This window comes from Perognathus longimembris, chromosome 1 (assembly GCF_023159225.1).
Source record: "Perognathus longimembris pacificus isolate PPM17 chromosome 1, ASM2315922v1, whole genome shotgun sequence".
NCBI classification, from domain to species: domain Eukaryota; kingdom Metazoa; phylum Chordata; class Mammalia; order Rodentia; family Heteromyidae; genus Perognathus; species Perognathus longimembris.
The window spans coordinates 43,909,237-43,981,325 of NC_063161.1; the positions used below are offsets into that span (position 1 = coordinate 43,909,237).

At 41.0% G+C, this 72,089-nt stretch overlaps 1 protein-coding gene across 5 annotated transcripts; it reads right to left on the reverse strand.

The window, feature by feature from the left end:
- Positions 1-38,247: 38,247 nt before the first annotated feature.
- Positions 38,248-54,370, reverse strand: Atp23 (ATP23 metallopeptidase and ATP synthase assembly factor homolog). 5 transcript variants are annotated; one of them, XM_048349872.1, is made up of 6 exons: positions 54,197-54,370; positions 53,235-53,280; positions 51,481-51,562; positions 45,930-46,067; positions 42,362-42,445; positions 38,248-38,701 (listed from the first exon to the last, which is right to left on the reverse strand). In XM_048349872.1, exons 1-6 carry the CDS (start codon positions 54,216-54,218, stop codon positions 38,498-38,500), a joined length of 576 nt encoding a protein of 191 aa, XP_048205829.1. In that variant the 5' UTR covers positions 54,219-54,370; the 3' UTR covers positions 38,248-38,497. The 5 variants fall into 5 exon arrangements, with proteins under 5 accessions (XP_048205829.1, XP_048205815.1, XP_048205837.1 ...); XM_048349858.1 differs by having other exon boundaries at positions 54,032-54,370; XM_048349880.1 differs by lacking the exon at positions 54,197-54,370 and adding an exon at positions 53,921-54,027.
- Between the last annotated feature and the right edge of the window lie 17,719 nt (positions 54,371-72,089).

Consider the following 72,089-nt stretch of genomic DNA (forward strand, 5'->3'; position numbering starts at 1 on the left):
CCAAGGGTCTACCAATGGTTCCTACTATGAGTTTCTATAACTTTGCAGAGTGAGATTTCCTTCAAAAACGAGGCAAAGCTATTCCTATTGTCAAGAAATCCTCAGCCAGGTAGAGGAGTTTAAATACAATATCAAGAACTACAGTATAAGTGAAACATATTTGATATGATTTTGAAAGGGGCCAAGTGGGCCCTTCAATTGTTGCAAAGCCCCCTAAGCCTGCTTTCTCTTTAGAGTGGAGGTTTAATCCAACTCCAAATTAAGGATAATTGTTGTAAATGGTGTCCTGTACTGGGCATGACATTTTTATACCATGTATTTATTAGTCAGAAAAGGTGGCTTATGCAGCAGTAGCAAAATAAGCCAAAAGTTTGCTGCAGCTTTTAAGAAGAAAATTTATTTCTTGCCTATTATTAACTGAGAAGGAGAAATCTGCCCATCATTGCTCTTAAGAGCTCCAGCTGATGTAACCTCCATCTCAGCACATAGTGCTGTGGTTGTAAACGGAAAAGATAAAAATGAAAAAAAGCATGGCAGTCTTGATTCTAAATGTTCCTGCCTAGGAAAAAAAAAAAAAAACATACTCTTCATTGCTACTCACGTTTCTCTTCCTAAGGCAAGTGGCACCGCCACCTCCAGATCAATGTGGTTGGTAGCAATGTCTTCCCACAGGGAGGGGGCACTGAGTGCTTATGAGCACTACACACTGACCACACTAACACAGATATGAAAAAAGAAAAAATTACATATATGCATATATACATATGTATCTTCATTTATTTTCTGCAATTGATTTCATCTCCTTCTGGAGCTCTATTCCCAGCAATGGTAAAAGAGATTCCTAATCTGGATTCCCTTCAAATCTTATACCTATTTCTATCATCAACTCCCTGGGAAGATTCGCAACCATGATAAGAGAAGGTGGGCCAAGACCTTGAAGCCAGGTCCGGTCCCTTTCTTTTCCTCTTTCTTTCCCTCTCTCTGCTCCTTCCCCTCCTATGAATCATGGTCCTTCTTCATAGCCAGACCCTGTGGTTCTAAAGTTAGCCATTTACAGCTGAGTTTGGTGGTTAGAATACAAACAATCACAGATGCTGGTATGGATACGGGCAAAAGGGAGCCCTAATACACTATTGGTGGGAATGTGAACTTGTTCAGCCACTCTGGAAAGCAATATAAAGGTTCCTCAAAAATGAACTAAACATAGAACTTCTCTGTGATCCAACAATTCCACTCCTGGGCATTTATCCAAAGGATTACAAACTAAGATGCAATAAAGCCACCAGCACAACTATGTTCACTACAACACTATTTACTATAGAATCAGCCCAGATATCCCTCCATGGACAAATGGATCAAGAAAATATAAAATTTTACTAATCTATTAGTATTATTGAATCATTTGCAACTAAATGGAAGCACCTGGAAAAATTTTATGTTAAGTAAGTCAAGCCCTGAGAAGCAAAGGTTACATGTTTTCTCTTATGGGGAAGCTATAATTTGTTTATAAATATATAAGTAAATAATTTGGGTAGTATGCAAGTGTATACAAATGCATTAACAGAAAATATGGTAGATTCAAAGGTGAACTCAAACCATGTAATTTTTTTAGAAACAGTCAAAATTCAATATGAACACCCAGGAAATAGGTATTTGAAAGATGTAGGATGGGGTCAAGGGGATAGATGAATGAAAAGAAGAAGTGGGAGAGAATGCCATCAAAATTCAATGTACATGGAGGGATGGGTGAGAATGTTGAAAGTGGACAACTGATTCTTGTATAACTAATTAAAGATAATAAAAATGTTTCTAAAAATTCAATGCATATCCTACAAAATTGAGAAAATTGAGAGGAGGTGTGGAATTGGGATGAAAGTGATGACATTGAGTAAGATGCATTGTATGCACTGCTTTGTTGAATGGCAACTCTACTGTACAACTACTTATAATAAAAATACATTATAAAATTAAAAAAGAAAACATTGAGGACTAAAAAAATGTTATTTTCAACAAAGCCTGTCTTTCAATGACATGACTGCCTCAGTGTAGATTTAATAAATCTAGTGTAAAGGTTATGAATAGGACATGAGAGATTGGCTATGTGAAAACATGAAACTTCCTTTATTGTTCTAACTGCACACACTTTTCTTGACAAGCTCCCATTCCCACTTAATAGAAGGAAAAGTAAATCCAGGCCAATGCTTACAAACTTGACCCAGCCTAAGACAGGTTCTTAAACCTAGTTTAGGAATTTCTATTTCAATCAATACCATCTGGGTCTCTTTCCCAGCTTCCTTCTCCTGCTTTTCTCTGACTCTACATCCTGGGAGTAAACACAGGATTGCAAACTAGACACTGTCTTCACTGACAGCTTCAAGTGGGTTCTGCACCCTTAGAACAAACAGCCCAGGAATCCCAGCCACATCTTGTGGTAGGAGCCAGTTTATCTCTCTCAGTTGCATCTTCTCCCCTGCAGCAGCTGGGCTCTTTCACTGTCAGCTAATGTCACAGATCTGTATCCCCAGTCTTTGAGGGATCTCCTAGAAAGAAGCAGACACCAGCTCCTTGCTCTATCATATCCTCTGAAGGGACACTGTCCCAGGACCTTTTGGCTGTGGAGGTTTCAGAGAGGATAGGTCAGGAACCTTCCTTATCCGCTGCAGAAGGGAGAAAGGGAAAGAGAAAGGACCTAATGCATTCTCCTTGGACTCTCTGCTTGCTCTAAGAAAGCCCCTCTCCTCCTCCAACTGCCTGTGCCTTTCCTTGGCAGGCAGGGAGATGGATGCATTGTAGCTCACACTTGACCTCAGCTGTCACTGAAGCCTCATCTGGCCATGTGTGAGTGGGTGATTCATCCGGAAAGGAAAGCTGAACTTCTGATCTGATGTTTCACATTATTTCCTTGGGTAAATACATTATACAGGATGCCTCTTCCCTTGGATTTTTGAAGGTCAAGCTGACTGACTTCACTCTTAATTCCAAAAATGCCTAGTATATTAAAAGCCTCATGTACTTTTGGAAGACTTAATATATGATCTATAAACCAATATTTGGTAAAGTTTCTGTTGTCATGCCCCCAGGTTTCTGACTTTTTAGTCTCAATGATAACAAACAGGATCTCATGGCACAGAAACTATAGAAATGGAACCAGAGCAAATGTAATAATGAAGATAGGCAAGGTTTCTTTACTAAGACTTCAGATCAATAGAAAAAGGGAGTTGGTTCTGACCAAAGATGTCTCTAGGCTGCTCAATGAACAAAGAGAGAAGTGATTTTACTTAGCTTTCTTGGTGTGGACTGAAACAGTTTCAAAACTCTTTTCTTTATTATGCACAAACATCCTCACCTTGAAACTTACAAGCTAATAATGGGTAGTCAACTTACTAGGAACTGCTGGTTGGAGGCATGGTTCAAGTGGTAGAACGCCAGCCAGTAAGTAAAAGCATCAAGAATGGAGCTCAAGGGGCTGGGGATATAGCCTAGTGGCAAGAGTGCCTGCCTCGGATACACGAGGCCCTAGGTTCGATTCCCCAGCACCACATATACAGAAAACGGCCAGAAGCGGCGCTGTGGCTCAAGTGGCAGAGTGCTAGCCTTGAGCGGGAAGAAGCCAGGGACAGTGCTCAGGCCCTGAGTCCAAGGCCCAGGACTGGCCAAAATAAAAGAATGGAGCTCAAGTCCCAGTCTCAGACCAAACAATTAAAAAAAAAACTACTCAGTTCTTCCTGCTCCTGGCACATGTTCCTGAATATACTTTCTGGCCTTATGGTCTGTTCAGGGTGAAGAGCAAAAGGAACCTTAAGTTCTTGCGCTGCTGAAAAGCACAAGGGAGGGCATGGAAGAAACACATACCAGCTCCAACAAGCATTGGGACAAGACATTTTTTGGATTTTAAGCTTATTTTTGCTTTTGTTTTGTGTTGGGTTTTTTTTTTGTACCAGTCCTAGGGCTTGAACTCAGAGCCTCGATGCTGTCTCTGAGCTTCTTTTGCTCAAGGCTAGTTCTCTACCACTTGAACCAGAGCCCCATTTTGGGCTTTTATTTTTCAATAGTTTGTTGGATATAAATCTCACAGACTTTTCTGAGCAGGCTAGCTTCAAACCATGATCCTCAGTTCTCAGCCTCCTAAGTAGATAGGATTACAGGTATGAGCCTGTAATCCTGGCTGATAAGATATTTTTTAATTGTTCAACATGTCCATATGAAGATCTGAGTAGAATCTGACCCAAAGGTTATGGGGCCAAAGGAGGCAAATGAGATACAAGACAGAAATGCTTGTCCTTTTCATGCTAGTTTAGTAATGCAGCAGATAATTGGCAGGCCCAAGAGGAAGAGTCAGTATTTTTAGCAAAAGCAGCCTTCAGGTTTCTGCAAAGTGACCTAGGCAATTGTTATAACCCACACATCAGAGGTGTCATTTCCAGCAAACCTAGTGGAAGGCTAATAATGTTATTTCCCAGCTGTGTGATCTTGAAAATTAGTGATTTTCAAATTACCCAAAGAGTATTTTTTCTGGCAGAATGTCTGACATCTAAGTTGATTGTCTTGGTTTATCAAAGGCATTTTAGGGAAATGAAGATTTTCCTTAGTAAACACACACACACACACACACACACACACACACACACACACACACACACACGATGCCCTATCTGGTATTGAAGCATAGGCTTGGTATAGCAGCTCACACCGGTAACATCAGACACTTGGGAAACAGAGAAAGGAGGCCAGCCCCAAGCAAAGCAATACCTTAACTGAAAAAATAATAATAACTAAAACAAAATGGGGGTGTGGGTCAAGTAGTAGAGCACATGTTTAGCAAGCATAAGGCCATGGGTTCAAACCAAAGTATCACCAAAAGCAATCAAAGAAAAAAAAATGGGGGCAAATATATACATATATATATTTGTATCTTTAAGTGGGTAATAGGTTAAAGCATTTACTTGCTTTTGTTCCCTTGCCCCTACCTTTGTTCCTTTGTCTATTGCAGAGTCTACATAGGCCATCTGCCCATAGGTCAGGAGTTACGTAACACAGGATTGACCCCAGGCTCACAGCTGCTGGATTCAGACCAACTATGGCATAACCTTGAGTCTTCAGGCTTTCGAGTCCTTTTTTTTTTTTTGCCAGTCTTGGACCTTGGACTCAGGGCCTGAGCACTGTCCCTGGCTTCCTTTTGCTCAAGGCTAGCACTCTGCCACTTGGGCCACAGCGCCACTTCTGGCCGTTTTCTATATATGTGGTGCTAGGGAATCAAACCCAGGGCTTCATATATATGAGGCAAGTGCTCTTGCCAGTAGGCCATATTCCCAGCCCCACCTTGAGTCTTCAGGAACACCCTATCAATCAAGACCTGAAAATAAGCCAAGAGTCGGGTAGTGTTTAAAGAGTTAGTTAGGATTGGCTATATTTCTTGCTTTCTGAGGAAGCATTGTCTATCTATCTATCATCTTTGGATCAACCTAAAGGAGGATCTTTTTAACTTTAATGCTTTTTTCATGTTCTTTTCACATTAAATAAAAAGAAATCTTTTCTCTCTCTCTCATACACACACACACACACACACACACACACACACACGTGTCTTGTCCATAACTCGTGTATTCTTCATGTCTTTAAAGACTCATTGAAATACCATGTAAGAAAAAAATTTCATAAACTGTAATAAGCTGTTAACCTATATCATTAATGTGCAAGGATGATTTTTCTTACATCTCTTGACACATTGATGTCACAGGTATATCATATCCTCCCCCACCTTAATTTGCAACCATTCAGCACAGTAAACAGGACTATGGCCATTAGTGGCACAAAGCCATGTGTTAGAAGCTGCTTCTATCACTCCCTAACCAGTCCCTAAGCAGGGTTCTTAGCCTCCCTGGGTGCATGGAGATTATAGTACTGCCCTCGGAGGGATGTTTTCATGATTCACGTAAATGTACAGCACTTGGTGAATATGTAATTTTTTTTTTTTTTTTGGCCAGTCCTGGGGCTTCGACTCAGGGCCTGGGCACTGTCCCTGGCTTCTTTTTGCTCAAGGCTAGCACTCTACCACTTTGAGCCATAGTGCCACTTCTGGCCATTTTCTGTATGCTGGTGCTGGGGAATTGAACCCAGGGCCTCATGTATACAAGGCAAGCACTCTTGCCACTAGGCCATATCCCCAGCCCGAATATGTAATATTTTGGGTCTTAAGAACTAGGTCAATAGAGAGCCCATTGTTACTTCTCACTACTTTATTCTTCTGTTAAATGATGCTACTCTACATTGCTCTTGGACTTTTACTTGGCAGTCCAGGAAAACATACATCCCTGAGCAAGCAGAACTGTCTGGGACCAGTCTTCACATCAGTACGGTAGAAAAATATCTAATTGGCAAGTGATGACAAAGAGACTGTTTTCTGGAAACATGGGACACCACTGCTTATCTCAGAGAATTGGGAAATTTGATCCACCCAGCCCCCAAGAGATCTGGTACCATAGCCCACTTTTGCTTACTGGACCATCACCATCTTTATTATGTCCCTGTGCCATCTTGGGATGAAAGCTATTCACTTGCATCACTGAGACCTAAGGGCCTTGGCTCAGGTGAGACGTGCTATAGGTGGCAGGCAATCTTCCCTACTCAACTCACCCTCATCTTGGAGGCTCACAGGAAATGCCAGTGAGATCCATGTCCTTGGATGACCTCACTTTGAGTTTGTGCTAATATCTAATAAGACATTCATTTTCAAATTTTGGCATCTGTTACTAATTACAAATCAATTGTGACACACCTTCCAAAGGACAAGTCCTGATTGAGAACAGCTGCTCCTAAGTGGGGGCTAGCACTACTGATACCAAAGGTTAGGTATTCTAAGTTGTGATGGCCTAACCTATTATATAGTTATGTGTTACAGTCAGTAAATCACTGAAAAAGACTCCCTATTTAATTATCTGTGTTTTTAATGACCCAAACTATTCAAAATGACAGCATGCTTTAGATATGGTTTATTACATTTTCTCATACCATTCTTCCAGTAAGCTGTTCAGTCATTTTGAATATCACAAACTACCACCAAGCTTGTATTAAACAATTTTCAATAATGCATCATTTATAGACTATCTTCTGTCAAAATATGTTTTTATTCTGTCCTTCATGCAGTGTCACTAAGATTGGACTATTTTATATGCTTGCCCAAACACACTCCTGAGCAGTTCATATTCCTGACTTTTCCTAGAATAATTACATAGGAAGCAAATGAAATTAGAGATACTTAATAGAAATGGCTACCCTCGAAATACACCGTCCATATTAAAGTGTCTCTGGAGCTGGTGCTCATCTCCATGGGCTCCCAACAGATGGAGTCTCTGTTTGTCACATTACTTTGGATCTTCAAAATGTGCCTGTTGGGAATTCCATTACCTGCACCAGCTGCACAGGTGACCTCCCTGCCTTCCATTTGTTAGGTTCAGAATATATGAGGCAGACTGGAACATGATTTTTAAGTACAGAATATGCTAATATGGCCATACTTGATATATTTACTCCTGTGCAAAAGGAGAAACAATGTCCTTTCTGCTTTAACCCCCAGATTATAGGGAGTGTGTGATTTTCTATCTTTTGAGTCTTTTTGTAAAAACTATTACTAGTCCTTCTACTTCAGCTGAGTTGTAAAGGCTTGGTTTTAGTTTGACACCTACAAAAAGGGAAACAATTTTCTATTATGGATTAAAAGACTTCATGGAGACATCTTGTTTTCATATCAAACATAGAATTCAATGGCTGAAATATTTTAAGAGAAACTTGGACAGTGTCCTCAACCCAGAAATACATTTATTTCTAATATGTGAAGTTTCTCCACTAAGGACAAATGATGAGGAGTTCAATGATTTCTATCCAGGCACCATTTTTGTAGAATGAAAATGCATTGAAATCTAGCTTCATCTGCCTACAGAGCTCTTATTCTTCTTCCCCACGGCTCACTATTGCCCTTGGAGGACACGTCCTAATAATAATGTGAAGGAGCTCCTCTCCTAAGTGATAGAAAAGAAACCAGCACATGAAAACATTCAAGCAGAAAGATTACACAGGTAAGGAAGTTGGGAAAGGACAAAAGAATAATGGCCTAGAGTTGGCCATGACTGGTCTGAGTTCTAAGAATTTTATTTCTACGATGTGGCACCTAGGGAACTCCATCTTAAAGACCTGCTGTCACCACAGAGATTTCATCTTGATGGTCCCTGTTCATGGGCCATGAACAATTTGCGACAGTATCTCAAATTGAACTGAATTAGAAATAGAACTTCCAGCTGTCTTATTTGCTGCCTTACTAGACAGATTGCAAAATAACATTCCAAATGTAGTAATCACCCCCTAGAAGCCAGTTGTGGTATCTACTTCCCACTTAAAAAAAAAAGAGAGGATTCCTTGAATAGATGACATAATACAGGTCCGGGGGTCAGAAACACATATCAAGATGAATCTAGGACTACCTTTTGAATACATCTTTCAAAACTCATGAATTTATCTCAAAAGAAAATGAATCAGAATCAACTCCAAGGGGCTCCCACAAGCCCGAAGAAAATTTAAAAATAAAAAAGAATAGTTGTGATAGACTGGAACACATCAGTGTTATGAAGCATTCAAACATACAAAGATGCTCTGGAGGAAAAACAAGAGAAACTTACTGATTAAAATAAACTTACGACCTGAAGTGGAATGCAATGTTTGCTTTTTGTTTAGATTCTGTTTAACATGAACCAATACAATAGGACTTGGTGACAGTTTGATTATGGGCTGGGCAGATGATGATTAGGAGTTATTGCAACCCTAGCCACCTGGGAGGTCGTCTCAAACTCACAGTCCTCCTGCCTCAGCCACTCAGGTAGCTGAGATTGCAGGCCCGTGCTACCATGCCCCACGCTACCATGCCCCACTTGAATTTTTCTTTGAATAAAACATTTGCCTGTCCTTTTTTTGTATTAATGAAGCTGGTTCCTTTCTATCAGGGAAATGGGAGACACAAAGAATGTAGTCATCAGGCATGAAAATACATTCACTGGGTAAGGAATCGTGGCTTTAAGCCTGTAATCCTATCTATTTGGGAGGTGTAGATTAGAAGGTTGCAATTCAAGACCAGCCCCAGATGTAAAAGTAGTGCACACTGGTCATCCCTACCTAAAAGGGAAGCATAATGGCTCGGCAAAGTGGTCCATGCCTGTCATCTCAAAACCAAAGCACAAATAGTATTGAAGTCCCACAGTTTCTGTGACTCATTTTCTGGTCATTGGTCCTAAGGCCTCTCTGTTATGTCCTCATTCAGCAATTGTGAATAATATCGCAATGAACGTGAGAGTGCAGTTTCTTTACAACATGGTAATTTCAGCCCCTCTAAGATATACCCAGGAGAGCAATTACTGGTCCATACACTTTTCCTGTTTGCTTCTAAAACAGTGTCTTACCATGTAGTGCCAGGATGATCTCAAAGTTGAGGTTCTCTTGTCTCAGCCTTTGGCATTCTGGGATTAAAAGCATGCTCTATCATGCTATTTGCATTTTTATTTGGAACCTCAATACTGTTTTCCATAATGCCTACATACATCCAATCTACATTCTCACCATCAGTGTAGCAGGCTTCCCTTTTCCCCATACACTCACCAATATGTACCATCTCCTCTCTTCCTGGTGATAGCCATGAGAACAGACATGAAGTGATATCTCAAAGTGGTTTCAATTTGCACTTCTCTAGTTATTAGCAATGTCAAGCATCTTTGCCTACATCTCTTAGCCATTTTTACGTCTTCTTTGGAGAATGCCTAATTCCTTTGAAGAAAATACATGACAGAAAGCATCACAAGGAAATTCTCTGGAGAGATTTGCAAGAGCCATGACACTTCCCCAGAGGGGAACTCACCAGAAGTTGTCCTTCCCTCCTCCCCGCCCACACACACAGGTTTAAGTGACCCTGTCTTTAAGGTATAGTCATGAAACTTATTTCCCTCTACTTAATAGTACTCTTCCCTCCCCATGGTCAGCTCTATGCTGTCAGGCCTGCCAGGCAAATGCTCAACCACTTACCTATACCCCAGCCCACATTTGTTCTTTTTAGAGAGCCCCTTGATACACTCAAACACAGTTTAAGTTAGGCAGGATTTCAGAGTCTGAAATCTGCTACTGCTGCTTCTTGTTTTGTTGTTGTATTTGTGAGTGAATTTTTTTCTAGATTATGGGTCTTTTTTCTGCCTAGTGAGAAAGATTCAGAAACAATATATATTTGTCTAGCCCAAGAAAGAGAGGGAGATAACTCAAATATATTTAATTTCATTTTTCTACAAAAGCATTTTAACTGAGTGCTCAAGACACAGAGAGATGCCTCCAATCATTGGAAAGGGAGGGAAGTTCAGTATATGTAATGTTAGACTCTGGAGCACAATTCTAAAGGTTGGTGTCCAAGTCTCAGACCTAAGAACACTTATTTCTCTCATTGCTGGTATGATGAAACCAGTAGCCCAGAGGAGAGAGATGGATAATTGGACAGCCACACAACTCATTTCTCAGTTGGCGACCTTTTAATCCCTTTTAAATCCAAACAGCAACAGGCCTTTCTGATCCTCTTTCCCTCCATCTAGCTGATGCCTGCTACAGATTTGACCGCTTGTGTTCTGATGAGTCTAAACACTTTGTCAACTGCCTATGCCAAGAAAAGCAAACGGCACAAACATCTGAACATAAAAAGTCAGCCTTTTAACAACACAGGATGTTTCCTGGTATCTATATTTCTGCCTGATGGGACCTCCTGTTTTCAGACTGGACTTCAACAGCAAAGTTCTTATGAAAGACTAAAATAAAAGAGTTCTTCCCTTGGGGGGGAAGGTATATAAAGAGAATGAAACTTGTAAGCCCCAAAGAGATCTGAGCTGGGGATAGGCATGATGCATGGTACTTGCACACACCTGAGCAGAAATTCCCAAGTTTATAAGGATTTGAAGCAGGCTTTTGGCAGTCTTTTCTTTTTGAGGGAGCAAATCACTTTAGCAAAACTAAACTGAAAAACTGGAGATTTGATACATTGATTCACAGCTCTGGTTGCATGTAGGAATGACCTGGGGGGAAAATTTTTAATACAAATACCTGGGACCCACCCTCAGAGATTTGGTGTTGTTTAAAAAAACAGACTCCATAGAGAGTCTGATGCACAGCCAAGGTTAAGAGAAGCTGACAGGCTGAGCGCTGTGGCTCATGCCTGTAATCCTTGATACTCAGGAAATTGAGATCTGAGGACTGCAGTTTGAAGCCAACCCAGGCAGGAAACTCCAGGAGACTCTAAATTAATCAAAGAAAAAGCCAGAAGTGGTGCTGTGGCTCAAGGGGTAGAGCACTAGCAAAAAGGAGCCCAGGGACAGCACCCAGGCCCAGAGTTCAATCCCCAGGACAGGCAAAAGAAAAAAAAAAAAAAAGCTGACTTGGAACATGCAAAAAGTTGATACTGAAAGTATAGGCCAGGATCCTTTTTGCAAAAAGAAACTTTGCACCGCAAATCCACCTAAAAGATGAAAGTCATCAGGCCCTGTGTGGTGCAGGTAACAGCCATCACCACCACCTTGGCCTCTTCTTACTGAAAAACTTGACTTTTGTGTCAAGACAATACCTTGTTTTGCCATGTGCGTGTATGAGGGCGTGTGTTGATGCTGGAGCTTGAACTCATGGCCTAGAAACTGTCCCTTTGCTTTTTAACTATAGACTGGCACTCTACCACTTGAGCCACTGCTCCTCTTCAGGCTTTTTAGTGGCTTTACTAGAAATACAAATCCTTCCATGGACTTTCCTTCCTGGGCTGGCTTCAAACCACTATCCTCAGATCTCAATCTCCTGAGTAGCAAGGTTTACAGACACAAGCCACAGTCACCCAGCTAGCTATGTATTTTTATGTAAGCTCATTGTTTAGTAGAATGTCCAGGCTGGGCCAAAATTGAGATACACAGTTTAACTCTCACTGTTCAATGTTCTTGGTCCTTAGACCAAGAGCAACCACCTCACCTGGGAGTTGGTTAGAAACGTGGAGACTCCATTCCATCCCAGTGCTTTTGAATCAGTCTGCATTTTTGTAAATGAAAGGTTTATTTTGAATCATGCTTCCAGAAGTTTCAGCATTAGTAAACCGTCCATTGAGGAGAAAAGGAATGAGAGCCGTCAGTATAAGTGAAACAAGATTGGCAGTTCATCATGGTTCTCAAAGTGTAGTTGCTTCAACAATACCATCAGCTACACATGGAAACTTGTTGGAAATGCACATTTCAGTCATGCCCCAAGACCTAGTGAGTCAGAAAGATCAATACTTACTTATATGTGTAATCTAAAGAAGTCTAACCCATCCAAGCAGAAAGAATGGTGGTCATTAGGCACTGGAAGTTGAGGGAAATGGGAAGGGTTGGCCAACAGGCACAGAGGTTCAGTTATGCAGAATAAGCAAATCCAGCACACAGCCTGGTGACTGTAGTTAATAACACTGTATTGTGTATGTGGTTTGTTAAGGAGATAAATCTTAAATGTTCTGGTCATGAAGGTGGAGGGAAATGTAACTATGTGAGGTGATGGAGATGTTAATGATCGGGATTGGGGTGATTACTTCTCAAAGTCTTTGGATAACAAAATAATACATTGTACACTGTAAATGCTGATCATTTTCATTTGTCAATCATACCCCTCAATAAAGTTAAGAAAACATCAAAAGGAAGGGAGGGAAGGAGGGAGGGAGGGAGGAAGGAAGGGAGGGAGAGAGGAAGGGAGGGGAAAAGCAAGTTAAAGATATTGAAGTGGTGACAGGTCAAGATGCATTGTACACATACACTGCTTTGTTAAATGGCAAAAATGCAATATATAACATGAAATTAAGGGAAAAGGTTGGTTAAGAGGAGTGGGTATGTTCTATTGAAGGGGTGACATGGGTCAAGACACACTGTTTTCATATACTGCTTCAGTGAGTGCAACTCTTTTGTACAACTACTTAAAGATGATAAAAATATTCCAAATTTTTTAAATAATTTTTAAATGAAGCTATATCTTCATTTCCCCATGTTAAAAAAAGAAAGGAAAAGAAAAGAAACAAACCCTTGAAGTGGATCCTTAACATGTTTCTACAAATCCTACAGGTGATTCAAGTACACACTGACATTTATATTCTCTCTAGATAGAATTGATCCTACATACATACATACATACATACATACATACATACATGAATGATAGACAGGGCACATAGATAGTAGATACATAGTTACATAGATAGATACATAGATACATCAAGGAAAAGAAGGCAAATTAGACATATTAGACCACACAGGATGCATTTGACTCTCCCACTGTTTTTCAAAGTGAGATGGGAAAACAATGCCACAGAGGAGTAGTAACACCTCCCACCCAAGAATTCATCCTTCCTTGAATCATCTTTCTATCAAGTAGCAAGATATCCTTTCCCCCAAGTTCTCAAAGCATATCTTCCTAGACTGCTGAAGATTTATGCCATGTCAAGGCATTATCTCCTCCCAGACCATGTTTTCTCAGCTATATCAGTCAATGTCCAACCAGGAGACAAAAACCACACAGAAATTTTAACAAGGAAAGTTTAACTGTAATAGAAGATTAGAAGAACAAGAACTAAGCTAGTAAGAATCCAAGAATACATTGTACTCACAAACTGGCAATGTTGAATTGAAACCCCTTGGTGTACCTACTTAAAGATAATTAAAGAATGAACACTATACCATATATACAGGTATTGAAACATCATATGATAATCAATATATACTTACTTTTTGGTTTATTGTATCCATTGAAAAAGAAATTAGAATACAGTTTCCTTTGAGCCTACCGGTCTTTACTGCTTAATTAAGGCTTTCATTTTATATCTAGATATATAAATAAATGTGCTCTGTTTTCCTTGAAATAAATAAATAAAATGGGGGTTGCAGACACCATTCCCTGGGCTGAAATAAAGCTCTCCTTTTCCTACGGTTAATTGGAGAAAACAGTCCTAGTTCAGTGTCTAGAGAAAAGCTGATGAAGGGCCATATGGACAGAACATCCCGGAAATCTAGAGAACTCTATCAGTAGGAATTCGCCTACGCGGTCAAGCTTCCCAATCGGCTGCCTGGGAAGCTGCTGGATGCTGGATGTTGATGACTGCCTTCTACAACAGCAGCTGACATTGGAGGAGCCACTCACCCAAGCAACCCGATCAATGCTAGTGAAGCCATGCCTTTCAGGAACTGAGAGCTGAGGAAAGCTGTGCCCTGCACTTACATCCTGGCAAGGAAGAATCTACACATGAAGCAAGAGCCTGCCAAGAGAGAACACTGGAACCAGGAAGAAAAGCCAATTCTCCTCCAGTATTCCTCCAGTACCCTCTATTGACAACACTTAACATCATGGCTACCAGCAGAGGAGAAATAGTTCAAGGGCCCAACTCCATTCTCATAGAACAGGCCAGAGTTGATGGATTTGAAGCTGAGAGGCAATAAATTAATAAGTGGTACACCATCTGTTCTTATCTGGATGCAATATATTCACAGTAAAAAGTGTTGATGAGCTACACCATTAGACTGCCTAAGTGTTCCAGCTTTCCAATGCACGGTACAAATATAGTTTCATCTCCAGACATTCAAAACTGCGCACAAGTGTGATACTCCACGTTGTAAGAGGGGGCTGAGAGATAGTCTATGCATTGTGAGAATTCTACACTTAAAACATAACTAAATGTTTGTACTGAAGAATGCCTGGTGGCTGAGCTTCAATGGCTCACACCTGTAATCCTAGCGACTCAGGAGGCTGAGATCTGAGGATCAAGGTTCAAAGCCAACCTCTGCATACAAATCCATGCAACTCTTATCTCCAATTAACCACCAAAAACAAATTTTAAAAAGGCAGAAGTGGAACTATCATTCAAGTGGTAGAGTCATAACCTTGAGAAAAAAAAAAAAACAACTAAGAAACAGCTTCCATCTTTGAGTTCTGGGGTTTGCTTTTGTTTTTCTAATGCCTTGTTGACTTGTATGTATTTTCAGTTCTTGCTTTGATCTGTGCTCTTTTTTTTAATTCAGAGATAAGCTCGCACTTGTTGTCCTCCTTTACATAGATATAGCATGGATTAATGCTAACTAAGAGCATAATTGAGGGGCGGGGAATTGGCTTTATGTCAGATAGACTTGGACTTGATTTTGAACTCTGCATTACTTGGCAGGTGTGAGGCCTTAGGCTCACCACTTTGTTTCCATTCCTTGTCTCTATTTGGAACAATGACCCCACCTTGAAGGATTCCATCACACTATCCACAGTACTATCTAGAGTACTTGGTCCCAAGAGGAAGTAATTATTTTTTCCTGTGGCCTGAAAAATAAAATAAAGTGATACAGAATACTATGACAAAATACATCAACAAAGAAAATCAAAAGATGACCTGGATCTGAGAATTCCATTTTCTCTGATATTGGTAGGGATTTTTATTCAGCAGCCCATGGTAAAAATTGTAAGCATGCCAAGTCAATTTAAACTTTCATTCCAAAGACAATCATAGAAGTGTAAGATAACATGGGTAAAAAATGTTCTGCTAATTACCATAGTATCTCTAAATAATATTTAGTGTTGCTAAATAATGATAATAATAATAGTAATAATAGTAATAGGCATGATGTTGAAATTCTCTGAAACATTAGCTCTGTCCTCGCTGCCTACTACTCACTCCTATTATTCAAAGTAAGAGGTGGGGGCTTAATATGGCCTAGTGGTAAAGTGCTCACCTCAAATACATGAAGTCCTGGGTTCGATTCCTCAGCACCACATATATAGAAAAAGCTGGAAGTGATGCTGTGGCTCAAGTGGCAGAGTGCTAGCCTTGAGCAAAAAGAAGCCAAGGACAGTGCTCAGACCCTGAGTTCAAGCCCCAGGACTGGCAAAAAAAACAAGCAAAACAAACTAAATGAGAGGTGGTTTTTGAAAGTGAAGTGTCCTTTCCTCCTAGACATCTCTTGCCATAATAATTCTATTCTCATCTTTAAAAGTTCAAGTAAACCTAGTTATGAGCAAGTATCTATCTTCTTTACAAAGTATGCAGAAACTGACAATGGCTTACCAAATGCTGAAGAACAATGAGAATGAAGTCCAAACTTTAAATCTTTATACTTAAAAACACCAGTAGGAACTCAATTTCAAGTTTCTCATCACATTGCTAGAACTTTCATGTAGCTCAATCTAATCTCAATTTCCAAAAAGTCTCACTGGACTTTCTAGACCATATGTTCCTTTGGTTCATTTTACATTGCCAATGTTTTTCCTATTTAGACCAGATATGATGCCAATTTTTTTTCTTTTTAGCAGTAGATGTCAGCCAGACAGGAATGTAACTCTTCCTTGGCAAAAAGATTCTGAAGTTCTTTCCAAGCCAATTGAATTCCCAACACACAATCAGAAGAAGGGGGAAAAAAAGAGTATAATGGAAACCAGGTGTTAAACTAATTTTTAATTTAACCATAAATTAAGAAAAGAAAAATATTAATCCTTGAAGTGAGTTGTTGTATTCTTATAGAACCCATCATAATGAAGAAATAACCTCACATTGCTAAGAGGTTAACTGTACAAATGGTATTGTGTTGATCGAATGTTAATGAGGTGTTAGTGTGGCAGAAGGAAGCTACAGTGATCGGTAAGTAATTACAATGGAAGTCATGTCTTAGGTAGTGAGCAGGATTCATATCACACCACCTCAGTCACAACACAATTTCTCCAGTTTTGTTAATAGTAATCTAGGATTATTTGACAGCAAGGTGGCATTCTGACTTTGGAACATTTTTTTTTTCTCATAGCAGCACAATTACCCACTGATAGCATGATTTGCAATTAGACACAACCGTGTTGCATAATTAAGACTTTTTAAAAAAATACAAATTATGAATATGTGTACTTTTTGTTAGCATAAAAGATTCTTCAGTCCTTACATGTAGCTCTTTAGGTAGAAATGCCTTGGCTGGATGCATATTGATTTATTCTGAAATTATTTAATTGCCTATTATTTAAATAAGATGTTTCAAATTTGTAAATATAGAGGAACAGTGGGAGCTAAAATTAATATCTGTAATAGATCAGATCTTTCCTGTATGCAGACACTATGTTTCAAGAAATATTATTTGGTTCATATTTTATCTAAACCCATTTAAACAAAAAAAATCATCTTGCAAAAGAATTTTATTATAGTATAAAATGTAACATGCTGGAAATATGTATGAATTTTTATGAGTATAGTTGCTTTATTTAAACTGAATTATCAGTTATCCACCACATTGACTATGTGAGAGGGAAAAAAAAAAAAACATTTTTATCTCTCCTAGGATTTGCAAAATTCAGGAAGGGAATTTTTTCCAGGGTATGGTGTGTATGTGAGCATGCACACATATAAATTCATATTTACTTACATATTGCCATATCTTAACTTCAGGTGAAGGGCAAAGTTCATCCTACACTGACATCACCTGCCATAGCTCAGAACCACTCACTCCCTCTCCTCAAAGTATACTCAAGCTCAATTGGTATGCTTTCATATGATACAACATCATTTTATGGAGAAAACTAAATTATTTGATACACATCAGAAATGAGCTTAAAATCATGGGAAGAAAAAGATAAACATTGTTTCTATGGTTCAAGTGATATGTAAATTATACTAAAAAGCATTAGAAACTGTAGGATGAATCAGGAACAAAATAAACATACTAACTTTCTGGTGGGATGTAATCTGATTGCCAGAGATTAGCAGAAACCCTAAACCTCAATACTCATTTACAAAATGGGATACTCTAACTCTTGTGCAGTTTACTATGAAGATTTAATGAGTTTATAAGCTAAATCTAGTTTTCACATATAAGGGAAATATGCATCATTTGTCTCTCTGGACCTGACTTATTTTATGTAACTTTTTTTTTTTTTTACAAATGGTACACTATCATTCTTTATCATGGCTGAGTAAAATTCCATTGTGGATAATATGCAAGTGAATACAAATGTATTAACTAAGATATGGTAGATTCAAGGGAGAACTCAAATAGTGTTAATTCCTTAGAAAGGCAATGTCCAAGTTCAACAAAATAAACACCAGGAAGTGGATACTTCAAAGAGATTGGGGGCAGGCAACTCTGGGGCTCCTAAATAGGCTTTGTCATTCCCCTTCACCTCCCCAGGACTTTCTTGTACTCTGCAGAGAGAATGAAAGGGCACCGTCTGTGTGCTTCATTTCTGGTCTTGTTTCTGAGAAATAATCATTCCCTCTCTGTCGTATTCGGATTTCCATTCACAAGGATAAAATACCTGAGATAGTTAGGAGGTGGAAAGGTTTATTTGGGTTCACAGTTTCAAAAGCTTAAATCTATGATCATTTGGTCCTAGTGCTTTGGAGCCCATGGCATGGTAGTACAACACAGCAGAAGTGAGCAGCAGAGGAAGTACGTTCACCTTGTGGCAGCTGGAAAGCAAAGAGAGAGAGGAAGGGGTTAGGGCTCCAATGTTCACTACCAGAGCACCTTTTCCCCCCTCCCCCCCCCAACAAAAGAGCATCTTCCCAGTGACCTTACTCACATTAAGTCCCACCCCAATGACCTAACTTCCTCCCACTAGGCCCCACCTCCTAAACATTTTACTACCTACAACATTATAAGCAGGAAACCAAGACTGTAGGCCCATAGGCCTTTGGGGAAAATTAAGATCTGAACCAACCTCCTTGGGTGTTGTGTATTTTTTAAATAATCCAATGACTTGCTTTGAAATAAAAGGAAAGCAGACATATCAGTATCTACTGGAGTTCTCACTTTCAGAGTATTCATTCAAGCCCAAGGTACAAGAGAAGCAAATTCACCTGCAAATAAATGGCCACTGGTAAACTAGTCACATATAAAATAAGTCCCCAGAGCTGGAAATGTGGCTTAGTGGTAGAGTGCTCACCTAGCATACAGAAAGTCCTGGGTTCTATTCCTCAGTACCATTTAAACAGAAAAAGCTGGAAGTGGCTCTGTAGCTCAAGTGGTACAGTGCTAGCCTTGAGTAAAAAAAGCTCAGGGAGAGTGCCCAGGCCCTGAGTTCAAGCCCCATGACTGGCAAAAAAAAAAAAAAAAAGAAGTCCTATCTTAAACATCCCTCACCACCAGGGTCATTCAATGACCTCAGGTCAGCATATTAATCTTTCTCTTGAGTGTTCAATTTTTCTTGCCTGATTGGACCCAACATCTAAACCACTATTTCAGGGAGCTGAAACCCAACCCATTGTCGACTTTACACTTTTAAGTCTATAAGAATACTTAAGTATATTGTTTATAAATACTAAACCTCAATTTGATATGTCCCTTCTGCCAGCCCCATGGAAAGGAAAAGTTCTGATGAAAACAAAAAAAAAAAAAAAATGCCCAACTGAGATTATAGCTCCTTTTTGCATGAGAGCCACTGCTCAGATTTTGATCTAAAATACAGTCTTTTCAAATGCATGTGTTGGGGCTGGGAATATGGCCTAGTGGCAAGAGTGCTTGCCTCATATACATGAAGCCCTGGGTTTGATTCCTCAGTACCACATATACAAAAAACGGCCAGAAGTGGCACTTTGGCTCAAGTGGCAGAGTGCTACCCTTGAGCAAAAAGAAGCCAGGGACAGTGCTCAGTCCCTAGACCCAGGACTGGCAAAAAAAAAAAAAAAAATGCATGTGTTGAAAAGGGAAGAAAGAAACAATTGGACTTGCAGTTATTTCAGCAGCAAATGGTCCGGGCCTGGGTGACACTCCCTCTTGAGTACACTCATTTGTCAGCCTCTAGGTAACAATGCAAGAATAAATGTGTTATCATCACTTACTGTGGTCTCTTAAGAAGCCACAAGCCATTATTCCAGGTAGGTTTCCTACAGGGCAGGACTTGAGATTCTTACCATCCTTTTCTAATAGTAGAAGTGGAAAGGCATGTGTCTAGGGAAAAGAAATGGAATTCTGCTTAGAAGGAATTGTGCCCTGTGAAGGCCATACAACTAGAATTCTTGACTCAATAATACAAAGAAAATATCCAGTATTGGAGAAACAGATAATTTTCACTCTGTTTTGAACATTACACAATAAATCCCTGCTTTGAAGCACCATAGACTAACAAACAGATGTGTATAATTTTACCTCATGTTAAAAAGACAAAAACTCCTCTTCAATATAGTACTGGAATTCCTAGCAAGAGCAATAAGGCAAGAGAAAATCATAAAGGGGATCAAAATAGGGAAAGAAGAAGTAAAACTCTCCCTCTTTGCAGATAACATAATCCTGTATTTAAAGAACCCTATAGTCTCCTCTCTAAGTTACTTGAGCTGATCCAAAACTCTGGCAAAGTACCAGGGTATAAAATTAACTCACAAAAATCAGTAGCTTTTCTGTATTCCAACAATGAGATGAGTGAGACTGAAATCAGGAAAGCAACTCCATTTGTAATAGCCTCAATGTAATAATAATAATAATAAATGTCTAGGAATTAACTTAACCAAGGATATGAAAGACCTCTATGATGAAAACTTTAAATATCTGAAAAATAAATAAATAAAAGCAGATTTAAGGAAATGGAAAAACTTTCCATGATCCTGCTTAGAAGGATTAACATCATGAACACAAGCCTTACCAGGAAGAACAGTGCTGCAGGAATATCAATACCAAACTGTAGTAATAAAATATTTAAATAAATGAATAAATAACAAAAAAACAGCTTGGTACTGGCACAAAAATAGGTCTGAGGACCAATAGAATAGAAGACCCAGAAATGAGTCCTCAGGGGCTGGGGATATGGCCTAGTGGCAAGAGTGCTTGCCTCATATACATGAGGCCCTGGGTTCAATTCCCCAGCACCACATACACAGAAAATGGCCAGAAGTGGCACTGTGGCGGAGTCCTAGCCTTGAGCAAAAAGAAGCCAGGGACAGTGCTCAGGCCCTGAGTCCAAGCCCCAGGACTGGCCAAAAAAAAAAAAGAATTTTCCAATTTTGGGCTGGGGATATGGCCTAGTGGCAAAGAGTGCTTGCCTCCTATACATGAAGCCCTGGGTTCAATTCCCCAGCACCACATATACAGAAAATGGCCAGAAGTGGCACTGTGGCTCAAGTGGCAGAGTGCTAGCCTTGAACAAAAAGAAGCCAGGGACAGTGCTCAGGCCCTGAGCCCAAGCACCAGGACTGGCAAGAAAAAAAAAAAAAAAGAAAAAGAAATGAGTCCTCAGACCTATAGCAAACTAATGTTTGATAAGGGAGCCGAAAGCACAGGATTTAAGAAAGACCGCCTCTTCAACAAATGGTACTGGCAGAATTGGCTATACACATGCAGAAAACTGCAGCTAGATCCTTATATATCACTCTGTAACAGAATCAATTCCAAAAGCGTCAAAGACCATAATGTAGGGCTGGGGATATGGCCTAGTGGCAAGAGTGCTTGCCTCCTATACATGAGGCCCTGGGTTCAATTCCCCAGCACCACATATACAGAAAATGGCCAGAGGGGGCGCTGTGGCTCAAGTGGCAGAGTGCTAGCCTTGAGCAAAAAGAAGCCAGGGACAGTGCTCAGGCCCTGAGTCCAAGCCCCAGGACTGGCCAAAAAAAAAAAAAAAAAAAAAAAAAACCATGGGAAAGAAAGACAAAAGAAAATGGCATAATTTCACATGGCACATTGAACAGAACAACAGCAATGATGAACCACTTGTTTCCATAATTCGGAGTTCATTTCAATTAGCATCATCTTCTGTGTTCGAATGTACATAGCTATTGAGCTATTGTGATTTTCTGCTAGGACTATCCTACACATATATTAATTATTACCAATGAGAGAAACCAGAGTCTATGTTTCTTTGGGTCTGGCTTACTTCACTTAATATGCTTTTTCCAAGCCTTTCCATTTCCTCATGCATGGGGCCATGTCATTCTTTCTGATAGAAGCATCTATTGTGTATATGTACCACATTTTCTTGATCCATTCATCTACTGAGGGGTGATTGTGCTGCAATGAACATAGTTGTGCTGGTAGCTTTAGTGTGGTCTTGCTTGTGATCCTTTGGGTAGATGCCCAAAAGTGGGACTGCTGGGTCATAGGGGAGCTCTATGTTTAGCTTTTGAAGTACCTCCATACCGCTTTCCAGAGTGGTTGAACAAGTTTGCATTCCCACCAGCAATGAAGTAGGGTTCCCTTTTGGCCACATCCCCACCAGCATCAGTTGTTATTAGTTTTCTTGATAACGGACATTCTTACTGGGGTGACATTCTTACTGAAATCTCAATGTCATTTTGATTTGCATTTCTTTTATGGCCAGTGATGTTGAGCACTTCTTCATGTGTCTCTTGACCATCCTCATTTCCTCTTCAGAGAAGTCTCTCTAAAGAGAGAGGTCTTTTGGTTACTATTTTTACTCTCTTGAAAAATCTTACATGGATATGCTAACTTTTAAAGATCCAAAAAAACAGTACACACAAAGGGAAAAAGAAAAGTTGATGAATTTTGTTTGGGAGGTATGATGGTTGTGGGATCCACTAGACAAGCCCCCAGCTGAGGCCAGGGAGGGAAAGGAAGGCCCTTCTACTACCCATTAGCTGGGCTCCAGGTTATCTCACTTGACACTCACAAGAGCCCTACAAAGTAAGTGGTGGTCTCCCATTTTATTAGCCAAGATTGATTTCCAAAAACTAAAACAACTTGCCTCAAATTGAACAGTTCTAGCTGCTGGAGCCCAGATATAAGCCTTTCTCTAACTCAGCTCCCATGCTTCCTGCTCCTAATCTTAGAAAGAGGAGCAAAAAGAGAATGAGGAAAAAGGGAAAAGAGCAAAACAAGATAGATGCCTGTTAAAAACTGCATGCTTGACTCTCAGCAGGAGAAATCTCCATGCTCACAAACCAAGCTGTTAAATTAAATAAGCAGGAAGACACTGGCCTGAGGCTCTTAAACTCAGTGTATAAACAACCTGTCAGTCAATTCTAGGTGTCTAACAAATAGCCAAGTCCCAACCAATCATGGGCAGCTGAGCTTGAGCCAATCAGAGGCTGCCAACTGATCCAACTTCAACCAAATAAGGCAAACAGGGTGCAGGAGCCAATCAAGTTATCCTATGCACTCTGCCACCCTTAACTTTGTGGTCACCGTCCCTTAGCAGCTCCCTGAGCCCCTTCCAGATTTATTCGTGAAGAGTTATTTCCTTGAGGAAATACTATTAAATTTAGACCACGGGAGACTTTTCTATTAACGAACCCAAAGCCAGCCAACCACAGAATGGACTCTCAGAAGTTCCACTTCTGGATTTTTTTATTTTTTTTATTTTTTTTGCCAACGTGTCATGGAAGAACCCAAGATAAAAATTTAGAGTACCTGATATACACAATGGAATTTTATGCCTCTATCAGAAAGAATGACATTGCCCCATTTGTAAGGAAATGGAAGGACTTGGAAAAAATTATACTAAGTGAAGTGAGCCAGACCCAAAGAAACATGGACTCTATGGTCTCCCTTATTGGGAATAATTAGTACAGGTTTAGGCAATTCATAACAGAGCATCACAAGGCCCAATAGCTATACCCTTATGAACACATAAGATGATGCTAAGAGAAATGAACTCCATGTTGTGGAAACAATTGTTATATCACAGTTGTAACTACTTTCAACGTCCTATGTTTATCTGTAGCTTCTATTATTGATGATGTTCTTGTATCACCTTCCTGTGGTTGTACCTACACTATCGCTGTAATCTTATCTGAGTATATTGGAAACAGTGTTTATGGATATTGGAAGTAGGAAATTCAAAGGGAATACCAAATTTGAGAGACACAGGGTAAAAAAAGAGAAACAACTACAAAAGCAATACTTGCAAAACTGTTTGGTGTAAGTGAACTGAACACCTGGGGGGGGGGGGAGGAAAAGGGGGGGAGGGAGGGGGGTATGAGGGACAAGGTAACAAACAGTACAAGAAATGTATCCAATGCCTAACGTATGAAACTGTAACCTCTATGTACATCAGTTTTATAATAAAAACTTTTAAAAAAATTTAGAGTACCTGACCTCTAGGGACCCTTTAAATCTAGAGATAATAGTATACCCTAGAATAACTCTGGGTTTCTGTGGTAATGTATGCACTTCTGGAAGTTAAGGATAGTCGCAAATGAACTACGACTAGTAGTGGTTTTGTCGCATTGCCAACCTTGTCAGTTCCCTGAAGATGAATAACTGAGTCTTGTAGCATTAGTTCTCCTAGCCAGGGTCCTCACTTTTCTCGAGGTGGCCCAGAAAGCTTTTAAAAAACAAACTAGCGGTCACGTCTCTGTTCTCATTCTACTTTAACTCTTGGCAGCACTGAACAATTGCTCCCTAAAATATTTTTTTTCTCTAGGGTTCCATAACATCCCCACTTCTCCAGCTTCCTCTCCACCTGCCTCCTGGACTGGCTGCTCCTTCTCCATGTCTTCTCCTGGCTCCTCTTCCTCTCTCCAACCTCTCAATTGCTGTAACTTGAACCTGACAGGGACCAACTTCCCTTAGTTCTACTCTATCCCTAGATCAGCTGGTCATTATGTGGGGAAAAAAAATACCCAAATTTTTATCTTCAGCTCTGCCTTACCTAATATGTTTTGTGTTATGAGAGGCATCTGAAACTAACCACCTTCAGAATGAACTCTTAAAGCCCATCCCCTAAGACTCTTCTTCCCCATCTCCAGTAGATTGTTCAGGACAATATTCCCTAAATCCCCACTGCTCATCCAGCAAGATATCCTATTGTTTCACTCTGTAAGATATATTTTGGAATCACCCACTTCTGTCCCCTTTTCTGCATCCACTCTAGTCCAAAGCCCCTAACTGACCTGGGTTACCTGCAACAGCCCAGCAGCTTTTCCTGTTTCCACTCTGGCCCCTGTTAGTCATTCTCCTCACACAGCTATTGCTAACTGTATTAACTCTAATACCACTTCTTTTTTCTTGTCATTTGTGGGGCTTGAACTTGGGGCATAACAGCTATCTCTGAGCTCCTTTGCTCAAGGCTAGCATTCTACCACTTTAAGCCACAGTGACACTTCCAGCTTTCTGGCTGTTAATTGGAGATAAGAGTCTCACAGACTTTCCTGCTGACTTTGAACTGCAATCCTCAGATCTCAGCCTCCTGAGTAGCTATGTTTACAGGCATGAGCCACCAGTGCCCAGCTTTACCCCCACACTCCTCTTCCCCCAAGTTGTAAAGTGCATTTCCAATATAGTGTCTAGTGAGTATCACTGTTGAATTGGTTCACCCTTTGTGGCACTGTTTCTGTGACTCCCCTTCCCTTCCCCAAATCAACTGTAACTTATATACAAGACAAAAGGTACAGAAATAAAAAACAGTGACAACAGGGAATAAACCAAAAGAAAGGAAAAGGAAATAAATGCAAACAATACAATTGAAAAAACTCTTGTCTCCATTTCCCTCATTTGTAATAACTAGATATGTCTATAAAACTACAAGTTAATCCAATGACAAATAAGCATGGCACAGTGAGAACAAAGGAGGATATTCTTAGTAAAATATCACAATGGCTTGATAGCAATGTGTATGTGATCATATAAAATGATGCTTACCGAAATAAACTCCAAGAAATGGAAACCACAACTTTTTCTGACACTTTCAGGCACAGGTTTGTTCCTGCCTGAAGACCTTCACACTGGTTTCCAGTTTGGGGGATGTTCTTCCCCTCACCTTTTCATTCATGACTCTATTTCCTTCCGTAGTAGGTTTATTTGAAATGGAACTACTAGGGAAGTACTAATGGCTATTGACAGTAGCCAAGCTGTGGAGTCAGCCTGAATGCCCAACAATTGATGAGGAGACAAAGAAAATGTGGTACACATATCCACTGTGGAGTATTACTTAACAAGGAAGGATGATGTTATGTCATTTGCAGGAAAACAGATAGAACTTGGAGATCTTTCTGTTGATCAAGATAGGCCAACTATCATCAGGCACCAGTGGCTCATGCCTATATTCCTAACTACACAGAGGCTGAGATGGGGAGGATCATGGTTCAAAGCAATGTGGGGAAGAAAAGTCCTTGAAGCTCTGTTTCTAAAATAACTAGCAAGTCTTTTCATTTCCTTAGGAATGGGGCAATATCATTCTTCTTGATAGAATTCCATTGTATATTCTTGGATAAAATCATATTAAATGAAGTGAGCCAGACCCAAAGAAAAATAGACTGTATGGTTTCCCTCATTGGTATTAATTAGTATGTGTCTAGGATAATCCTAGCAGAAAATCACAATAGCTCAATGACTATGTACATATGATCATATAAGATGATGCTAATTGAAATGAACTCCAAATTATGGAAAAAAATGGTTCATCATTGTTGTTGTTCTGTTCAATGTACCATGTGAAATTATGCTATTTTCTTTTGTCTTAAGTCTTCCCCATGGTTTTACCCCTGATGTCACTGTACTTGATTTTGGACATTTTTTTTAAAGTAGGGAAGGGGAACATCAAAATGGAGAGACAAAGGGTAAAAGTCAAACCAGTGCAACAGCAATACTTACAAGACAATATGTTGGAAATTAACTGTACAATTGGGAGTACTGTGGAGGAGGGAAGGTGGGAGAAAAGAAAAAGTACTGAGTGGAGAGCAGGGGAAGAGAAGAGAACTGAAGTATATTACAAGATGAATCCACCAAATACTATTTGAAAAGGGAGGAGGAGGAGGAGGAAGAGGAGGAGGAGGAGGAGGAGAGAGGATTAAGCGAATACCATAGAAGGGGTAGATTTGTTCAAATCGTGTTGTATACAATTACAGAATTGTCACAATGAAACTGTCTGGTACTTTTTTTTGTGCCAGTCTTGGGGCTTGAACTCAGAGCCTGGGCACTGTCCTTGGGTTTTGTGTGCTCAAAGCTAGCACTCTACCACTTGTGCTACAGTTCCATTTTAGGCATTTTTTTTTTTGTAGTTAATGGGCAATAAGATTCTCATGGACTTTCCTGCCTGGACTGACTTTGAACTGCAATCCTCAGATCTTCTGAGTAGCAAGGATTACAGGCATGAGCCACCAGCACCCAGTTCTCTGGTATTATTCTCCTCCTCAACCCCCAGTACTATTATCATATGCTAACAACAAACAAATAAAAACAGAAAAGCACTCATGTTGCCAGTTCGAACCAGGATGCTAATTACCTCATTTACACGCTCAGATATACATCACATTCTCCTAGAGAAGTATCCAGATGTAATAGCAGGACCCACTTCCAGTTCCCATGTGAACATTTGCACATGGACGTTCTCCACTATTGTCTAGTGAGTTTATAGTTCCATCGCAAACACATTTTTCAGAAATGTCCACTATTTTTAGACATTAAAGCAACTCTCATAAAGAAGATTAAGGATCAAGTGTTATTAATATAAAGAAAAATCATTCTTAATCATGACTGAATTGCGTGGGGGAAAAATGACTTCCTTTCATTGGATTTTGGTTTAAATTTGTTCTACTGAAATTGGCTCCTGAAAAGTTGTCTCCAGTAACTTATTTATAGTCATGATGTGGAAAAACACAATTTGCCATCCGTTTTCTATTATTCCTTTACTGTTCCGTTGTTTGTGACCTGAATAAACAAAGCTAGTGGGTTTCACAGGAGGAGAATGTCACTAAGATATGTAGAAGCAGAGCTACAACCTGTCATCTATTCCCTCCACCAAGATGAGCTTTGTGACATGGAGACATATGTCATGAGACTTCAAAGGCAGGATCAAACCCAGAGCCTTACTTCAAACGAGTACCCAAGGTAAAAGCACAGGAATGGTTTACATAAGTTCAATCAAAGGAGAAAATCTTGTATTGTTACACTGGGTGAATACCTCAAGAACACGTATTTCAAGATTGAATCATCTATATTTTTCTTCTTCACCCTTCCCTTTCTTCATTTAATCACAGCAATACTTATTTATAACTCTTCTATTGATCGTGCAACTGGGCATCTATTTCATTCATTTGGTAATATACTACATTCCTTGATTAAAGTGGCTCATACCTGTAATCCTCGCTACTGAGGAGGCCGAGATCTGAAGATCACAGTTCAAAGCCAGCCTAGCTAGGAGAGTCCATGAGAGTCTTATCTCCGATTAACCACCAAAAAGCTGGAAGTGGAGCTGTGGCTCAAGTGGGAGAGTGCTGGGCTTGAGCACAAAAAGCTCACGGATTCAAGCCCTACTACCAGCACCAAAAAAAAAAGTCTTAAGAACAGGACACCGGCGGATGTAAAATACCATCACATGTCTAGAGAAGCAAGGCTGCAGATCCGTGGCTTCATGGTCACTTGCCAACTACCAACATTACTTGGAAAACACCTGATATTGTTAACAGTTGATTTTTTATGACATACTCGAAATCCTTTGACCGATACCAGATATAAATATCTACATTCTTCTTTTGCTTCCCTCCCCCCACCCCCACCCCCACCCACCCCACCACCACCACACCCCTGTTGTGGGGTTTGAATTGAACTCAGGGCCTGGGTGCTGTCCCTGAGCTCTTTGTGCTCAAGGCTAACATTCTACCCCTTTAAGCCACAGTTCCACTTCCAGTTTTTGAATTGGAGATAAGAGTCTCACTGGGACTTTTCTGCCTGGGCTAACTTCGAACCTCCATCCTCAGATCTCAGCTTCTTGAGTAGCTAGGATTACAGGCATGAACCACTCGTGCCCAGCTTTCTTCTTTTGCTTTTGATCACTTAGCAAATGACATAAGGATGTGAGGCACTAGTGAGAGGAATTAGAGTTTGAGTATACATGTGTGCGCACATGTGTACGCATATGTGTGTTTTGTGTGTACATGTGTAGTGTGTGTGCATGTGTATAGAAAGAAGGAAATCCATCTCCCCAGGGTGTGTCAAAGATACATGATAATTAGTGACATCTTTTTATTCACATTCAGTGTTTAAATTTCTTAGCCACACTGAACTAATGGGAGAGAATGCTAATTGTTCACTAGGGGAATGAAACAGAATGCATATTAAGGAATCACTGGAAACTGTTATCCATTATCACTGTCCTATTCTGACGATTGGAGAAATAAGATCCCTGGGATTTGTGTTATATTCCCTTTCAAAACAAATACATCATTCCTCCTCCTCTATAAACTGCAAACTCCTCTCTCAGTGACAGAATCTATGCCATCCAGTAGGTCCTAACCCAAAGCCTTACAAATTGAAGGTGATAAACACATTTCTGTTCATGATGATAATAACGAAGTAATTCCTCTTCATTTTTACCAAGAAAATTATTGCATATATGTAGTCCTTAGAGCTTATTTCTCAAAATATGTTCCACAAAAGTACATGTTAGTAGTTTTCCTAAATGGGAAGGAAAAAAAAAGTTTTCTAGTGAAATAACACTAGAAAACCTAAATTGTATTAAGTCAGTTTCATTGCAATAGAAAACTTCTTTTCTTTCTTTTTCCCCCTCTGTGTGTGTGTCTGTGTGTGTATGTGTGTGCTATGTGTGTGTATGCATCTGAGCAAAGGGGCTTTCTGCTGTCCCTTAGCTTTCTTACTCGAGGCCAGTGTCCTAACACTTGAGCCACATCTCCACTTCCAGATTTTTGCTTGTTAATTGGAGATAAGAATCTCTCAGAGGGCTGGGAATATGGCCTAGTGGCAAGAGTGCTTGCCTCCTACACATGAAGCTCTCAGTTCGATTCCCCAGCACCACATACATGGAAAAACGGCCAGAAGGGGCACTGTGGCTCAGGTGGCAGAGTGCTGGCCTTGACGGGAAGAAGCCAGGGACAGTGCTCAGGCCCTGAGTCCAAGGCCCAGGACTGGCCAAAAAAAAAAAAAAAAAAAAAGAATCTCTCAGATTTGTTGGACCAGGCTGGCTTTGAACTTTGATCCTCAGGTCTCAGCCTCCTGAGTAACTTGCAGGCATGAACCACTAGCTCCCAGCAACAACAGAATTTCTTAAGAAAACTTTTGTGTACTGCTAAACTCTAAGAAAGGGTTAAAGTTTGCAACATATCCCAAAATTGATCAAGAAAATATACCTTGAATGACACCAGCATCTTTTAGAACAAAGCTTAGTAAATGCCACATTAGACAAATACCAAGTGTTCTCAGTACACAAAAGGAATCTCCTTTCTCTCAACTTCAGTTATTGTTTTCCTTCTATAAACAAATGATAATAGAACCTACCTCAAAGGACTGTCAAGAGATTGAAATAAAATCAAATATATTTACGCACCACATAATACTCACACATTGCATAGTATTTTGGCCAATAACAAATTGCATATAGAAGAACAGTCGCATAAGATTATAATGGAAGTCTGATGTTGGTGACTCAAACCTGTAATCTTAACTACTCAGGAGGTTGAGATCTGAGGATTGCAGTTCAAAACCAGCCTCGGCAGGAAAAATCTGTGAGACTCTTATATCTCAACCACCAAAAAGCTGGAAGTGGAGCTGTGGCTCAAATGGTAGAGCACTGGCCTTGTGCACAAAAGTTCAGGGACAATGCCCAGGCCCTGAGTTCAAACCCCACGATTGGCACCAAAAAAAATAAATAAATGTAATGGAGCTAAAAAAATTCCCTACCACCTAATATTCTTACTGCACCTTCTCTGTGTTTAGATACAGTTACAGTCACAAATACATTCCATTGTGCTTCAGCTACCAACAGCATGAAAATCTGTAACAGACTATCCAAGTTAGTAGCCTAGAGGCTTTTAGTTTCATATCATATAGCCAGGCTATTGGTAGATCATCTAAGTCTGTGTAAGTCAGTTTTATGTGCCTTCACAAACATAAAACCATCTCCTAATGCATTTTTCAGAACACAGCATTGCTATTAAGCAACACATGACTGCATATGAAATGACTAAGAAAACACAAAGAAAGCCTAAATGAATAGTTCCTTCTCTGTCCACGAAGGCAGTAAGAAAATAAATGTGAAATTTTTTGGACTTGTATACATCTTCCTATGGGTATATACATATAGAAGTCTGGAATCTCAGAGCGTGTTCCCAGGTAGATTTTAACATGCAGCCAAGGAGGGAAATTGGGACATGTTATACCTCATGCTCTGGTTCAGGAGCCAGGTCAAGCCAGCAATGCCAAGTTCAGCTTGATAAACTCCCTCTCATCCCTGCCTTTTTGAACTCAGGGTCTGGAAGTTCTCACTTGGATTTCTCCTCCACATTGGCACTCTGTCATTTGAGTCACAGCTCTACTTTCAGCTATTTGGCAGTTAATTGGAGATAAGAGTCTCATGGACCTCCCTGTTCAGGGCTAGCTTCAACCCTCGATCCTCAGATCTCAGCCTCTTGTGTAGCTAGGATTACAAGTATGAGCCAGCAGCCTCCAGCCCCTGCCTTTCTTAATTAGACCTGTAATCACTCACACAGTCATAAGCTCTTGCAAAGATCTCAGCTTTCAAGAATAAACGTACAGCACAGTGCTTCCAAAATGAGTTAAAGGACTTTGGAAGCCCAAGAGCCCCAGCAAAAGAAAATATATTATTTAGGGAAATGCAAATGCTAAAAAAGTATACTAGAATTGCATTTAGTTTCTAATCTGTTTTTGCACCACTGCATGGCCAAGTTGATTCAAATAAATATTTAAATAAAATCTAAGTTGCACAAAGCATTACAAAATGTTTGGGCCATTTGTGACTTGAAACTCATCAGTGATACACTACTGCCCTCTGCTGCTGTTCAGTAGCTTTCCAACACTTCAGAGTTTTCAGTATGTAAGGCTTTTCTTTTCCTTATTCTCTTATTCTTTTCCTCTTAAGAATATTGTGGTGTCTTGTTGGGGTTCATCTCTTTTGCACATAAGTTAATTTTCAAAATATTAGTATAATGACAATTACCGTGTATAGGATTGTTTTGTTCCAACCTCATCTCAAATAGATTTCCTGCTCAAAATCACTCAGACAATTCCAATTGGGCTGTAACCATGAAGTGTTTTATTGCTGCTTGAATCATAAAATGTCCCAACAAATGTGATGTATCCAAGTGCTGGTGTTTCACCCCTGTAATCCTAGCTACTCAGGCAGCTGAGATTTGAGATTATGGTTCAAGAGCAGCCCCTGGCAGGAAAGTCTGTGAGACTCTTATCTCCAATTAACCAGCCAAAAGCTAGAAATGGAGGTGTGGCTCAAGTGACAAAAGTGCTAACTTTGAACACCAAAGTCACACAAGAGTGTGAGGCCCTGGATTCAAGCACCACTATTGGCACTCACACACAAAAAGAAAAAGCTATTTGCATAGATATATAGGTTTGAGTTTTTACTAACTGCATTTTTTAATTCTTCATTTCTCATAGCCTATTTCTTGAGGTTCCCAGATTTCAAAATTATAAATGTGTATCCCATCTATTTACATGGAGCCTGCTTACAAATACACACATAAACACACACACAGATGTGTGTGCTTCTATATATGTGTGTATGCCTGTGCATATGTGTAATATACATATACACATATAAGCCCATTTCTTTTTTTAATTTTTATTGTCAAACTGATGTACAGAGAGGTTACAGTTTCATACGTTAGGCCTTGGGTACATTTCTTGTACTGTTTGTTACCTCCTCCCTCATTCCCCCTCCCCCTCCCCTTTTCCCTCTCCCCCCATGAGTTGTTCAGTTGGTTTACACCAAACAGTTTTGCAAGTATTGCTTTTGTAGTCTTTTTATCCCGTGTCTCTCAATTTTGGTATTCCCTTTCACTTCCCTAGTTCTAATACCAGTATACATGGTTTCCAACATACGTGGATAAGATACAGTGAAAGTGCAGGTACAACCACAGGAAGGGGATACAAGAGGATCATCAACAATAGAAGCTACAGTTTCACATGGCTTGTTGAAAGTAATTACAACAGTGATATAACAGTCGTTTCCATAACATGGAGTTCATTTCACTTAGCATCATCTTATGTGTTCATAAGGGTATAGCTATTGGGCTCTTGTGATCCTCTGCTGTGACTAGCCTAAACCTGTGCTAATTATTCCCTATGAGGAACACCGTAGAGTCCATGTTTCTTTGGGTCTGGCTCACTTCACTTAGTATAATTTTTTCCAAGTCCTTCCATTTCCTTACAATTTGGTCCATGTCATTCTTTCTGATAGAGGCATAAAATTCCATTGTGTATATGTACCACATTTTCCTGATACATTCATCTACTGAGGGGCATCTGGGTTGGTTCCATATTTTAGCTATGACAAATTGTACTTCAATGAACATTGTTGTGCTGGTGATAAGCCCATTTCTAATGCCTGTAATCCCACCTACTTGGGAAGCTGAGACAGAAGAATCACAAGGTCAAGGCTAGCCTGGACCACATATAGTTCAAAGTCAGCCTACAACACAGCAAAACCCTATCTCAAAAAAAGTAAGGAAATAAATAAATAAAATAATTAAGTAAAAAGTAGTTTACTTGAAATTCACATTAACTGGGATTCCTTTTTTGTGCAACCTTACCTATGTGTATCCTGAATTTCATAACTGAAATTGGAATTTTTCCTTGTGATATTCAGTGTTTTTCTAATTTTAAAAAAATCCAAACATTTATTTTGTTGTTTTCTGTTACTTCCCTCCCATTTTTAGGGAATAGGTTTTTGTTTTGTTTTTTGCCAGTTCTGGAGCTTGAACTCAGGGCCTGAGCACTGTCCCTGGCTTCTTTTTGCTCAAAGCTAGCACTCTACCACTTAAGCCACAGCAGCACTTTTGGCTTTTTCTATATATGTGGTGCTGAGGAATCAAACCCAGAGCTTCATGTATACGAGCCAAGCACCTTACCACTAGGCCAAATTCCCAGCCCCAGGAATAGGTTTTTAACATATCAAAACATAAAGCAAAACACTAAATAATAGGATCAGCTGCACATGATATAAAAATGTGTTGAGAAAAATTATTTAATTAATGGATTATGGAATGAGAAAAATCCTGAATTCCTCCAGGACCTTACTGAAATAACAGGTCATATGTAAAAAGCACACTAAAAGGTTGGTTTTTTTGTTTGTTTTATGGAAGTGGAGCTGTGGCTCAAAGTGACAGAATGCTAAGCCTTGAGCAAAAGAGCTCTGGGACAGTGCTCAGGCCCTGAGTTCAAGCTCCACAACTGACTTTTTTTTTCTTTTTATCAAATGGTACTTTTGAAAAGAGGGAGTCTCACACCACCCAGAGCCTGCACACCTGAATCACCTGTGACTTAAAATTCAAGGACCCCCAGGCCCCAGAGTGTGGTTCAATCAGAACCCTGAGGCTGGAATCCCAAGGAACCTGTGCTCAGAAGGGAGTTCAGATGGACCTCAACATGCAGCCAGCACAGGAAACCCCTCTCAAGGCTGTCGAGCTCCTTTAAGAAGTGCTGCTTAATTCTGATATGCTTGCGAATTCGAACAGCCTTTGTTAGTAGAATCTGGGCATTTCTAAGTAGCTGCAGCTCGATAAAGGCCACACTAGCAAGATTTTAGAAAAGATTCAATATAGAATCATATAATGACTATGAACAGAAACTCTCAAAGTGTCATAACTGCTATAGAAATAAAGGATAGGGATATAAAAAAAACTCACATTAATAGCTCTTCAGGGAGTTGACTGCATTATTTTCTGTTACTCTATTGTTTTTTGTCACAGTATCCTTCTCTAACTACTAAGTCATACAAATATACATCCTATTAGATTTCAGTTCAGCCAGTCACCAGTGGGTCACTTCTGCAATCCTAGCTTTGCAGGAAGCTGAGATCTGAGGATCAAGATTCAAAGCCACCACCGGTGAAGCCGGAAGTAGACCTGAGACTCAAGTGGTAGAGTACCAGCCTTGAACAAAAAAGCTAAGGGACAGCATCCTGACTCTGAGTTCACACCAACATTAAAAAAGGAACTTAGTTCATAGATCATTTCCATCAGACTTTAACCATTTTGATCTGTTGGAGCTTCAACTACCAACATGCAAGTTGTGCAGCCATGTGACTGATCAATTCAACCCTCAAATGTGTAACTGATAAATCCTCACATAATTTTTTAAAACTTAATCTAGACAGTTTTGGTGAAGCTTTGCTGAGAGTGTCTATCAGCACAAAGGACTCTGTTCCCAGTGCCTTGTCATAAAAGGAAATGGCACCTGCAAATCCCAAGATGACCCATTTACCTCGCTTGGTTGGAGAATAATGACTTCTTCAGCACTGAAAACAATTCTGCTGGTTTAAAATCAATTTGGTTAATACAATTAAATGAACTATTTGATCTTTCAGGTTCAAAAGACATCACTGTGACTCACATGAACACCAGCGGATAGAAATAACCACCACTGTTCTCCCAATGTTTCCAGACCATGTTTTAGAGGAAAATATCTCAGAAAGCAGCATATAGAGTACTGTCGTTTAAAGCTTTCTGGAATTACTCATGAGAAGTGCTAGAGAGACATTTTTGCCTTAAATACTCATGTTCTACCTCCAAGCCAATGCCTTATAGGGTTCCTAGCATATATATTCATTCACCAGAGATAGCAAAGGATTACAAACTGGGCATCAAGTTCCACTGAGAAGCCATTACCTCCCAAGTTGCACAACCTTAGAGCACACAGGTATGGTCAATGTCAGAGACCTATTGTCAGCTCTCATTTATGTGTATGTGTATGCACCAATACTGGGCCATACTGGTGAAATTAATCTCTTACAATTTATTAATCTATTGCGAAAAAGATCAGAACTATTACCTGGAGAATGGGGAAAAAGAAAAGTTGAGGGAGAGGGGTTTCTGGGATGATTGGAGTGTCCTGTGTCTTCATTTTGATGGGATTTATACAACGATGGTTGCCCATGTCTTTGCACCTTTATGATCAGAAACAGCAGTTGGTCATCAGAGCTCAGTATCTCTGATACTGGGAAAACAAGGTCACTTTTGCCACCCCCCCCCCAAACTTCCCACAAGCTGAACAAGGAATATATGCACAACTAACTTCTATATGACTAGGGAGCAGGGAATCCATGGATATTAGCCATTCAAATGAAGAGTTAAAAATAACTGGGAAAAAAGCCGGTACCAGTAGCTCACACCTGTAATCCTAGCTACTCTCAAGAGGCTGAAATCTGAGGATTACAGTTTAAAGCCAGCACAGGCAGGAAAGTCCAAGAGACTCCTATCTCAAAAAAGCTGGAAGCAGAATTGTGGCTTAAGTGGTAGTCATTAGTCTTGAGTAAAAGAGCTCCGGGCCAATGCCTGGCCCTGAGATCAAGCCCCAGGACTGGCACCAAGAAAAAAAAAAATACGACTGGAAAGGAGCTATGATACACCATTCAAGCTTTCCCTTGGAAGTTGCAATTCTTCAAAAGTTTCAAAAACAAGTATAGCAGATTTCTACTGATGAAATTTTTATGCAAAGCGGAGCAGATTTCTGGTGCTTCCTACTCTGACCTTCCCATAATCTCTTGGGGGTTGGGGATAGCTTGGGGGAGGGAGTGTTTTGTCAGTCAGTCATGAGGCTTGAACTCAAGGCCTGGGCACTGTCCCTGAGCTTTTTGCACTCAAAGTTAGCACTCTACCACTTTGAGCCACAGTGCCCTTTTGGATTTTCTGGTTGTTAACTGGAGATAAGAATCTCATGAACTTTCCTGCCCAGGATGGCTCTGAACCTCAATCCTCAGATCTCAGCCTCCTGAGTAGCTAGGATTACAGGCATAAGCCACCAGCTCACACCTTGTTTTTAATGTCTAATAAATTATTAGGTATACGAAATCACTTTATAACTTTTTGGCAAGTATTAGTGATTTTATTTTTTTTAATATATAAGAAAAAGATTAACTTTGCTCATGTCTCTGGTCCAAGACTGAGATACAGCCACATGGCCTGGTTGAGGGCCCAGTCCTGAGGTGATATAGGGTATAACATTACAAATGACAGGAAGGACATTTTTATCAGCTTTAAGTAGTTGCACAAAGAACTTTCCATTCACTGAAGCAGTTTATGAATACAGTGCATCTTGATCAATGTTGTATCTTACACTTTATAATGTATATTAAATCAAATTTTAAATTACTTGAAAGAAAAACTCCTGATAATAACTTCATTTCTTCCAGCTGCTAATTGGCTAGATCCATACATAGACTGATACCACCATCTTTCAGACTGGATATAATCCTAGTGTTGTTTGCCCAGGGCAGATGTTAGGTACAGGCAACACCTCTGTAAGGGTATAGATAAAAATGGTAAGGCTTATTGAGTGCAAAAGTTAGGCAGAAAGCCTGACAAGAAATTTGAAAATGATGACAGAAGTCTTACAAATACATAAAAATTAAAACTAGATTACATTATATATTTAATGTAATCTTTACTTTAAAAGGAAAAAAAATTTTTAATTAGCCAGGCACTGGTAGCTCATGCCTATAATTCTAGCTATTCAGAAGGCTGAGATCTGAGGATCACAGTTCAAAGCCAGCACAGGCAGAAAAGTCCTCATGAGACTCTTCAATTAACCACTCAAAAACCAGAAGTAGTACTGTGGCTCAAGTGGTAGAGTGCTAGCCTTGAGTACAAAGAGGCTCAGGGACAGTGCCCAGGCCCTGAGTTCAACCCCACAACCAACAAAAAAAAACTAATCAGGAATGAGTGTGTGTGAGTGTGTGTGAGACATATACATATGTATGTATGTACATACACACACACATATATATCACACATATAAAGGATGAGGGAGAAAATTTTACTGACTGGAATTATTTCTATTTTCACTATTCTCATTTTCATTTCCATTAATTATTCCCATTTGTTTTGATCATGACATCTCATCAATATCCTACAATGAAATCAGTTCATGTTTCTTTACCTTTAATGTAAACACAAACTTGGATCACCTATCAACATCACACAAGGGCAAGGGCTTGCTCCATAGGCTTCCTAAGCAAGTTTTTATGATAATCTCATGTACTGATAATAAAAAAAAGGACAATAATATATATTGGGGAGAGGGAACAGTAGGAGGGGGAGGCTGGTCCTGCGGCTTAAACTCAGGGCATGGCACTGTCTCTGAGCTTTTTTGCTCAAGGCTAGCACTCTACCACTTGAGCCACAACCCTACTTCCCACTCTGGGATGATTAACTGGCAGTAAGTCTCAGCCTATCCTTCCCAGGCTGGCTTTGAACCTCCATCTTCAGATCTCAGCCTCCTGAATAGCTAGGACATGTGCAAGACACTGGTGCATGGCTTAAAGCACAATAATGGAAAAAAAGTCTAAAAACAATTACACTGCAGAAAATACAAAAATGTAGTTTATTTGTCTCATTTACCAATTGATTAGCTACAAAGACATAAGCCATTCCTTGGAGTTCAAAGCCGTTTCATTTTTTGCCAGTTACTTCCTCTGATTGTATATTAAAAGCAGCATCCTGTGGTTTATCTAGACTCAGTTGATCATTTACATTTTATACATCTGTTTTCTTGAGAGCCATCTTTTCTTCATGATCACTAAAGCGCTAAAACATACATTGTCCTTGCCTTCATATATTTGAGTAATACCGATGGCGATTCTCAAAGTCTCTGTGAGCATATTTTGCGTATATCTTGCTATGTGGGATTCTTCCAAAAGGTGCGTGGTCATTGAAACAAGACTCAAAGACTTCATCAACAGCCTTCTCAGCTATTTCTCTGCTGATATTCCTGACAGCCAGGATAGAAAGAATGGCTCTGTCTCGCACACAAGTCTAATAAGCAAAAGAAAAATAAGTGGCTTTAGTTCTACATGAATATATAAACATGAAATAATCATTTTATATAATATCAGAACCAGAATTTAAATGAAGTTCCTCTCATATCTTTTTTACTAATTCCTATCATTCCAATGAAGAGAAAAAATTAAGAAATGTAATCTTTATATGATGGAATATGTTTAGGCCAACTTAAAATTATTTAGGCATAAGACCTCCATTTTCTCATTTCTTCAATAATCAAAGTACATGTCATTCTCTGACAGGTTTTGCCAAACTCCAAATCTGCAAAATCATAAAAAGTCTGCATAAGCCAAGTCCTGATTGTCCTTGCTTAATAAAAGTCAAGTGAATTTAAAATGTACTTTACGAGGCAAGCACTTTACCACTAGGCCATATTCCCAGGCCCTAAAATGTACTTTACTCTGGAACTCTCCTCCTAATTCTCAGTTGGTCTCGGCTAGGTAACTTCCTCAAAATTACAGGAATGCACACCCAAACTTGAGAAGTGCCTGAATTCTAAGATAAAGAAAAATGGCAAACACATTCCTTCAGTGTTCTTCCCATGGGTATTATAGCGATATTTCTAATGTCTATTCCAAACTGGCCTAATGTTATGTACTAATAGACTAGAATTTCTCAATATTTCTTAGCATACATATTTTGAGCACTAATATTGGAGAACTTTTAGTTAATTTCTTCCTCCCCAGGTCCAAACTAAAATTCAAAGGAATGGCATTTGACCTTACCCTAAAAACTAAACCCAAGTGTGAAAGCCAGGCATGTTGAAACACTCCTGTAACCCAAGCCTGAGGCTTGAGACTTGGAGTTCAAGACCAGCCTGGGCAAGACGCCCATCTCAAGATAAGGGCCTCATCTAAAATATACATGGAATTCAAAAACTTAAATTCCCCCAAAACAAATCCTCAAAAAACCAATTGCTTTGAATATGAGATATCAGATTTCTAATACTGCTTTAGCAACTTTGGAGCTATGTCTACAGCATTACTCTTCAGAGAGTCTGTTCTCAATAAATAATAAATGTGAACTGATGGGTGAGTGAATGAATGAATGGAGTTTGGGGTTGTTGTTTTTTTGTTTGTTTTGTTTTTGCCAGTCCTGGGGCTTGGACTCAGGGCCTGAGCAATGTCCCTGGCTTCTTTTTGCTCAAGGCTAGCACTCTACCACCTGAGCCACAGCGCCACTTCTGGCTGTTTGCTGTATGTTTGGTGCTGGTGAATTGAACCCAGGGCTTCATGTATACGAGGCAAGCTCTCTTGACACTAGGCCATATCCCCAGCCCCATGAATGGAGTTTTTTAGAGGAAAAAAAGTAGCTTTAAATTGCAGTTGGTTCTGGGCAACTTTCTGTATCAGTGTAAAAGTAGACCTTAAGACAGGTATCAGGCCTTCCTCAATCTGCAGCATCAAAGAAAATAACAATCCAGGGAGCTGTTGCATTTTCTCTGTTCCATGCTTCATTTCCTAAAAAAACCCACTGCCCCCTTAATAAATGGGCTAAAGAGCTAATAAGAGATTTCTCTGAAGAGGAAATGAGAATGGCTAAGAGACACGTGAAGAAGTGTTCAACATCACTGGCCATAAAAGAAATGCAAATCAAAACAACATTGAGATTCCACCTCACCCCAATAAGAATATCCATTATCAGGAAAACTAACAATAACAAATGCTGCAGGAGATGTGGCCAAAAGGAAACCCTACTACACTGAAGGCTCTGTTCCACATTTTAATCCCATCACGATCTCTTTTATTAATTTTTGGAGTGTGCTGACATGAGCCCTCCTTCCAGGAGAGGAACAGGGATTCCAAGGCACTTCTAGAATGCACAGGGCACAAGACCAGTCAAGATGCCATCATCGGACTGATTTGGTATAGATCAGAAACCTAATGGTCTAGCCAGCGTGAGGCCCTCCAGGCATCTCCCATTCACTAAGTCCACAAGTTCTCATAGTAGTTCACTGACTCTCTACCTCCACCCACAGTTGAATTCCTCTTTTCCTGAGTGAACCAGTAGACCTTTTGCTATTCTAACCCTATCTTTTATGTATCTGGTTAAAATGGTGATCCTGATGTCTCGCAAAATGAGACTCACTTTGAGTGAGTCCAACTAGCTCTGCCCATTAAAAAAAAAATCTCTGGAGCTGGGAATGTGGCTTAGTGGTAGGGTGCTTGCCTAGCATGCATGAAGCCCTGGGTTGGATACCTCAGCACCACACATACAGAAAAGGCCGGAAGTGGCACCGTGGCTCAAGAGTGCTAGGTTTGAGCAAAAAAAAGCCAGGGACAGTGCTCAGGCCCTGAGTTCAAGCCCCAGAACTAGAAAAAAAAAATTCTGACCAGCCCTTCTCCCAAGTGTGGACACAGAGCCTGGGGTGCTATGGGCAGAGCCACTCATATTCTTTATCAGCCCATGAGGGCTACACATTCTCTTTCAATGCTCATCTACCAAGAATCTTAAAGACTTTCTGACAAGACAATCTGCTTTACTTTCATCTTTTTATTTGCAAAATCCCTCTCAGTACTTGCATACCCATGTTCACTGCAGCATGAGTCACAAAAGCAAAGCTATGGAATCAGTGTAAGCATATACCAACCAATGAATAAATAAAGAAAATGTGGAATATATATTGGAGTATTTTTCAGCCATAATGAGGAATGAAATCATATTGTTTGCAGGAGACCGATGGTCATCACACAAAGTAAAATAAGGCAAATCTCTTTATCTTCCTTGTCAGTAAGGCAGGTATTGCATGTTTTTTCTCATATGCAAAAACTAACTTTTCATTTTTTAAATAATGACCTAAAAGTAACAAAGGGACTGCTAGGAAGGGCAAGAAGGCCAGGGCCAGGGGAAGAGAGAGAATGGTAGAACAGTTTAGGAGATACAATCAAAACACAGTATGTGGGGCTGGAAATATGGCTTAGTGGTAGAGTGCTTGCCTAGCATACATGAAGCCCTGGGTTCCATTCCTCAATACCACATATGTAGAAAAAGCCAGAAGTGGCACTGTGGCTCAAGTGGTAGAGGGCTAGCCTTGAGCAAAAAGAAGCCAGGGACAGTGTTCAGTCCCTGAGTTCAAGCTGGAAAAAAAAAACAAAAAACACAGTATGTATGTGTATGGATCTGTCACGTTGAAACTCACTAATATCTATAGTGAATTAATAATTTCTTCTCTTCTCAGACTAGTCCATCATAACCAAGTATACCCGAATTCGAAACCTCCCTGTCTTGTCATGCATGCTTTTTAGACGCCATTAACCACAGCCATGCCTTGTGCAGCAATGCAATCTCTGCTCTGACAGGAATTACATTTTCTGTTCCTAGAGCATTGTGGTAATTTTAAAATATAAATTCAGTACTGTTCAAAGATACTCAGTGATTTCACTCCTATTCTTCATCTACCACTATCCAGACGTGTTCAGAAGTAAGATTACAGCTCTGAAATCTCTCAACTACTCACATAAAACTTGTCCTTAATTATAAAGCAGAACTCCTTGACTTAAGTGGTCCACATACTGTACTCTTTTCATAGATGTGATTCTTTTACATTTCAAATACTAAGTGTACGTCATTTCTTTGTTCATCATTTCTACTTATAACCCACTTGAAAGTAGGTGACTTTATGTTAGCTCTTACCTGGTGATGTCGTTTTAATCCAAAATGGAGCCGAAATATTTCATTTACAAGTGAACAGTCCCCACTAAGATTAGCAGCTCGAATCTATCACAACAAAAAAAAAAAAAAAGAAAAAGAAATGCTCAGTGAATTATCTGTATAATATCAACCAAATCTTAAAAACTGGGAAGCAGTATGAAATTAGCATTTTTTTTCTGAGAACAGAGTATATGCAAGATTTCTTTTAAAGCATTTTAAACTATTAAAAAGCAGACTCCAGCTCAGGCAAGAAAGTTTGTGAGACTCTTATCTCCAATTAACCACCAGAAAACCAGAAGTGGTGCTGTGGCTCAAAGTGGTAGAGCACTAGCCTTGAGCACAAAAAGGTCAGCAACAGCACCCAGGCCAGGAGTTCAAGCCCCATGATGGACAAAAACAAAAAATTCATGGGCACTACTAAATAATGCCATATACATCAGGGCAGGAGGCAGAGGATTTCAATCTCCTACTAAAGTGAGTTTTCTTAACTTTACCCTATAGCCTTATTATAGACAGAACTAATTTCTTTAGGAACTAAAGGTCAGACACTGAACCTCAATGTTAAAGTCCATAATCTCTACAAAATATAGATGCTCTCAGAAATGACCACAAGGAGTTGAACAAAGCATTCTTCTCAACATCTACAAACTGTACTTCCATGTGGGCTCAAAAGTGAACCCATCCAGAGCCACAGCACTTTGAGCACACAGCCTGGCCCCAGCACAAACCTCTGAACTCTCTTGGACTTTCCCTCAACCCTGAGGCATGATACTTCTCCGGGGATTTGACTTTCCTAGGAAACAAAGGATGCAAACAATGCACAAAGAATCAAGGATATTCTAAACTTGCTATACTATGAACATGGCAGACTGAAGTTATGACATACTTTCCAATTTATTACGTTTTCATGAATTAAAAAGAAAATACTGGCACTCCCCACCAAGACTCCACAGCCTTTGGCCACATTTTTGATATTTCATAGCAAACAGAATGTCCCACTTCTTGTAACTTCTACAATAATGTTGCCTCATTCCTCTGAAGAACTCAAGGTACTTAATACACGTTAGCTAGCTAATAGGAGTTAATTCTCACAGCACTCAAGAGAGAGACCTACTTTAAAACTCAGGTTTTAGGCCACACCAGTAGCTCACACCAGTAGCCCACACCTGTAACTATAATCCTAGCTACTCAGGAGGCTGAGATCTAGGGATGGCAGTTCAGAGCCAGCCGAGGAAGGAAACTCTGTGAGGTCTTTCCAATGAAGCATTAAAAGGACTGGAAGTGAAACTAAGGCTCAAGTGGTAAAGCAATAGCCTAGAGCAAAAAAGATTAAGGATAGCACCCAGGCCTGAGTTCAAGCCCCAGGAGCAATACACACGCACACACGCACGCATGCACACATATACACACACACAAATACAAAATACAAAAAAATAAAAACCCCTCAGGTTTTGTAGTCTACTCTCCAAATAATGTGAATTATAATTAGATGCAGTAAAGTCCCATATTAATTTCAAGGGGAAATAGTCTAAGTTATTATACATAAGCTTGAGATGAAGATATATTTATAAATAGATATACAGACGTACATAGTGTGTGCGATATATGCCCATACCCATACAGGTATTTCTGAAAGTAATTCAACATGCTTAATGATAAATATCTATGTTGTAGGTTTTATGTGTGTGTGTGTACGCGTGCGTGCACATGTGTGCGTGCCTGTGCATGCGCGCGTAAATCCTAAGAATTAAACTCAGGGCCTGGGCTCTATCCCTGAGCTTTTTTGCTCAAGGCTAGTGTTATACTGCTTAAGACAAAGCTCTACTTCTAGCTTTTTGGTGGCTCATTAAAGATAAATGTCTCACAGACTTTCCTGCACAGTCTGGCTTCAAATAGTGATCCTGAGATCTCAGCCTCCTGAGTAGCTAGGATTACAGGCGAGAGCCACCAGCACACAGCTACGTGTATATTTGAAACTAAATATTTTATTTCAGGACAAGCAAGGACTGTACCTAGGAGAGACAACACAGAAAACTAGAACCCAGAACCCTGGTTGGAACCTCTGAAACTTACTAACCATACAATCTAAAGAACTACTCATACACATAAAACAAGAATAGTAACACTATTTTCCTCCATGGGTTGTTGTGGAGCTTAAATAAAAAGCCAGGTGCGGGTGGCTCATATCTGTAATCCTCACTCAGGAGACTGAGATCTGGAAAATCAAGATTTGAAACCTGCTCAGGCAGAAAGTCTCTGAGATGCCATCTTTAACTAGCAAAAACCCAACTGCAAGCATGGCTCAAATGATAAAGCACTAGCTAAGAAAGCAAGACAGGGCTGGGAATATGGCCTAGTGGCAAGAGTGCTTGCCAGAAAGCAAGACAGTATCAGGCACCAATGGCTCAGGCCTGTAATCCAAGCTACTCAGGAGGCTGAAATCCAAAGATCAGAAAAGTCTATGGGACTCTTATCTCCAACAAAAACTACCAAAAGCCAAAAGTGGAGTTGTGGCTCAACAGGTAGAATGCTAGCTTTCAGCTAAAAAGGACTTGAGGGCTGGGGATATGGCCTAGTGGCAAGAGAGCTTGCCTCGTATACATGAGGCCCTGGGTTCAATTCCCCAGCACCACATATACAGAAAACGGCCAGAAGTGGCGCTGTGGCTCAAGTGGCAGACTGCTAGCCTTGAGCAAAAGGAAGCCAGGGACAGTGCTCAGGCCCTGAGTTCAAGGCCCAGGACTGGCAAAAAAAAAGGACTTGAAAAATAAAATCTCAGGCTCTGAGTTCAAACCCCAAGATTGGCACCAAAGGAGAAAAGAAAAAAAAAAAAAAAAAAAGGAAGCAAGCCAGTCCAGAAAGCAAGCAACAAGCTGAACAAATACAAGGCCCTGAGTTCAAACCCCAATACTACAATAATAATAATACCCCACAAAGTGATTTTTATTTAGGGTATGGTTCGATAATAAGTAACATGCACAAAGTAACACGGATACCCAGCAAGATTAGATTCCCAGGGCTGGGGATATAGCCTAGTGGCAAGAGTGCCTGCCTCGGATACACGAGGCCCTAGGTTCGATTCCCCAGCACCACATATACAGAAAACGGCCAGAAGCGGCACTGTGGCTCAAGTGGCAGAGTGCTAGCCTTGAGCGGGAAGAAGCCAGGGACAGTGCTCAGGCCCTGAGTCCAAGGCCCAGGACTGGCCAAAAAAAAAAAAAAGATTAGATTCCCAGCACCACAAAAAATAAATTTATAAAAGAATCCCTACAAACAGCACAGTGCTTGGCATTTAGACCTCAGTGAATACTAGTTATCTTTTAATACTATATAACTTGTTCCACAGAAAAAAAATGCTTATTATAATTAAAGTCAGTCATCACTGTTATTAGGCCTTAACACAGAGTACTTTTAAGATAATTCTAAAAATATATTAAGGTGTAACCATGACAGCAAGGAAAGTAATATATTTAAATTAATTATACTTGAAGGAAATGTTCGAATACAGAGTACTCTGGAGAAGAATAAGCATCTCTACAGTGGCACTCACCTCAGAGCAGGCCAGGTGTCTGACATTGGTGAACCAGTGCACATGAGCGCGACAGTGGTCAAATGCATGGATGAGCTCGTGAGTGACCACTCTGTTCATATGGGCCTGATTACCGATATTATTCTGGCACAAAACAATCTAGGAGACACCAAAATAAGAGGAGTTTTGTTATTTTCCAAAATTTGCATTCGTTTCTCAAATTGCCCACGTTCTCCTCCAGGGTACCAAGGCTCACTGGCTTGGACTGCCTCTTCTCATTCTTCTCTACCCTCACTCATCAAGTCCCAGCCCTAACTCTCATGACTGGCTTCTCCCTCTTCCTCCCTTAGATGAAGGACACATACTCACAGACTGTCCATACTAAGCTAATCATACCAATTTGTCTTAGACGCCTCAGCATTGTGGTTACAGTGTGGGTCGTGAGTGAAGCAGACACAATCAAACTCTAGCACTAGCCTTTGCTAACACAGCAACTTCAGGCCAGTTCTTTTAACCTCTCTGTCCCTCAGTTTCCTCAACTATAAAAAGGAAACAGAGTACCTACCTCATCGCATTGAGAAAACTAAATGAGAGCATACGTAAAATACTTAGCAAACTTCTAAGTGAGCAAGGAATGAACAATTACTGGCCACCACTCAACTCATTCTACTAGAATGAGAAAAAAATGCCAGGAGAAATTCTCAGAAAGACCTTCAGGAAGAAGGGCAAAAACCAGTGGCACACTGAGAAGAACTCTATGCAAACAAGATAGACATGAGGGGCCCTGATGACAACGGCTACTAACTGTAGACTTACTAGATGTCAGAGACTGGGAAAGGTGCCAGATGTTTTATATATATTCATTCAACATTCATCTAGTCAACCAAGACCTAATGATAGACCTGATCTACTGAGACAGAAATTAGTCAAATATTTACTAAAATATTTAAACTCAAGCAATGATAGTTCTCATGAAGAAAAGCCCACATTTGAGAGAGTGCTGGGACTGAGAAAGGCTTCTCTGGCAGGAATGTTAAAAAGGAGATCTAACAGGTGAATGGGAATTAAATTTAAGGAAAAGAAGGGAGTATCCCAGACAAAGAAAAAAACATCTGCACAAGGGAAGGAGAGAGGGAGCTGAGGACTGGACTGTTGGAAGCCGGGCCAAGAACTAACATCCAGAGTAAAGGGTGTCAGGCATGAGATGGGCTGGCGAGGTTGACAGGGACCAAATCTCAGAGGCCTCTTTATCGTGAGAGCAATGGGAAGCCGCTGAGGAAGCCTGAGACACAACGGCTTTTGCTTTCTGCTGATTTTATCCTTCCAATCATAGTTGGAAGAGTAAGAAGGAAACAACCAAAATTAAGTGTAGAAAGCTACTAGAAGGCTAATAAACTCCAGACCAGAGGCAGGATAAGCTAGATATTTCTGGCTTAAATAACAGGATGGATAACAGAAATGATCCACTGAAATAGGAAGATCTAAAACATCATATTTGGTGAAGACAGGAAATAGTAAAATTTGGACTTAGACACATTGGGTGAAAATGCCTTGAAGACATCCAAGTGAAGATGTTAAGTCGTGCTTGCACTTAAGGATATAGCATTCAAAAGATTCTGAGCTAGAAAATTTGTCAAAATATCGAGTAAAAAAAGAGGGAATCACACACCAAGAATTAAGGAACTTCAACATTTAAGGAGCTGGACGAGGAAAATAAATCTAGAAAAAAAGAAAGAAAAACCAAAACAGTGTTGTGTATGGGAAGGAAGTGTTTGGCACTCCCAGCTAGTCAAGTATGTGCATGCTCCATGACCCAGAAATTCAGAGACTTTGGAGAGACTGGTCAATGTGTGCCAAGAGAAAAGGTCAAGAACACTCAGAGAAGCACTGTTCACAATAAAATTGAAAACAATCAATATTAGATAGGGTGAATTATATTACACACACACACTGGTGAAACTAAATAAACCAGAGAGGTATGGATAACAGCATAGAAGAATCTCACAATGTTCAATCAAAGAACTGAGAGTTACAAAAGACTACCTATCATCCAGACACCAGTGGCTCATGCCTGTAATCCTAGCTGAGATCTGAGGATCACAATTTGAAGCCAGCCCAAGCAGGAAAGTCTGTGAGATTCTTATCTCCAATAAATTATTCAGAAAAAGCCAGAAGCAGCTTCTGTGGCCAAAGTAGTAAAGTGTTAGCCTTTAGCAAAAGAAGTTCAGACAGCAAAAAACCTAGAATAGCCAAAGCAATTCTAGGCAAAAAAAACAGTGCAGGAGGTATCACAATACCAGACTTCAAGCTCTACTACAAGGCCATCATAACAAAAACAGCATGGTATTGGTATAAAAACAGATTGGAAGACCAGTGGATTAGAATTGAAGACCCAGAAATAAAACCGCACTCTTACAGCCAACTGATATTCGACAAAGGTGCTAAAGACATACAATGGAATAAACATAGCCTCTTCAACTACTGGTGCTGGGAGAACTGGGCAGCCATATGCAGAAAACTCAAAGTAAAACCAAGCCTATCACCATGCACCAAGATCAACTCAAAATGGATCAAGGACCTCAACATCAGACCTGAATCCTTGAAACTACTGAAGGACAGAGTAGGAAAGACGCTAGAACTTATAGGCACAGGAAGGAACTTCCTGAATAGAGTCCCAGGGGCACAACAAATAGGGGAAAGACTCGACAAATGGGACTACTACAAATTAAAAAGTTTCTGCACAGCTAAGGTCATAGCCACCAAAATAGAAAGACAGCCAACGATATGGGAAAGGATATTTACCAGCACAGCAACAGACAAAGGCCTGATATCAGTCATCTACAGAGAACTCAAAAAACTAAGCCCCTCCAAGCCCAATAAACCTATTAGGAAATGGGCAAAAGAGCTAAAGAGAGACTTCACAAGAGAAGATATAAAAATGGCAAAGAAACACCTGAGGAAATGCTCAACATCCCTGCTAGTAAAGGAAATGCAAATAAAAACAACCCTGAGATACCACCTCACCCCAGTTAGAATGGCCTATACTCTGAACTCAGGAAACAACAAATGCTGGAGGGGCTGTGGGGAAAGAGGAACCCTTCTCCATTGTTGGTGGGAGTGCAAATTAGTACAACCACTTTGGAAAACAGTATGGAGGTTTCTCAAAAAGCTCAATATAGACCTACCCTATGACCCAGCCATACCACTCCTAGGCATCTATCCTAAACAGCAAAACCCAAGATATCAAAAAGACATTTGTACTTCCATGTTTATCGCGGCACAACTCACAATAGCCAAAATATGGAAACAACCCAGATGCCCCTCCACAGATGAATGGATCCAAAAAATATGGTACTTATACACAATGGAATACTACATAGCGATTAGGAATGGTGAAATATTGTTATTCGCAGGGAAATGGTCAGAACTCGAACAGATAATGTTGAGTGAGACAAGCCTAGAACACAGAAAACAAAGGGGCATGATCTCCCTGATATATGACTGTTAACAAAGGGAGACGGAGAGACAGTAGAGACCAAGTCTGTGAATACTGTATATGTTCTTGATACATTGTATATTACATATATGTCTACCTGACCTAGACAAGGGATAGAAAAACAGGTCGTAAGATATCACAAGAAATGTACACACTGCCCTACTATGTAACTGCACCCTCTTTGCACAACACCTTGTAAAAAAAAATTATGTTCAATTAATAAAAAAATAAATAAATAAATCATGAAAAAAAAGAAGTTCAGAGATAGTTCCCAGGCCCAGAATTCAAGCCCTAGGACCCCAAAGACACACATACAGACACACACACACACACACGACACTATCTACTGTGAGATTTCATAAAGATTACATATAACTCAAAGTATTCTCTGGATAAAACACAAAAGCAAGCATCTAAATAACACATAATTGGTCTGTATTAGAAGATAGGGGGGAAAAAAAACCACTCAGTAGAAGGGAATGATTTCCACTAAAAAAGGTAAGAGGGAAACATGATTGAAAGCAGAACATGGACTTTTATTGGTATAACCTACTTCTCTAATCTTGACGGCAGTTACACAGGTGTTTCCTTCATTCTGTATGAAAGACTTCATACTAAAAATCTTCATTGAAACAGGAAGAATGTGCTACTTGCTCAACACTGCTAAGAATTAAGATGAAAGTTCAAAATGGCTGAGTGTAGGTGGGTCACATCTCTAATCCTAGTTCTTAGGAAGTGAAGATCAAGAGGACTGAAGTTCAAAGTCAGTCTCAACAAAAAGTTCACAAGATTTTGTCTTAACCAACAGCTGGGCACAGTGGTCTTGTGTGCCTGCCATCCCAGCTACATGGGAAGCTGAGATAGGAAAGATCACAATTTCAGGCCAGTCAAAGCTAAAAAGTTCACAAGACCCCATCTCAGCAGAAAAATCTGGGCATGGTGGCAAGCACCTACTATCTCAACTAAAGGGAAGCATAAATAGGAAGATTGTGGTCCAGTCTGGCCTGAGCAAAAAGTGAGACCTTTCCTAAAAAATAATTAAAGCAGCCAGGCACCAGTGGCTTATACCTGTAATCTTAGCTATGCAATAGGCTGACATCTGATGATCAGGGATCAAAGCCAGCCTGGGCAGGAAAGCTTGTGGGCCCTTATCTCCAGTTAACTACCAAAAAAGCCAAATGTAGAGCTGTGGTTCAAGTGGTAGAGCGCTAGCCTTAAGTAAAAAAAAGCTCAAAGACAGTAGCCAGGACCCTGAAGTCAAGCCCCTGAACTAACACACACACACACACACACAGTGCAAACTACTGACGGCATTGCTCAAGTAAGAGAGCCTGTTGAACAAATTCAAAGTCTTAAGTTTACATGCCAATACCACACAAAAAAAGTGTTCACTCAGCTGACTCCTGGGAGGCAGGGTAGCAGGTGAATTTATCAGGACTTACCATTTGTGTGCGTGTGTGTGTGTGTAAGTGAGCGTGCACACACGCTCGCATGCACATACTGTACATGCAAGCACATCAGTCCTGGAGCTTAAACTCGAGACCTGAGTGCTATTCTTTAGCCTGTTTGATTAAGGGCTAGTACTTTACCACTTAAGCCACAGGTCCATTTGTGGCTTTCTGGTGGTTAATTGGAGGTAGGAGTCTCATGGACTTTTCAGCCTGGGCTAACTTCAAACCTTGATCCCTAGACCTCAAAAGCATGAGCCCAATGGTGCCTGGCCTCTATTTTTTTTTCCTTTTTTTAGACATACACAAAGTCTACCAAACAGAACACCCAGCATGGCAAAGTGCTTAGCAAATATGGCAGGGGGGAGAATGGGAGGGACAAAGGGTGAACAAATAGAGCAGTGGTAACTCATTAGAAACTATGTTGAAAATGAACTATACAATTTGTGGGTGGGATGGGAGGGAAGAACTGAGGAGAGAGTGAAGGAAGGGGTGACATTGTCCAAAAAGAAATGTACTCATTACCTGACTTATGAAATAGTAAGCCCTCTGTGCATCAATAACGATAATAAAAAGCTTATTTTTTAAAGGTTTAAATGGAAAAAAACAATCTGGCAAAGAAGCCTACCTGAGATGTAGAAGCATCAAAACCTCCACTGACATTTCCGCTACAATCTTCACAAGAAAAGTGTCTGTCTCTGTTAACAGCACTAAAAGGCAAGAACAAAGGAAAGAGACAATGTTCAGCAGGAGTGGGGAACAGCCCTGGGCCAGCAGTCAGGAAACCCTTCACCATATAGGAAATTTCCATCACTCACATAATATGGGAAAGCAAACTAATACCTTCAGGACTCCATTTTCTTACCTATAAAATACAGACACTATCCTTGTGAAATCTAGCCTAGTTCAAACTCTCTGACCCTACAAAGCATTTGGTCAACTGGTTAAAAGCGGATTAGAGGGGCTGGGGATATAGCCTAGTGGCAAGAGTGCCTGCCTCGGATACACGAGGCCCTAGGTTCGATTCCCCAGCACCACATATACAGAAAACCGCCAGAAGTGGCGCTGTGGCTCAAGTGGCAGAGTGCTAGCCTTGAGCGGGAAGAAGCCAGGGACAGTGCTCAGGCCCTGAGTCCAAGGTCCAGGACTGGCCAAAAAAAAAAAGCGGATTAGAAATACGATGAAAGGCAGGTGCAGGTGCCTCATGCTTGTAATCCTAGCTAGTCAGGAGGCGAGATCTTAGGATCACAGTTCAAAGCCAGCCAGGCAGGAAAGGCTGTCAGACTCTTATCTCCAATAAACTACTCAGAAAAAGCTGGAAGTGGCGGTGTGACTCAAGTGGTAGAGTGCTAGCCTTGAGCAAAAAGAAGCTCAGGGACAACAACCAGGCCCAGAGTTCAAGCCCTAGAACCAGCAAAAAAAAAAAAGCGCCAGCCACCTATGGTAAGCTCTTGCTAAGTTCACCTGCCTGTAAATTCATGCCTATAACCCTAGGATTTGGTCAATATCAGAAATATGATGGAAGGTGGGTGCAGGTACCTCACGCTTGTAATCCTAGCTACTCAGGAGGCTGAAATCTGAGGACCATGGTTCAAAGCCAGCATGGGCAGAAAAGTCCATGAGACTCTTATCTCAAATTAACCACCAGAAAACCAGAAGTAGTGGTGTGGCTCAAAGTGGTATAGTGCTAGCCTTGAGCAAAAAGAGCTCAGGGACAGTGTCTAAGCCCTGAGTTCAAGCCTCATGACTGACAAAAGAAAGAGAGAAAGAAATATGATGGAGTTCCTTTCCTTGGATCAAATGTTAAGAAGTGAGTCTCCGGAAGGGGGAGGGTGGAGAGGGAGAAATGAGGGAAGAAGTAACAAATTGTACAAGACATATACCCACTGCCTTATGTATGAAACTGTAACCCCTCTGTACATCACTTTGACAATAAATAAGTAATTATTTTTAAAAATATATGCACTTTACAATAAAATTGCCTCCTAATTCTTAAAAAAAAAAAGAAGTGAGTCTCGGAAGTCACTTCCTTTAAGCGCTTCAAAGTTAATATCTGGAGAGCCCCTACTACATATCAAGTTGAGATCTCTCCTTCATAAAAAACAATGCCTATGTTGGTTTCATAGAAATTCCAGGCTTAATTACTTAAGAGAGAATTTAAGTATTGTCTACTAAATACCAAGGTGAATGGAACAGCCACAGACTGAGTCAGAACAAAAATAACAGGAGAAAACAAGGCCCACCTGCTATGAACACTGCCAGTCACAGTCTATGGAAAAGCCTTCATGATCTAAAGAGAAAAATCTCAAGTGGCTCTAGTTTTTTAGTTCTTTGTTTGGAGGAGTCAAAATATATAGCAATATTTTTTAAAGATTTACTTACCAACCTGAATGCTTCATAGCATCAAGTAGAAGTTTGACATACGGATCTAAAAAGATATTGATTCAATTAAGTACGCTATTGGGAAAGTAGTACTGATTAAATTATCCAAATAACAGTATATCATCAAGAGAATAACTCACAAGCACAATGAAGTAATAGTTTCTCTAAATATGTAAAAAATGAACATAAAAGAGAAACTTAATTAAATATCAAAACAAATCTTGGATGAAATAAAACATGAATACAAATACCAAAAAAGGCCAGGTGAAGGTGGCTCATTGCCTTGTAATCCTAACTAGGCTCAGATCTGAGGACCAAGTTTCGAAACCAGCCTGGGCAGAAAAGTCCCCATGAGAATCTTAGCTCCAATTAACCATTCAAAAACCAGAAGCAGCACTGTGGCTCAAAGTGGCAGAGTGCTAGCCTTGAGCAAAAGAAGCTCAGGGGCAGTGCCCAGGCCCTGAGTTCAAACCCCAGGACTGGCACACACACAAAAAAAAAGAAGAAACCTGTGAATGTAACCGAAAAGGGCAAAGTCCCAGCCTCACTTCTTATTCATTCTACAAGCAAAAGAGTAGACCTCAAAAGTCTCAGCCTCTTCCCTGATGGGGAAACAGGCGCAGGCTCTGCTACCACCTCGTAATTCCTACACCGCAGGCTGAGTGACTGCTCCACCCATCCAGCACCAGGGACTGCACCGGCGCCCTGCAGGCTGGGTGGGGCGCAGGCCTTTCCTTGCCCCACCGGGTCTCAAACACCACCTCGCCGACCCCCAGCCTCCAGGTCTCGGCTCCTACTTGTCTGCAGCGTCTCGAGGAGCATGAGCTGGCACTTCTGGTTATGGGTGAAGAAGGTGGCGAGAAGCCCTTGCTGGGGCTTCCCCAGCGCCGGCCGCTCGGGGGAGACCTGGCACAAGGCGGGCGGCGGCTGCTGAGGCTCCCCCGCCGCGGGGCCTGACTCACGCGGCTCTCCAGCTCCCGCCATAGAACTCAAAAACCTCGCGCCGCCTGGAGTGAGACAGGAAGAGGTAACGGCCCCGCCGCCCACCCCACTGTCCAGCCCTTCCTCTGCAGGGCGCACGGGCAGCGGGGTGGGGCCCTCCGAGGGTGTTGGGCCCGCCGGGTCTCCTAGCCAGGTTGGGGGACTGGGCGGGGCCAGAGAGTGGCGGGGCCCAATCGAGGCGGAGCCAGAGATGGGCGGTGATTGGGCGGGTCAGATCAAGTGGGAGTGGCGAGATGCTTGGGCTACTGGGCAGGGCAAAAAATAAGGGGCGGGCCAGATGAGATGGGCGGGGCGACAGGTGTGGGGCTTAGAGGCATGGGCGGGGCCCACGCAGAGGGCAGGACTGGAGCTGTCAACTGTCCTGGCAGCATGGGCTTAGCAGCTGCCTTCCCCTTGTCATGGCTAGCCAGTTCATGTAGGCAGATTTTGCTGCCTGCTATAGAAGTGCTGTCCCCTCCTGGACACTCCTTACTCCTCCTACCTAATACTGGCCACTAAGTCCATTGAAGGGCTTCTCCATCCATTCCTACACACACACACACTCCTATGCAGGCCAGTCGCCATCCCTGACCTGTGCCACAGTCCCTCCGATCCACTCTATCCAAGGCGCCTCAGACCGTGGTGAAAGCGCTGTTTTTCACAAACACTGAAAACTGTCATAATAACTATAACGGTATCAAAAGCCATGCACCGGTGGCTCACACCTGTAATCCTAGCTTCTCAGAAGGCTGAAATTGGAGAAGTGAGGTGCAAAGCCAGCTGGGGCAGTCCATGAGACTCTTATCACCAATTAATTACTAAAATGCCGGAAGTGCAGGTAGTGTGGCTCAAGTGGTGGAGCATTAGTCTTGAGGAAACAAAAAGACTCAGGGCCACTGCTCAGGCCCTGAGTTCAAGCCCCTAAACCCCAACAACAACAAAAAAAGACATGTCTCATCAGGACCCATTTATCCACACTATTTTCTCACCCCTAATAATTCTGAAAACAAAACAACTCATAACTTGTCTTTAGTCCTTTTTTCTCAGTCCCCATAATTAGGTCAAGACTACCACTCCACCACATGGCATTACCAGTGACCCTAATCAAAGCCAATGTCTCCTGTTCTCCCAAATTACCAAATACTTGTTGTCATCACAGCCTTCCAGATCTTATCTAATATAGGTTTTGTTTCCACACTAAATTATTCAGCTTGGCTTTCCACAAATTCATTCAGCACACACTCTGATGGGCCAGTCAGTTCCACAGAAACAAGATGATTAAGAGAATTGCTGAAGTTAAAAAACAGCATATGGCTTACATAGGAAATACACCTAAATAAAATATGGGTTCACAAGGCCCTAAGAATTATGAACAGTGCCTTATGCATCTTTGGAACTCAGTAAATGTCTAAATTGAATGAATACAAAAACTCATTCATTTGAAATATTGTAGGAATATAAACACCTATGTAATAGACTTCAGAAGCTTAATTGTTTTAAGATTATTGAAATCACCTTGGATACATTAGTTTTAATTTTATTGTTATTATGAAGGTGATATACAGAGGGATTACAGTTACATAAGTTAGATAAAGAGGGATACATTATTTCTCATCCTTACTTCAACCTTGCAAAGTAGTCTTAGCCCTAATTTATAAATAAGGAAAGTAGGCTCAGCAAAACTGAATCATTTGCCAGGACCACACAACCAGCAAGCATAAATTTAAAACTTCAATATTTCCCTCTAAGTACTTGTTTTCTTCCTGTGCCGATCCCAGGGCTTGAACTCGGGGTCTGGGTGCTGTGCCTAAACATTGTTTTTTTTTGTTTTGGTCAGTCATGGGCCTTGAACTCAGGGCTTGGACATGGTCCCGGAATCTTCCACACATAGCTAGAGTTCTACCACTTGAAGCCACAGCACCCCTTCCAGATTTCTGGTGGTTATTTGGAGATAAGAGTCTCATAGACTTTCCTTCCCAGGCTGGCTTTGAACTATAATCCTCAGATCTCAGCCTCCTGAGTAGCTAGGATTATAGTCATAAGCCATTGGCACCTAGCCTTTACCTATTTATTTTTGTCAACACTAGTACTCTGGAGCTGGGAATGTGGCTTAACATTAGAGTGCTTGCCTAGCATGCACAAAGCCCTGGGTTCGATTCCCTAGTACCACATAAACAGGAAATGCCAGAAGTGTTGCCGTGGCTCAAGAGATAGAGTGCTAGCCTTAAGGAAAAAGAACCCTGAGTCCAAGCCCCAGGACTGGCAAAAAAGAACAACAACAACCAAAAAAAAAACAACAACAACACTGTACTCTACCACTTGAGCAATGGCTCCACTTCTGGCTTTTTTAGTGATTAACTAAAAGGAGGTAAGTGTCACAGACTTTCCTGCCCTGGCTGCCTTTGAACCACCATCCTCAGAACTCAGCCTCTTAAGAAACTAGGATTACAGGTGTATGCCAACACCCTGACCCTATCAAACATTTTTTTTTTTTTTTTGCCAGTCCTGGGCCTTGGACACAGGGCCTGAGCACCATTCCTGGCTTCTTCCCGCTCAAGGCTAGCACTCTGCCACCTGAGCCACAGCGCCCCTTCTGGCCGTTTTCCATATATGTGGTGCTGGGGAATCGAACTGAGAGCTTCATGTGTAGGAGGCAAGCACTCTTGCCACTAGGCCATATTCCCAGCCCCTTATCATTTTTTAAACTCACTGCTAAGGAAAAAAAAAAGAAACAAAAATTGTATTCTCAAGTATCAGTTGTCATCCAGATATTAGAATTCCTTGTTGAAGTTCTTCTGAATTTCCTATATACCATCAGGGTTTTTGTTTTGTTTTTGCCAGTCCTGGGGCTTGAACTCAGGGGCTGAGCACTGTCCCTGGCTGCTTTTTGCTCAAGGCTACCACTCTACCACTTGAACCATGGCAGCACTTGTGGCTTTTTCTGTTTATATGGTGCTAAGGAATTGAACCCAGGGCTTCATGTATGCGAGGCAAGTGCTCTACCACTAGTCCATGTTCCCAGACTGAATTTCCTATTGTACAAAAAGCATGTATTACCTTTACAATTAGAAAATTAAATTTTAAACAATCCAATACAGTGGTATGCCATAGGTGTAAGTTCATCCACATAAAGACAGAGAGGCAGCCGGGTGCTGGTAGCTCACACCTGTAATCCTAGCAACTCAGGAGGATGAGATCTGAGGATCAGTTTGAAGCCAGCCTAAGCAGGAAAGTCCGTAAACTCTTACCTCTAATTAGCCACCTAACAACTGGAAGTGGAACTGCAGCTCAAAGTGGCAGAGCACTAATCTTGAACAATAAAAGCTCTCAGGGACAGCACCCAGGCTAGCCCCACAACTAACAACAAAAAAAATAACAAAAAAAAAAAAAAAACATTATGGGGTGCAAGAAGGAGAAGGCACAGGAGATCAGGAAGTGCAAGCACGAATGACTTTAAAAGGAAACTACTACTGAAAAATGAGAGGAAGAAAAGGTTGAGCTCTAAACATCTTCATTTTCCGTTGCAGAATTAGGAGCAAAGACCACAGCTTAAATGTCCACTAAGATGTGTAAGAGAACTTAAGCATGCTTTTTTTTGTTTCTTGTTTTTTGTTTGCTCTTTGGTTGTTTAAATAGCCAGGCTGCCCTCCAACTTGTCACAGTCCTACATTAGCTTCATACGAATATATTCTTATCAAGTAGCTATGCATTCATTTACTGTCTAAACCAAAACAATAGTGCTTTTTTTTTTCAAACAGATATAAAGGGGTGTGGTGGCAGTGCCAGTCTTGGGGCTTCTGTCCATACGCTTGTGTGCTCCAGGCTAGCCCTCTACCACTTGAGCCACAATTCCACTTCTATCTTTTTGTGATTAACTGGAGATAAGAATAAAGTCCCAACTAGCTTCAAACTGAGATGCTCAAATCTCAGCCTCCTGCATCGCTAGGTTTAGAGGTTAGAGGTGTGAGCAACTGACTTATTTAAATATTTCTCAGTAACAAATGAAATTACATGTAGTTTTGGGTTTTTTTCCCAGTCCTGGGGCTTGAACTCAAGGCCTCTGTTCCTGGCTTCTTTTTGCTCAAGGCTAGCTCTCTACCACTTGAGCCACAGCGCCACTTCCGACCTTCTGACTGTTACTTCCAGATAATAATCTCACAGACTTTGCTGCTCCAGCTGGCTTCAAAACACAATTTTCAGATCTCAGCCTCCTGAGTAGCTGGGACTGCAGGCGCGAACTACCAGCGCCAGCTCACCTTTCACTCTTTCAAATACCTAACGTCTAATTCTTTTATGGCATTTCAACGAAATCAAACCTTTCCTTAGCTTTCTAATCAATTCGAAGGTTGAGAAGCATTAAAAACAGGAAGGCCAGAGAGGTACAAAACCGCCACGCCCCCTCCGCCCGGGCCGGAACCGCAGACATCAAATGGGCGTCTACTTCCGGAAGGAATTGCCCTTGAGCTCCGGAAGTGAGAAGAAGGCAGCGCGGGGCACCCCGGGAGGAGGCGGGGCTGTAGCGTTGTCTGTTACCAGGGTAACCAGAGGTGTTGGGGGCGGGGGTGGAAAGCTGAGATGCTCTGGGGTCTCGAGCTGTGAGGGTGCTGAGCGGCTGAATGTAAGAGAAACTAACCAATCGGGTTATCCCGGCAGGCTCTGCGGCGGGCGGCTGCGCGCGACCTGGGAACCGAGGCCTGAGGCCCCAAGGAAGGCCCCTCCCTTCGCTGCTCACCGTTTCTTGGCTTTTTCTGCCTCCTTTGAAAAAAATATAGGCTGAGGATTTCTTAGTGACATCGAAGTGCGTGTTAAAATGCAAGTAAATAGCCCTTTGCCAAATTGTGGACATTTTGAAAAAGAAGAAAATAAAACTTTAATCAGCCATCCGACTACTCAAAAGTAACAAGATTTTCATTTATTCTGCATATTTCTTAGAGTCGAGTTGATCTAGGGAAACTTTTATACCTTGTTTTTTCACCTATATGTGAGTGATGTAATTGTGATAGCAAAACCTGCAAGAAGACATTGAAGCCTTGATGTAAATCTGCCTGCAGTGAGTTGAGGTGCAGCATGTGAGTGATTATTTTAAGAATTTTGGCAGTAAAAGAAGGAATGTTGGTATCCAGAGGAGAGGCAACCAAGTCCCGGGACAGAAAATCCCACAAGTCTGATCTTCAGTTAACCACAAAAAGCCAAAAGTGGACCTGTGGTTCAAGTGGTAGAGTGCTAGCCTTGAGCAAAAGAGCTCAGGGACTGTACCTGGGGCCCAGAGTTCAAGCCCCAGGACCAGCAAAAAAGAAAAGAAAAGCCTAGCACTGGTGGTTCATCCCTATGATCCTAGCCATTCAGGAAACTGAGATCTGAGGATCTTGGTTGGAAGCCAGCCAGGGAAGAAAAGTCCCTATGAGACTCTTATGCCCAATTAGCCACTCAAAAACCAGAAGTGGCACTGGCTCAAGTGGTAGAGCACAAGCCTTGAACACAAAGAGGCTCAGGGACAGTGCTCACACCCTGAGTTCAAGCCCCACAACCAGGGGGAAAAAATTGTCAAAAGAATAACAAATATGTCAGAAATTAGCCAGGTTTTGGAATGTTGGTAGCTTGTCCCAGAGACGGGTGAGTGGCTGTTGTATAAGGAGGGATTCCACACACTTGAATTCCCGTCCCCTACTTTTCAGCCTGACTATGTGTGTACCATGGGCACATGGCATGGAGGCCTCCTCCCAGCTGACTCAGGATGGAGCAGTGACAACTAGGCGGGCCTGTGAAGGGAGCTTATCTCAAATCTCCTTGACTTACCTGACCTCCATGAGCATAAATCTCCCCTCTTCTCATAAGGACAAACAGTGATCATTGTTTATGTCAAAAAGGTGTTTTTATGTAGTCCATAATTACACATTCATTAGGAAAATGTAATAACCATACATATATATACATATATAATGCCATCCAAGCAAGCACAGCCAAATACAGTGCCACAAAAAGGAAAAGAAAAATATTAAAGGACTAGGAATTCATCTCAGTGTTTAGAGAACTTGCCTAGTGCTGGGTGCTGGTGGCTCACACCTGTGATCCTAGTTACTCAGGAAGCTGAGATCTGAGGATTATGGTTCAAAGTCAGTCCGGGCAGGAAAGTCCATGAGACCCTTATCTCCAATAAACTACACAGAAAAAGCCAGAAGTGGCTCTGTGGCTCAAGTGGCAGAACACTAGTCTTGAACACAGAGAGGCTCAGGAACAGAGCCTAGGCCCTGAGTTCAAGCCCCAGAACTGGCAAAAGAAAAAGAAAAAAAAAAGAACTTTCCTAGCATGGGGAAGGCTTTGGGTTCAGTTACTACAGATGTTTATAAAAAAGAAAAAACAAAAACACTGTGTACAAAGTGAAACATAAAGCAAGAATGCAGTAGGGTAAATATTTATAGGACAGAGTTTAAAACCTGAGTATTCACTATTTTTATGGTAAAACAAAGAGAGATAAATTTAGGTATGTCAGTCTAGCTCCTCAGGAGACTGAGATCTAAGGATCATGATTTGAATTCAGCCCAGTCATAAAGGTCTGTGTGGCTCTTATCTCCAATTAACAAGCAAAAAGCCAGAAGTAGAAATGTGACTCAAGTGGTAGAATGCCATCCTTAAGCAAGAATAAGAAGTCTTAAGTTCAAGCCCAATTCCCCCTAAACCACCCCCCCCGAAAAAAAGCTGAAGAAAAACGTGTCAGAGAAAAAAATAACTAATATAAGTCATACAATTGTGAAAAAGCATAAAGTTAAATTTTACTTTTTGTATGTTCTATTTGTTGGGGTTTTTTAGGTGTGTGCTACCACAACTCTCAAATTTTGAATATTGACAAGACTATGCCTAAGATGCATTAAATTTCTTGTTAAAAAGTAGTAAACTAGCATGCATAATATAATTTATTTCTTTGAGCAGTGCTGGGGTTAGAATACAAGGACCTTGTGTTTTCAAAGTAGGCATTCTACCACTTGAATCGTGCCCTCAGCCCTATTGTTTTTAATGATTAATATATTAATACAAACAAAAGTATTGGGGGCTGGGGATATGGCCTAGTGGCAAGAGCGCTTGCCTCATATACATGAAGCCCTTGGTTCGATTCCCCAGCACCACATATACAGAAAATGGCCAGAAGTGGCGCTGTGGCTCAAGTGGCAGAGTGCTAGCCTTGAGCAAAAGGAAGCCAGGGACAGTGCTCAGGCCCTAAGTCCAAGGCCCAGGACTGGCAAAAAAAAAAAAAAGTATTGGTCTTCTCTGTGGGATTAAAAACTTTAAGAAACGTCTTATTCTGATACATTGAATTGAAACCCCTTTGTACAACTACTTAGAGATAATAAGATAAAATTTTAAAACATAAAAAATACCGCAAAAAAATCAATATCCTTGATAGCACAACAAAGGCTGGATTACATTATTATATATTATATATTACATCAGTAATATCCAAAATAATGCCTTTTTGGCATAATTTTATTAGCTTACATTAATCATATAAAGATGGACTTTACAGTTACATTTCCACATATGTTTCCAATATCTTCCAATCAATCTATCTTCTCTATAACTCTCCCTCCAAAACATTTCTTAGTATAAGCTTTTAGTAAAATTAACTTACTAAAGAATAACACATTTTTTCCTGTGCATACTCTGTGGGAAATAAAATCAGTGGCCCCTCTCAGTGGTTTTGATTTCTCAAAGTGATCTTCAAATCACTAGACATCAGTAGCTATCTGATGAAGACGAACAGTGACACTCAGCAGAGTGGCTTTGTGCCAAGGAGACTGTCAGTAAGAGGTGCTTGCCTTTCAGCTCCAGTGTTGAGGAAATGCTTTTCATTAAAATTGAATTAGTTCAGTGTAACCTAGCTAAGTATTCTCCTGGGTACTGGGACAGCCCTTGGTGTAGGGGTAACAAGATTCTAACTAGGAAGTCTCCTTTGCCATACTGTTTCCTCTTAACACGATTTTCTGCCTTTTACTACTTACAAAGGTTTTTACCTTGGCTCATGAGATATGCTCTGGTGGGTTTATAAAGCCCTCAAAATAGTATTTGAAGATGTGTGTGTCCATTTTTTACCAGTTCTTTAGTAGTAGTGGGGTCAATTATTTTAATCGTACATATTCATAGGGTAAAGTATGATAATCCAATACATACATACAGGGTGCAATGATCAAATCAGTGTGACTAACATTTCTACCTCTTTAGCTCCTTTCTTCCAGTTATATGCTATATAAGGAATCATTTTCTGAACTCCATTTCCTTCTGTGCTGAAGAGCACAAGGACTTATTCCTATCTTTGTTCAGTACCTAACCTCTCTCCTACTCCCCATGTGTGAATTCTAGTAGATGGAAGAGCCTCAACTTTGCTCATATTCTCATTAAAGTACTACTGTGCTAAGGAATTAAATAGTATTACAACTAAATATTGGCTTTTTATTGTTACAGTAACAAAGGACTGCAAAATTACCAATATATACACATTATCTTGCAGTTCTGTAGTGCTCCTCAGGCTGCATTCCTTTCTGAAGGCTGTAGAGGAGAATTAAGCATGTGTTCCTTCAGCTCTGAGTGAAAAAGCCAAGCAAGACTGAGGTCCTAATTCAAGCCCCAGTACCAGCACCAAAAGAAGAAGAGGAAGAGGAAGAAGAAGGAGAAGAAGAAGAAGAAGAAGAAGAAGAAGAAGAAGAAGAAGAAGAAGAAGAAGAAGAAGAAGAAGAAGAAGAAGAAGAGGCAGCCCGCTAGAGTTCTATGCCTCCTCCTCACGATTTTTTTTTTTGGGGGGGGGGGCCAGTCCTGGGCCTTGGACTCGGCCTGAGCACTGTCCCTGGCTTCTTCCCGCTCAAGGCTAGCACTCTGCCACTTGAGCCACAGCGCCGCTTCTGGCCGTTTTCTGCATATGTGGTGCTGGGGAATCGAACCTAGGGCCTCGTGTATCCGAGGCAGGCACTCTTGCCACTAGGCTATATCCCCAGCCCACGATTTTTTTTTTTGCTTGGTTTTGTTTTTGTTGCCAGTCCTGGGGCTTGAACTCAGGGCCTGAGCACTGTCCCTGGCTTCTTTTTGCTCAAGGCTAGCACTCTGCCACTTGAGCCACAGCGCCACTTCCAGCTTTTTCTATATATGTGGGGCTGGGAATAGAACCCAGGGCTTCATGTATACAAGGCGAGCACTTTACCACTAGGCCATATTCCCAGCCCACGATTTTTTTTTAAGTCAGTCGTGGGGCTTAAGCTCTGGGCCTGGGCCTGGGCACTGTCCCTGAGCCCTGTTTTTCTCAAGGCTAGTGCTCTATCACTTGGAGCCACAGCACCACTTCAGTTTTCTAGTTAATTGGAGATAAGAGTCTCATGGACTTTACTGCCCAGGCCGGCTTTGAACCATGATCCTCAGAGCTCAGCTTCCTGAATAGCTAGGATTAGGGGTGTAAGCTACCAGGGCCCTGCTTAAAATGATTTGAAAATACAAATCTGATCCTATAACTGCTGCTGCAGCTCTCACCTCACTCACCTCATTGGGATGGCCTTCCATCCCAATACCATCTCTCCTCTTCTAGCACAACATTCAAGCTCCTTGGTGCTATACTCTGGCCCCACATAATCTCTTCCACTCATAGAGCATCTACTTTGCACCTCACACCACATGCCGCAGCCATGTCAGCAATGCCTGAACACCCAAGTAGCAGCCTGCCGGCCTGTGCATGCTTCCCAGCTGCCCGTGCCCCCTCTCTTATCTCCACTCTCATAGCTCACTTCTTGGGAAATTCCTAATTCTACAAGGCAGATCAGGTGCTCCCTCCTCTCTTTTAAGCCTTTATTGCCCCCAGGGTGCCTTCCCACTGCTGCTGAACCTACCACACCACCTAGCATTTGTTCATCCATCTACGGTCCTACACTTTTAATTCATTGAGGACTCAAGCTCATATATATATATATATATATATATATATATGTATATGTATATGTATATATATACATATATATATATATTTCATCCTTAGGTCCCATCTTTAGGAGCCAAAATAAACATTTGTTTGGCTAATTTTTTTTTTTTTTTTTTTTTTTTTGCCAGTCCTGGGCCTTGGACTCAGGGCCTGAGCACTGTCCCTGGCTTCTTTTTGCTCAAGGCTAGCACTCTGCCACTTGAGCCACAGCACCACTTCTAGCCATTTTCTGTATATGTGGTGCTGGGGAATCGAACCCAGGGCCTCATGTATATGAGGCAGGCACTCTTGCCACTAGGCCATATCCCCAGCCCCTTGTTTGGCTAATTTTTGAGAACTTTTCTATCTCTAGAACTCTATGATTTAAGAAGATCATTTGTTGGTGGTTACTGGGGTTTTAAATTCAGAGCCTCATTCTAGTACTCTACTATTTGAGCCATTTCTCCATCTCTTTTTGCTCTAGTTTTTTTCTCAGTTAAAGTTTCCAGTCTTGCCTGGGCAGCCTTGGAGATTAGAGAGAGAGAATTATAGAGGGAGAGTTAGATATAGTTATCATTACATACATGTATATGTACACATGAATATATATACACACAGAGAGAGATATATACATACATACATATGCACAGATTTATATACACACATATATACACATATATATATGTTCTTTACAAGTTGAGATCTGCCTCTACCCCCAGTAAATCTTCATTGAAAATATTAATATATTCCCATCCCAACTCCACCCAAACTTACACCTTTTGACTTATTTTGTTTTGTTTTGTTTGCCAGTACAGGGGCTTGATGTTAGGACATCCTGCTTGCTTAGCTTTCTTGCTTAGAACTGGCACTCTACCATTTGAGCCACATCCCCAGCCAAGCGTTTTGCTGGGAGATGGAGTATCATGGAGTTTTCTGCCTGGGCTGGCAGCAAACCATGATCCTTCCTATCTCAACTTCATGAGTAGCTAGGAGTCCAGGTATGAGGCCTTGATGCCAGGATTCAGATTTGGACATTCATATTTGGGATTTTCTTAAATATCTGATGGCCAGAAGGCAGCAATTTCAGGCTACATTGGTATTATCCTGGCTCATCTCTGAACCCCATCTGTTTTATAGAAGTTAAGTAAATGCTGTTAATTTCTTCCTTCCTGATGTGTCTATTTCTGTAATTCTAAAGGCCCAGAAAGGATTCCCAGGGTGCCATACCACCTCTTGCCACAAGAGAGAAGAAGAGAGGCCTGATCTGTGTTTAAAACCCTCTGGCCAGCAGATGGACCCCTAGACTAGTTTAAAGGAGACACGGGCTTAATCATCTACATCAAGTTTACTTCAGCATCAGTTTTCCTTTATTCTCTCTCCTTGAAAAAGGAAATCTCTCCCACAAGTGACCAAATGCCTATCGATTGTCTAAAGTTACTACACATTAATTTGCTTAGGAAAAAAATGTGGAAAAAAGCAACACTAAGACCTTTAAAAAAAAAAAAAAACTGGTTAGAAAAAGAGGTTCTCTTAAAACCCAAATATAAAAAGTCCAAGATTTGAATGTAGACTGAGAATTTACATGAGTCCAAAGAATTATTGCTGATTATTTTAGGTATACAGAGCAAATGCCCTCAGAGAAAGCGGCTGTGTCTTGATGGGCTCCAGACTTGAGGAAGGAACCTTCATGTTGGTTCTAGACAGATTTGTAGGGTTTATGTTCTCCAATGATGCTTTCAGGTCCTCCCATTAAAGATAGCTGGGAGTTATTTACCTTAAGGAAGACATTTCCATCAAAACAAAGATTCAGACCCCAAGTGAATGGAACAACTACACTAGGGCTACCTTGGTGTTTTCTCACAGAACTAGGAAAAGGGAAAAGCTGTTCAGGGATTCTCATGGTTATTTCAATTGTGTGGCTCCTAGAATTGATCGTTCTAAGCATAGCATAGTGGTGCATGCCTGTGATCTCTGTACATGGGAAGCTGTGTTTAAGACCACCCTGGGCTACATAATGAATTCCAGGTCAGCCTGGGACACACAGCAAGTTCCAAAACAACCTAGCATACATAGCAAAACCGTATCCGTGACACCCTCTGCCTCCCCGCCCCCCCCCCCCCCCCGCAAAAAGGAAAGCAGAAAAGAAAGAGTACTGCTTTTCTTCTTTACATAATACCGTTGCTCTCCACTAAGGGAAGCCAGCTCTACAGAGTCTGACCACTGAAGTTATTTTTAACCAAAAATTAGAAACTAGTACCTAAACTCCCACAAAGTGCTTATGGCTGAACTGGAGGAATGGTTCAGTAGTAAAGCTCAGGTCCCTGAGTTCAAACATCAGTACCTTTATACATATACAATGGAGTGAGTATTCTTTGGCTGCAAAGAAGAAATTATGTCATTAGTAAAGAAAGAAAGATCTGGAAACCATTATTTTAAGCAAAGTAATCTAAGTTCAGGAGAATGAAATTCACATGTTTTCTCTCATCTGTGATGCTAGGTCTAAAAGATAAACAAATGTAAGTGCAAACAGTACCATATATACATTATCTACACATTTTATATATATGATATATATGTGTATACATATGCACTTACCAACCTGTTTAAAATATAGTGTATGCATATCTTAGATACTGTGGTAAAGCCCCTTTAAAGAATTAATATGCACTTAAATGAAAAATGAATATTGGAAACTAGACACCAGTGGCTCATGCCTGTAACCCTAGCTACTCAGGAGGCTAAGATCTGAGGATCATAGCTGGAGACTTATCTCCCATTAAACACCAAAAAAGCAAGAAATGGAGCTGTGGCTCAAGTGATAGAGAGCTTGAGGGGGGTAAAAATCTCATGGATAAAGCCTGAATTCAAGCTCCAAGAACAGCACCAAATTTTTTTTTTTAAACTATTGGGATGTTGAGCCATTTCTTGTCCAGGGTTTGGGAAGACACTAGTAGGAAACAGGCAGGCAAACAGAAAGGGTAAAGAAAGTAAAATATATTTCACATACACATGTGAAAATAGAACAACAAAGCTTACTAGACTAAGCTGGGAAGGGGAGGAAGACAAGGGAGAATGGCAGAGGGGATGACTCTGATCAAGATCTATACAGAAATGGAAGTGCTAAGCCAGGTGCCAGTGGCTCACACATGTAATCAGTTACTCAGAAGGCTGAGACCTGAGGACTGAGGCTCAAAGCAGGCCTAAGCAGAAAAATCCTGGAGACTTATCTACAATTAATCACAGAAAAAGCCAGAAGTGGGGGCTAGCAATGTGGCTTAGTGGTAGAGTGCTTGCCTAGCATGCATGAAGCCCTGGGTTCAATTCCTCAGTACCACATAAACAGAAAATGCCGGAATGTGGCTCAAGCAACAGGACTGGCAAAAAACAAAAGCCAGAAGTGGAGCTGTGGCTCAAGTGGTAAGAGCCCTAGCTTTGAGCAAAAGAAGCTCAGAAACAGTGCCCAGGCCCCTGAGTTCAAGCTCCAGAGCCAGCACACACACACACACACACACACACACACACACACACACACACACACACACACAGCAATGGACATGCTAAAGTGAAATCCCTTGATGCTAATGCTAATTTAAAATTTAAGTGTGTGTGTGTGTGTGTGTGTGTGTGTGTGTGTGTGTGTGTGTCTAGGCACCCAGTGGCTCATGCCTTGTAATCCTAACTACTCAGGAGGCTGAGATCTGAAGATCATGGTTCAAAGCCAGCCTAAGTAGGAAAGTACCTGAGACAATTATCTCCAAAAAAAGAAGACTCAGAAAAAGCTGGAAATGGCACTGTGTCTCAAGTAATAGAGCACTAGCCTTGAGCACAAAGAGGCTCAAGGACAGTACCCAGGCCCTGAGTTCAAGTCCCAGGACTGGCAAAAATAAGTCAATGTGTGTATGAACTTCCCTGCTCCCTACCCCCTTAGAGTCAGCTCCCAAATTCTTCTCTGTCACAGCACTTTCGTTATTTCTCTCATAGCAGTTAGAGGTTTGTTCTATTGTTTACTTATTTACCAATTGTGGATCAACTGGACCACGGGCTCCCTGAGGATGTATCTGGGTCTACTCACCACTCCCTCAGCCCTGAATAAAATAGCACAAATGTGCACCCAGTAAGTAAACAGTTATTGAGTGAATATACAAGTGAAGAGAAAGCTCAGTGTCATACAGAATGTTCAGTGTCATCCAAGACAAGAGAGGAAAAATGGAGACCTGGCTGGTTTCTATGCTCAGCATTCAGGTGTGAACAGAACTATTAATACCATTGCTGGTTTTCAATAGAGCTCAATTATAATTACTGTCCATTTATACCTGTGTTCTCCAAGAAGGACTACTTGTGCCAATTATTGACATGAAAAACCTAGAAACAGGACGTTTTGCTGTTCAGATGGCAATCTATTTTAAATATGTCTTAATTTTACTCTCTTGTTAGAAGACTCTCCTGACAGACTTCTTTATAGATGCCAAATCTAACCAGGGATGGTGGCACATGTCTGTAATACCAGCCTTTAGGATGCTGAGGCAGGAGTTCTGTTTTAGGGGAGTGTGAGCTATATAGCAAGACCTTGTCATAAAGGTGGGTGGATAGACAGACAGACAGACAGAAAGATGGATAGATTCGATAAATAGGATAGGAGGGAGGAAAGGAGGGAGGGAGGGAGGGAAGGAGGGGGAGAGAAAGAGAAAGGCAGGCAGACAAACCTTTCCTAATGGAGCCAAATTGTAGCCAGGGAAATGAGTATTATCAGAGTTAGTTTAGCCACTTAAAAACTGTGAGCTGAAACAAGTCAGTTCTCTGTGTGTGCATGTATACATGTACACCCTCATGCACAAATGTGTGCATAGGCATATATGCATGCGTGCTTACCAATACAGGAGCTTGAACTCAGGGCCTCTCACTTTCACTTGGCTTTGTTGCTGGTGTTCTACCACTTGAGTCACACCTCTACTTCTTGCTTTTTACTGGTTAATTAGAGGTGAGAGTCCCATAGATATTTCTGCCCAGGCTGCCTTTGGACAATGATCCTCAGATCTCAGCCTCCTGAGCAGCTAGGATTACAGATGTGAGCCAAAAGTGTCCAGCTTAAGTTGGCTTTCTTGAGCCTGCATGTTCCAACTTCGTAATGCCTCTTCTGGGAGCTAAGTGCCTGGCAAAGACACTGGGGACCTTAAAAAACGATGCAGTTCCTCTTGTCTCACCTGCAGCCAAGTCTGGCCAAACTACCAGGACATCTCAGACTTATTCACTCGGGTAATGTTTCACTGGCTAAATGAGGATGCAGAGAACACATTCCAGCTGCCCAAGTCCAACTTGCTCTCCAGACTCCATTTCTGTAGAGTCTTCAGTGGAAGATGCAGATCCATCCTCCCTGTGCCATGCAGGCACACTCCCAATCACAGTAGCTCCTAGTTCTACAGAACTGCACGCCCTGATGCCCCCAGCATGTCTCCAGCTACCACTCCCACTTCATTGTTCAATAAGGTAAAGTGTTCAATCAAAGGCCAGAGAGGGTAAATATGCTGCGGAACCTAAGGTTTCCTTAATCCCATCATTAGTGGACTGCAGGTAAGAGGTACCCATACAGCACAGCCACACAGGGCCATGCGTATTCAGGAAACTACAAATCAATTAGGAAAAGACAAGCTACCCAAAAGAAAAGTGAATACTGAGAACAGAAAAAGAAATGTAGAAAGCCACTAACTGTGAAAATATACTCCGATATACTTAACTAAGACAAAACAATAAGACACAATTTTTCACCTATCAGATTAACAAAAATCAAAATCAATAATATCCAGTGTTATCAGGCTAGGCCAGTCATAAACTTGGAGACCTTATTCAAAGGGGGGAAAAAAAGCTGGCTTGGGAGTAGAACACCTGCCTAGTAAATGTAAGGCCCTGAGTTCAAACCCCTGCTACCCTACCCTCACTCAAAAATACAGCAATTTTCATAAGAGAAACATGCATGACCAAAAATATATATGAAACGATGTTCAGTATCACTAGTGATCAGAGAAATATAAACTAAAACCACAAGAAAACACTTGAAACCAAATGCTGATGGCTCAATCCTGTAATCCTAGCCACTCAGGAGGCTGAGATCTCAGGCTCATGGTTGGAAGCCACTCCAGGCAAACAAATCTAAGAGATGTTATCTCCAATTAAGCAGCAAAAAGCTGGAAGTGGACGTTTAATTCAAATGGGAGAACTCCAGCCTTGAGCAAGAAAAGCTAAGCAAAAGCACAGGCCCTGAGTTCATGTCAGTATTCATATGCACGCACACATACACACACACACACACACGAAAAGAAGTCACTTCACACACACACACACACAAAGTCACTTCACACCACATTCACAAGCATTAAAAGGTTTGACAATTTCTCACATTGGTAAAGAAATGGAGTAACTAATAGCTACTGAAAATATCCATTAGAACAACTATTTTGGAGAATCATTCCAGAATGGTGAAAGATTCCCATATTCTATGAGCAAGCTAATCCCACTCATAGGTAAATAATATTAAAACAATCCATGTATCTGTTTATACCAAGATACACCCATGAGAATATTTATAGTTTCATTGTTGGCAACAGAAAAAAAATACTGTTGTACTGGAATAGTAATTAACAAGAAAACAAATACATAAGTTATAGTTGTGCATATTGACAAAAAGATCCACTCCTCCTAAGAATTCACAGAGTAAAAACATGCAGAATGTTGCAGGAGAAAGTTATGTATCATATTCAGGCTCCATGCATCCTGAGGGTGGGCCAGAAGGGGTGGCCACTAGAGTTACAGGAAGAGCATTTAATTGTTCTGACAATGTGGTTTTACAAGCTTTTTTCATTCTTTAGTCTTTTGTATGACTCAGTAGTGCAACATAACTTTTTTTTTTTTTTGCAGGGCACAGTGGGGCTCCACTATAGTTCCAGACACTTGTGAGGCTGAGGCAGGAGACTCAGTTGAGTCCAAGAGTTCAGGGCTGTTCCCAACAGCATAATGAGACTTTGTTTCATCAGCAAACATATAAACAAACAAGCAAGCAAACAAAGGAATGGGGGATGTTATTTCAGTAATAGCACGCATGCATAGCATGTATAAGGCCTGAGCATACACACAAAGATGTACATATACGTGTGTGTGTGTGCGCGCGCGTGCGCGTGCTGGTACTGGGGCTTGAATTCCAGGCCTGGGCTCTATTCCTTACCTTTTTTGCTCAAGTCTGGTCTCTATCATTTGAGCCACAGATCTACTTCTGGGTTATTCTAATGAACTGAAGATAAAAGACTTGTCTTTCCTGGGCTTGCTTTAAACCACAATCCTCAAATCTCAGCCTCCTGAGTAGCTAGGATTACAGGCATAAGCCACTGGTGTCCAGGTATACATACACTTTTATTGGGGTTTGAAATATGGGCTAGTGGTAGAGTGCTTGCCTCATGTACATATACTTTTATGTACTTCTGCTTAGAGCTTTTCTTACATGTGAATTGATACATGTGATAACTGCAAAGTATTTTACCATTATTTGCTGTATTGCATCACATCATTCTAGAAGCCAAAGCTTTTTACTTCCTCCTCCTCCTCTTCCTTCTTCTTCGGACCAAACCCAGTGTCTCAAACATGTTAGAGAAGTTCTCTATCACTGTGCTATATTCTTGTACACAGCCTTGATGTGTACTTTTTTCACTAAAAAGTTTATTTTTTAGGAAATGCATTCAAATGGTAAATTAGGACAGACCCAATACCCAGTCTCAGAGTGAGACTGTATAGGCCAGGCCAGGGTGGTCCTGAACCCAGTGACATTAGGCCTGCCATTCATATCCCTGACCAGAGACAGAAATCTGGCCTTCCCCCTGGGGCTGCTGGCCCTGCTCAGCTGGTTCCCAGTTCACACAGGTAAAACCTGGGAGAGCTTAGCCATTGGCATCCTGGCCAGAGAC

What these genes read in the sequence shown, in the direction of transcription:
- Atp23 (XM_048349858.1), bottom strand. Translation starts at nt 54,218, where the DNA reads ATGGCGGGAGCTGGAGAGCCGCGTGAGTCAGGCCCCGCGGCGGGGGAG. An exon ending in GCTATGAAGCATTCAGGTTG is followed by an intron (nt 51,563 to 53,234) that starts GTAAGTAAATCT and finishes CTTGCCTTTTAG; the next exon opens with TGCTGTTAACAGAGACAGAC. An exon ending in TTGATGCTTCTACATCTCAG is followed by an intron (nt 46,068 to 51,480) that starts GTAGGCTTCTTT and finishes GGTGTCTCCTAG; the next exon opens with ATTGTTTTGTGCCAGAATAA.